The sequence below is a fragment of the Biomphalaria glabrata genome, chromosome 3 (genome assembly GCF_947242115.1).
Source record: "Biomphalaria glabrata chromosome 3, xgBioGlab47.1, whole genome shotgun sequence".
NCBI classification, from domain to species: Eukaryota; Metazoa; Mollusca; class Gastropoda; family Planorbidae; genus Biomphalaria; species Biomphalaria glabrata.
In genome coordinates this window covers 24,565,180-24,637,268 of record NC_074713.1, presented here as the reverse complement: position 1 = coordinate 24,637,268, position 72,089 = coordinate 24,565,180, and the positions used below count along the sequence as shown (strand labels likewise).

At 37.5% G+C, this 72,089-nt stretch overlaps 1 protein-coding gene across 1 annotated transcript; it reads left to right on the top strand.

The window, feature by feature from the left end:
* Positions 1-16,129: 16,129 nt before the first annotated feature.
* On the top strand, positions 16,130-71,819 carry LOC106067021 (cyclic AMP-dependent transcription factor ATF-4-like). Its single transcript, XM_056024128.1, has 3 exons — positions 16,130-16,868; positions 63,716-63,823; positions 64,965-71,819. Exons 1-3 carry the CDS (start codon positions 16,389-16,391, stop codon positions 65,127-65,129), a joined length of 753 nt encoding a protein of 250 aa, XP_055880103.1. The 5' UTR covers positions 16,130-16,388; the 3' UTR covers positions 65,130-71,819.
* Positions 71,820-72,089: the final 270 nt, after the last annotated feature.

Here is a 72,089-nt window from a genome sequence, read left to right as displayed (position 1 = left end):
TTGATACAAATACCCTTTTGTGTGTGTGTCAAATAAACTAGTTGTGGATCCTTTCAAAACGAGACATAGCCGATAAAGGATTGCCAAGGCTGGTTTTTAAAATCATTCATTCTTTAATGCGTTGCATCTATTGTTTTCTTTCCAAGAGCAATTTTTTTTAAATTTTCTTTCTGCACTATATTTGTCTTTTCAGAATTAATATGACCTAATCATTTAGTATTCCTTTTGTACCTGTAATGTTTTCTTTCTGTATTTATACCTAAAACAACCAACATGGACCATTCAGTTCAAAATATAGTGAATCGAAACACAAAAGCCATTGACAGTGTACGATTGTATTTTGGAGAGATGTGCATTGTACCCACAAATGGCCACAATCATCTTTTCTCATAATAATAAGAAATAATATTTAAAAGGCCAATGATAATGAGTTTTCTTTAAGAACGCACTATTCATCCTAGTAAAAACAAATCTAGTAATAAAGAGGCAGCCCTGGTCAATAGTATTATTCGAGGGACATTCTAGGTAAAAAGTAGATATATAGCACACGACGTCTGTAATGGCGTGATCTTTTTTAAGATCTTCGTGCTACTTAAGACATCGCTATTGCGGACCTTTTTTTTTTCACACAAAAATCGTCGTTATAATAGTGTAATCCCAGGTAAGAAAATCCAAAAGAATAACTTAGATTGACGTTTTGAGGTGTTTATTCAAAAAGTTTCAACCCATATTGATGCATACGCCTCACGTAAAACGGTCTACATTTGATAAGGTCTTAAAACGATATCTCGTACTTAGATATTTTAATTTGTAAACATTAGTAATATTCAGACACGGATTAATAACTACAATGAAAATAAAACATTTTTTTCGCCGCCCCTCCCCCACCTTTTTTGTTGTTGGTCGGTCATTGGCTTGTTGCTCCAAACAGCTAGTAGCTACATGTAGATCTACATCGATAATGACCCAAAAGTATTCTACGCCTAACATGAAAATGTTTTTAACATTGAGTTTTTAAAAATTAGATCTACTTACAGTTCGGGGTACTCGACTAAGCAACAATATTTTTATGTAGTAAGTAGATACTAAGAAGAAAAAAAATGTTTTGCTTCTGTAAGCCTCATTCGAAACCAATATTACAGACAACCCCCGAAAATTCAAGGTCAGAAATGAATGGGCGCCTATGGAAAAACCCATTGGGAATCCATCCATCCATTTTTCGTTATTAAGTTTTTCCAAAATAGCTTCTTATTTACGAATATCGTTTTCTTTTTTAGCGGCCCCCGTAAGGGGAAAAAGCCGCTATTTGGTTTGTGCAAAATGTCCGTCTGTCACACTCAGATCTCGAAAACTAGAAGAGATATGAAAAATATTATTTCATCATTAAATGCGGCTTGAAAAGTTTAGGTGCAACGGCTACTTTTGGTTTTCTAAAAGCAAACCGTTTAATTTATAAAATTAATTATGCAAGCGATTTTTTCATAAAAATACACCAATTCTAAAACACTTAGGTAAATGTAAGGGAGGCAATGTTACAATATGCTAACAAAGATGGACAACTTTTGTGTATTTTCAGTATCACTAAGTCAAATATATTTATAAAATGTAAAGGAAATGTTTACAACAAATATAAATCATAGTTAAAGGCGTTTTTTTCTGGTCAACTAGCTGCTAAAATTAAAAGAAAACACTGTTTGTTTATAAAGGCTAATAATGCACTTTGTATGTAAATATCAAGCACATTTTTTAAAATGGACTTTTTATACAGCTACTTTCGTGCAGTAGCGTAACGTCGCAGCATTGCACATGGCCAGACCAATTCCTTAAACTTTTTTTTAAAATCTGATTTTTTTTATTTTTTGTTTAGTGCCCCCATCCGAATAAAAGAAGATTAGTTTGTGCGTTCTGTCTGTTGGTCGGTCTGTCCGTCACGATTAGATTAACAAATAACACTAGAGGCTATTGTAAATCTGATTTAACCTTTAATTTCTCATTCAGAAATATTGCAATAGTTTTAAGTATCTATAATAGATTGTTCCGGATGTTTTGTGAAAAACAAATCAATGCCAATGAATATTTGTTTGCTCTTCTAACTTATATTAGATTTTATTTCCATGCTTAAACGTTGCAAGAAACACATGATCTTTAATATATTGTACCGGTTTTTTAATGTAAATAGCATATAAATGCTAAATAAAAATATCTATACAGATTTATATTTCATTAACTATAAAATTGTTCCGGATATTGTTTTATAAAAAATAAATTATGTCAAATGATTGTTTGAAATCGCATAATTGACTAATATTACACTTATATTCTTTGACACTACGTCACTATAGTTTATTTATCAATATCAATTGTTCTGAATTTTTAATTTAAAACAAATTTATGTCAAATAATTTTTTTTTTAAATATCGACAATAGGTTATTCAGGATTTTAAAATAAGAAAGTAATTTACTAGAAACGATTATTGAAAATAAATTTTTAGACTTATTTTACAGTTAATTTTCTTGCCGAAACATAATAAAAGTTGTTTAATCGGTAAAGAATGTTCCGGATTTTGTTTCGAAAAAGAAATCGACCTACATTACCTTAATTTTCTTACAAATCGTCGCCAAAAATGATCCGAATTTTATATGAAAAATCTAATAACGCTAATAAATGTTTGAAATCCCTCTTCTAATAAATAAAACTAATAATTTTCTCATTTACGAAAATTGGTTGTTCCGGATTTTTTATGAAAAATAGTTTAACTCTATTTATGTAAAATCGCACTTCTCTCTTACAACTTCCTAACACCAAAGTATGGTTTGAAAAAATTTCCATAAGGCTATGGTACATCTAATTTTCATAACAGACCATCCCACAAATTTAATCAACGGCATTTGATTAATCTGGAATTCTTATTTTCTCTCACTATAAATATATAAACATCCGGAACAATCTATTATAGAAACTTAAAACTAATGCGATGTTTCGGAAGGGAAATTAAATTTTAATCAGATTTTAAATAGCTTTTAGTCTTTTTTTTCTAGCTATTAACATAACGGACACACAGACTGACAGACAAAACAAAAAAAAAAGCGTCTTTAATCGTTTTATATATAGCCTATTTATATTAAGTCTAACTAGCCCATCAAATGAAACGCTAAAAGAACAAACTCGGTGCACCAACGTCTATGAACCCTCGAGAAGCTGCTCGTATAGATGACATTTTTTAGTCTAACTAGGATGTGTGACGTATTGGATTTTTTTTCCTTAGACGTCATATGGAGTTAATTCTTTCAATGAAATGCTAAAAGAAATCACTCGGTGCACCAATTTCTATGAACCCTCGTATAGATGATATTTTTTAGTCTAACTAGGCCGTGTGACATAGTGGATTTTTTTCCTTTGACGTCATATGGAATAAATTCTTTAAATGCTAAAACAACTTGATAGAGTAATGTTTATTAAACCTCGTAATGTGACTCGCATTTTAAAAAGACATAATAGCTAGATTTAGATCTAATCTAGATTTTTTACACTAGATCTAGATTTTTTTTTTTACACTAGATCTAGATTTTTTTTTCTTACACTAGAGCTAGATTTTTAAAACTAGATTTAGATTTAAGTCCTAATTAAAATCATTATAGAATCTAGATCTAGAATTTTTTGGTCTAGTTTAGAATGTTTGTTGTGTTACATGTTTCGGATGTTCCTTCAGAGTTGTAGTCCAAACCTCCCGTAGGACGACGGGGGATGGGAGCGGGCAGGGTTTGAACTTGGGACCATCGATGAATCCAAACGACAGTCCAGCGCGCAAACCGCACTACCAGACAGTCATGATTTAGACTAGATCAAGATCTATAATTTTAATTTCTAGGCTTAAAGTGTAGATTTTTATTTCTAAAGTCTAGATTGTCAATATGTCAATATTGCAATGTTATAAAATACTAAAACTAATCTACTATTTTAATATTTCATATTGCAATTAGTCTATTAATTGATTATCTAGTGTTTTTTTAATATAAATCTTATTTTAATTACATCTATATTATCCCAAATATATATTTTAGATCTAGATCTAGTAGATATAGATATTGAGAGTGCTAAATTAGTAGTTTAATTTAGGTAGATCTACATCCTCATTCTAGTTCCATTTAGGCCTAAATGAAAATGCTCAATACCAAAAGATTATCTAAAATCGCTCTTCTGACATATTGTATATATCCGGTAGTTGTCATTCCGTAATGTGTAGGTATATTATCAGTAGTAGGCTATTAGTTTGTAACCAGTTTGTCATTAGATCAAGAGCAATGCCTGGTCGTGTGGTTAGCGCGCAGGACTGATTATCTCTACGGACTCAGTTTCATACCCTGCTCGATGCCATCCTCAGTCGACCAGCGAATATGCGGATCCAACAGGGATCCGTCTTCCACGGGGGCCGCCTCTGAGTTTGTGTGGCAACACAAACTCTCTTTGTAATCTTGTATTAAATAGTTTTGAAAGGATAATGCCTTTATTAGAATTCATAGAAAAAAAAAATATATATATATATATATATATATATATATATATATATATATATATATATATATATATATATATATAAATATATATAAAATATTTGAGTAATTTTTTAGTTATTAAACTAAAAAAAATATAAAAAATATAGGTAGCCTTGAAATAATGATTTGGCCGCCCCCTACATTCGGCTGCCTGCGTGCAATGCACACATTGCACAATAAGTGGCGGAGGCCCTGCCTACCACACACTAGTCCTATCACACACTAGAGCTACCACACACTAGTCCTACCACACACTAGTCCTACCACACACTAGAGCTACCACACACTAGTCCTACCACACACTAGAGCTACCACACACTAGAGCTACCACACACTAGTCCTACAACACACTAGTTCTACCACACACTAGAGCTACCTTACACTAGTCCTACCACACACTAGTCCTACCACACACTAAAGCTACCACACACTAGTCCAACCACACACTAAGAGCTAACACACACTAGTCCTACCACACACTAGTCCTACCACACACTAGAGCTACCACATACTAGAGCTACCACACACTAGTCCTACCACACACTAGAGCTACCACACACTAGTCCTACCACACACTAGAGCTACAACACACTAGAGCTACCGGTACAAACCAACTAGTTCAACATTTAGCCACATGCGTTTTAAAGAGACGATGACAGCTTTAAAATCACTAGACATTTTATCGCAAACTAGAAGTAAATCGTAGTGGTTGGGGTTTGCAGATCGGGTAAATAAAAAAAAAGTTGCTGCACCTTTACTTTTTTTAAATTGTGTACTTTTTTTTTCCTACCTATAATTTAGAACTAGATCTAGTTATCACTATGTATTGCTTTAGAGAAATAGAAGAAGAAATGAGATGTTCACACCTACAATTGAACACTATGGCCAGATGTTCACATCTAAAATTGAGCTTTATGGCCAGATGTTGATCACATCTAAAAATTGAGCTTTATGGCCAGATGTTCACATCTAAAAATTGAGCTTTATGGCCAGATGTTCGGATCTTGATAGAACATTATTGCCATAAGTTTAGGTCTAAAATTAAACAGTATGTCCAGAAGTTTAGGTCTAAATTGAACAGTATGCCAGAAGGTTAGGTCTAAATTGAACAGTATGCCAGAAGGTTAGGTCTAAATTGAACAGTATGGCATGAAGTTGGGTATGAATCATCTGCCCTATAAGGTCTGAGAGGACGTACTTTACTTGCCTGTATGACATGGACGTTTACCTTCTATTCTACCTGGACCTATTCTCTTCAAACGTGATTCATTAACGCGCTTGCGTTTAGCGGTGATGCAAGTTTACAAGTCTTGCACTTTGTTTCCAGTTCGCCTGTGTATTTATGATCATGTAATAGAAGCAATAAGGAGCTATAATAAAAGATGCACTTTTTTTTCGTAACAGGTCTTCCAATAGATAGTCATCTTATCTCGATCACCCATTAGTAACTTATTTAGCGCAAATCACGGATGAAAATTATTGAAAAGTAAACAACAACAACATGATTAGGAAACAAACAAACACACTCATACACACACACACACACACACACACATATATATATATATATTAACCCTGAGTACCATTTTATAATTTATCTTGCTAACCTATCTGATAATTATCTTTCTTTTTTGTTTCATGTAAAATGAATTATATTTTTTAATTTTTATTAGCAGACGAGTTAAAAGTACATTTGGATAAAAGAGTCGTCTGATGAATTACGTAATAAGACACGCGCCTGACACGGACTTTAGCTGACAATCTTTATGGCTCCCTCTAGCGGAGGATGTCCTTTTCATTGCACATTAAGCCATGCACACGGTAGGCCCTTGACTACAGAATGATTATAAAAAAGGTGACATTTTCTGTTCATTTCTATTCAGTTGAAAGTTACGCGGATCCTTCTTTTTGTTATATAAAAAATTCTCAGAGTATCCCCACCCCCTTTTTTGATCCTTTTTTTCATGTTTAATATACATTTACAAAAATACAAATACTGACAGGGGGAAAATGTAAATATCTAGAGTGAACGTGAAACCTTTTTTTTTTTTTTTTTTTCAAAGAAGTGCATTTTTTTTCTGTTGGTAGCATAGTTGTCTTTTGTTTTTTTTACAAAGCTTATATCAATTCACTTTGTCTGTCTGGTAAAATGTATGTACACTTTATTTCTCCAACACCCAAATTCGGATCAAGCTGAAATTTCGCACAATTTTTTCTTTCACCTGACTACACAAGAATCAATAAAAAAAAAATTAAAAAGTTAGGTGATTAACTATTTGTAATTAATTATATTATTTGGTATATCGAACAAGGGAAAGAAATTGTACTTGACTGAAGTGGTGGTATAAGCTAAATTAGTCCCCTCTACAGGTCGACGCTTTGAAGTAAGTGTCAAACAAACAATACATAACTATACAATCTTCTATACTCATAAGCAGCTCACAAACAGAGTGGTTAGAATGTTGGCTTGAGGAGGTGTAAATTATGAGTTCGAATGGAGGCCATTTCCCCTTTTGTTTTAAAAAAATTATTTAATTTCTCAACTGTTCCAGATAAGTGATAGGATGATATCTTCTTGAGAAGCTAAGAGCATGAAATTGCTCTAAACAAAAACAATTGGCAATATATCATTAGTTCCACAGATTTCTTGCTGTTGGTCTAGATCTATTACACATTTAATCACATGGCTGATCCAAACTAATTGATACAGTTACACTTTCGAATAAGCTTTGATTTTTAAAAAAATATTTTTAAAAATGTCTTTCCTGTTTTTTTTTATTCTTTGACCGAAGACTTCAAATCTGAACCAAGTGTCTGTGATCTGGACACTTTAAAGCAAAGTTCCTCAAATCAAATGGATGAATGCCTGATCGTGTGGTATCGTGGCTCTCAGACTCGACAAACTGGAATGACTTCCAAAGGCCCTGCTGGTATGCGTTCTGGATTGTAGTCTCAGTAGTCCCGAGTTCAAGTCAATCAGGAGATTGAGCTAGGATGTAGCTATCTTCAATTCTGAAGGACCATCAGAAACATGTCAAACAAACAGAATTGAAACAAGGTTACTGTAGTCACCTAATGAAACACTACAAGAAGACATGTCTTGATCCTAGGCTTTAGTGAAAAAAAATTGACAAAACAGTTCACAATAACACATTACACACACACACACACAAGCTGACCTGGACAAAAAGACATTTTGACACACAAGACAGATCAGTTCACAACACACAACAAGAACATAAATATACAACAGTTACAAAGACAGTTTGTGTGGTAAACTCAAAATCGGCCCCCGAAGTGGTCCACCTAGAGTCTTCACCAGACCAGGATTCAAATACGGGACTTCCGGTTCCAAGTGCTTTACCCCTCAGCCACAGCATCTCCATATATTCATTTAGCGTACACTTATATTTTTTAAAATAATAATTTTTAACCTTATCCATACATTCAAAATTAATAACATGTTACATGCAATAAAGAGAAACTAAAAAGATTTATTCTTCTAACAAAATTAGATCAATTGGCAACAGGAAAAAAAAAATTCTTGACCTACTTTAACGTACAATTGTGTATAAATGACAAGACTTTCCCCTCGCAAATAAAAATTAATATCTCCATTGTCATCTGTCATACAAACTAGACATAGGTCTAGCTAGATCTAGACCTAGTTTTAGATCTAAATCTAGATTCAAGGTCTAAGTCTAGAACTAGATCTAAGTCTAGATCTTGGAATAGATCTAAGTCTAGATCTAGAGTTATATCTAAATATAAGTCTATATCTAGACTCTAGATCTAAGTCTAGATCTAGATCTAGAATTAGATATAGAATATTGATATAGAATATACTATATCTAGACTAGAACTCGTATGAATTTACATGTTTAATCTTAAAAATACTAGACCTGAGCCAATGTTATGATCATGAACAGTAGGCCTTTTGTTATTAGGTAATGGTGTACTATGCTGTTCGTATCCGATTCATTTCTTAATGTGATACTATTGTTTACATAATAAATAAATCTGCACCCCTAAGCTGTCAAAAGATAAGTTATTGCCTTAATAATTAAAATCTTATTCAAATTATCAATACATCTATAATATATATATTATAAATATATATAGATATATGGGCTCTATTTAGACAGTTAAGTGTAGGCCATGACCTTTTTTTAAAAAAAAGTTACCTCCCCTGAAGTTTTACATTGAAAAGTGGTGTAATTTTTTAAAAAATTTGCTTGCATATATAATTTTAAAAATTAGATGGTTCACTTTCGGAAAAGAAAAAAGTAGCCGTTGCATCAGAACTTTGAATGATCTAAAATATCATGATGTCTGATTTTCATTTTCTCTTCTAGTTTCTGAGATCTAAACGGGACGGACAGACAGGCCACACAGGCCCCTTTCGGGGGCCGCTAAAAACATTAATTCATATTTCATAGTAATATGTTTCTTCATTTATTGTTTGTATTTCTACATTATAGCATTATGTATTTCCATCACGAAGTGTGTCTGTCGCCAGATCTAGAATCACCACAGCAACACGCAGTGTCTGTCGCCAGATCTAGAATCACCACAGCAACACGCAGTGTCTGTTGCAATATCTAGAATCACCACATCAACACGTAGTGTCTGTCGCAAGATCTATACCCACCGCAGCAACACGCAGTGTGTGTCGCTAGATCTAGAATCACCGCAGCAACACGCAGTGTGTGTCGCTAGATCTAGAATCACCGCAGCAACACGCAGTGTGTGTCGCTAGATCTAGAATCACCGCAGTGTGAAAATCGCCACAAAGAACCATCCTATTTTTGAGGCAAAAAGATAAGCCACTGTCATCCCTACCCTCAAAATGACTTCAATCTTTTTTTTTTTTTTGTCTTGCTTATTGATGTCTGTTGTGTCATGTCTCTAACGAAATGTATTGGACTAATTATGACAGTGACATCATAAAAAAGTAGGCTGTTCCAGCCTCTCTCCTTCCTCCCCCTTCACAACTAATCTTTTGAAACGACGACAGGTATAGGAAGCTTGGATTAGTCACACGGCTAGCGTTCTGTTCTTAGTATAACCTTTGACACCTGACCCTTGCTTGCCAGGCCTGCCACACTGACCTAGTCTTCACGGTTCAGATTCGGCTATTACCTATTGCAACGTTTCCGTTTACGAGGCCTCTGACTGCTGGCGCGTGTGTGCACTAGGCTTGGATTGTAGATGATTCATATCCACTATCATTACAGTCGTATGGGTGTTCGACATGAGAGAGGGGGAGGGGAGCCATGAAAGAGTTGGAGGCCTAAAGAAAAGAAAAACCATATTCAACGATGTTGCCGTGGAGAGTCATTCTTATCTTACAAATGACGTTCGTTCAAAATCTAATAATTTTAGACATTTCATCTCTATTAACTATTAGGTCCAAGTCAAATGTTTTCTTGGCTCAATCAGGCAACCCTTGCAGTATGACATTTATATTAGATAAATGTCTATTTTTTTTATTTGTAAATTCTTGTTCAGTGTTTAACTTTTTATTGATTATTGCTGCTTTTTTGTTTCTTTTTATTCTTTTGTCCGTTTGATCGTCTTATGAGCTGAGCCGAAGGCTCTTCGAGCTCAAAGTTTGAAAACAAACCTGTTTGGACGCCAAACAGTAAAAAAAAAAAAAACAACCTGTGGGAACACAGTTCTGTTTGAGAGAGACCCGAGTCAATGCCTATGTAAAGCATTGCTGTTTCCAATGCCTTTGGCCCCCGACGCATGCTTGGCTGCACATGGCCGAAGGCCGAGGACACCGGGAGCCTCCGCCATTTTCCTTCGTTATACCAAGGTAACCGTGGGGGACTCGCCATTTTGTGTAACGGTCCCTTGAGGAACAGCGCATGGATGTGTGACAGGTTTATGGGGACTCTTTTGCAACCCCGCCCGTGCAAGAGGTGGACTCTCGTCTACCCGTGGGCATCCCCACGGGAGTCTTGTGTTGCTACCCATTTAGCCTAACCACTTCCTCTAATGGTCGTTTCCACACGAGCGCCACGATGAGGCAGTGTAGCGTGCTCGCGATTCTTCTGTCCTGAAGTGTCTCTAAGTGATATTACTAATGGTGTTTCACTGGCGTAGCTAGGAATTCGCCATCATTTGGGAGCCCGGGGAGATTTTCAAAGTCTCCCCCATCCCCCCCCCCCCACCCTAGCTACGCCACTGGGTGTTACAATTGTCGAATGTGAATATTCATTTGTTTAAAATCTCTCAGATCTTACGAGGAATTTAAATTTGACCGCGTTCTTTCTTTTTATTACAAAGCTTATATGGTTGAGTGGTTAATTAAGCCTGGGGTCCTGGGTTCGAATCTCGATGAAGACTGGAATTTTGAATTTCGGGATTTTTAGGCCGCCTCACTTAAGTTGGGGAAAGCAAAGGCAGTTGGTCGTTTTGCTGGCCATAGGACTACCTGTTCATTAACCGTTGGCCAAAGAAACAGATGACCTTAAGATTATTTGCCCTATAGATCGCAAGGTCTATCTGTCTGGTACAATTTGTGTACACGTTATTTCTCCCACAACCAATCTTAGATGAAGTTACAATTGTGCACAATTATTTTATGTACCTGAACAAAACAAGAATGAAAAATAAAATGACCCAAATAGTTAATTACTTTTTATATTCTATACTATTAGAATGTGTGTGGGGGGTGGGGGGAGGTGGCTCAGGTGGTAGATAAGTATATTTTCCTTTTATTTTCTTCATTTTGTAAAAAAAAATTACTAGTAGACTTTACATTCATCCAACGAGAATGCTGACCACATCCTTCAAAACTGCTCTCTTTACTAAGAGGCCCCAAAACACCCCAATAAAAAGAAAACTATATGGAGAGCTCCCTGATTTGGAAACCACTGCACAGTTCATCTCACATTCCAAAGATAAACTACATTTTTTAAATAGTCCAGCGATGTTGAAATGTAAACCTATATACCATTCTCTTATTTACAGTTTTAAAAAAAAAAAGCTATTGCTAAGAAGAAAAAGAAATACCAGCAATCGTTAACCAATACATTATATACACATTTTTAAAAATTAAATTATTTAAACACACACACACACACACACATATATATATATATTTATATAATATGTGTGTGTGTGTGTCCTGTGTGTGTGTCCTGTGTTGTTAGTTATGTCCTGTGTTGTTAGTTATGTCCTGTGTTACTGGGCCATAGGCCAAGATCTTTCTCTATCGCAACGCCTCCCCCCCCCCCCCCATATTTCCTCTTTTCTTGATTGCTCTGTAGCGTTCACCAAATTGTCGAAGTTTGTAAGTCTAATGTTCTTGGTGACTACATTCTGTCCATCCCATACTGCTACAATCTTCTAATTGTACAATGTTTCACTCTTACATTTGAGTATCTTTCAATATTACAATTCTACAATCTTACAGTCTTTTATGTTTAACTTCAAAAAGATATGAAGGGATAAAGAGAGAGAGAGAGAGAGAGAGAGAGAGAGAGGGGGGGGGGGTCAGGCAACTTCAGATGTTATGAAACAGGTCTGTGACTTTTGGTTTAATTCTAGGCCAGTCTGTGATTTGATGGGGGGAGGGGTACGAGTGTCGGCGAGCCAGAACCTTTAAGTCTGGTCCATCTAAAAGTGACTTCAACTTGCTTTGTATGTAAGTAACTGTGTGTGTGTGTGTGTCAAAGTTGTGATACGTAGACAAAAATCATTTCATCTTAATATTAATGCGTATGTTTAAAGGAACTTTTACTATTTTTTTTTTGCAGGCCTCCAGAGTTGCTAGTTATGTCCTGTGTTACTGGGCTATGTCCTGTGTTGCTAGTTATGTCATGTGTTACTGGGCTATGTCCTGTGTTGCTGAACTATATCCTGTGTTACTGGACTATGTCCTGTGTTGCTGAACTATATCCTGTGTTACTGGACTATGTCCTGTGTTGCTAGTTATGTCCTGTGTTACTGGACTATGTCCTGTGTTGCTAGTTATGTCCTGTGTTACTGGGCTATGTCCTGTGTTGCTAGTTATGTCATGTGTTACTGGGCTATGTCCTGTGTTGCTGAACTATATCCTGTGTTACTGGACTATGTCCTGTGTTGCTAGTTATGTCCTGTGTTACTGGGCTATGTCCTGTGTTGCTGAACTATATCCTGTGTTACTGGACTATGTCCTGTGTTGCTAGTTATGTCCTGTGTTACTGGACTATGTCCTGTGTTGCTAGTTATGTCCTGTGTTACTGGACTATGTCCTGTGTTGCTAGTTATGTCCTGCGTTACTGGACTATGTCCTGTGTTACTGGACAATGTCCTGTGTTACTGGACAATGTCCTGTGTTGCTAGTTATGTCCTGTATTACTGGGCTATGTCCTGTGTTACTGGACTATGTCCTGTGTTACTGGACTATGTCATGTGTTGCTGGACTATGTCCTGTGTTGCTGGGGTATGTCCTGTGTTACTGGGGTATGTCCTGTGTTGCTGAACTATGTCCTGTGTTGCTGGGGTATGTCCTGTGTTACTGGGCTATGTTCTGTGTTGCTGGGGTATGTCCTGTGTTGCTGAACTATGTCCTGTGTTGCTGAACTATGTCCTGTGTTGCTGAAATATGTCCTGTGTTGCTGGACTATGTCCTGTGTTGCTGGACTATGTCCTGTGTTGCTGAACTATGTCCTGTGTTACTGAACTATGTCCTGTGTTACTGGGCTATGTCCTGTGTTGCTGAACTATGTCCTGTGTTACTGGACTATGTCCTGTGTTGCTAGTTATGTCCTGTGTTACTGGGCTATGTCCTGTGTTGCTGAACTATATCCTGTGTTACTGGACTATGTCCTGTGTTGCTAGTTATGTCCTGTGTTACTGGACTATGTCCTGTGTTGCTAGTTATGTCCTGTGTTACTGGACTATGTCCTGTGTTGCTAGTTATGTCCTGCGTTACTGGACTATGTCCTGTGTTACTGGACAATGTCCTGTGTTACTGGACAATGTCCTGTGTTGCTAGTTATGTCCTGTATTACTGGGCTATGTCCTGTGTTACTGGACTATGTCCTGTGTTACTGGACTATGTCATGTGTTGCTGGACTATGTCCTGTGTTGCTGGGGTATGTCCTGTGTTACTGGGGTATGTCCTGTGTTGCTGAACTATGTCCTGTGTTGCTGGGGTATGTCCTGTGTTACTGGGCTATGTTCTGTGTTGCTGGGGTATGTCCTGTGTTGCTGAACTATGTCCTGTGTTGCTGAACTATGTCCTGTGTTGCTGAAATATGTCCTGTGTTGCTGGACTATGTCCTGTGTTGCTGGACTATGTCCTGTGTTGCTGAACTATGTCCTGTGTTACTGAACTATGTCCTGTGTTACTGGGCTATGTCCTGTGTTGCTGAACTATATCCTGTGTTACTGGACTATGTCCTGTGTTGCTAGTTATGTCCTGTGTTACTGGGCTATGTCCTGTGTTGCTGAACTATATCCTGTGTTACTGGACTATGTCCTGTGTTGCTAGTTATGTCCTGTGTTACTGGACTATGTCCTGTGTTGCTAGTTATGTCCTGTGTTACTGGACTATGTCCTGTGTTGCTAGTTATGTCCTGCGTTACTGGACTATGTCCTGTGTTACTGGACAATGTCCTGTGTTACTGGACAATGTCCTGTGTTGCTAGTTATGTCCTGTATTACTGGGCTATGTCCTGTGTTACTGGACTATGTCCTGTGTTACTGGACTATGTCATGTGTTGCTGGACTATGTCCTGTGTTGCTGGGGTATGTCCTGTGTTACTGGGGTATGTCCTGTGTTGCTGAACTATGTCCTGTGTTGCTGGGGTATGTCCTGTGTTACTGGGCTATGTTCTGTGTTGCTGAACTATGTCCTGTGTTGCTGAACTATGTCCTGTGTTGCTGAAATATGTCCTGTGTTGCTGGACTATGTCCTGTGTTGCTGGACTATGTCCTGTGTTGCTGAACTATGTCCTGTGTTACTGAACTATGTCCTGTGTTACTGGGCTATGTCCTGTGTTACTGGGCTATGTCCTGTGTTACTGGGCTATGTCCTGTGTTGCTGAACTATGTCCTGTGTTACTTAACTATGTCCTGTGTTGCTGAACTATGTCCTGTGTTGCTGAACTATGTCCTGTGTTACTGGGCTATGTCCTGTGTTGCTGAGCAACTCTTGAGTTCTGTATCACTGCCTAGAACTACATTCCGGAAAGAAAGTAAATTGGCAAGTAGAGTTGATTACATATAGGGGTCAGTGCTCTTGTTCACATTATGCAACACTTGAAGCTTACTACTAGACCTAGCTATTAGTTGGTCGATGTGCTGGTCACATGTCACCCTCGTTAAGCCATAACCTCATCCCACTCACCCCACCCTCCTCGCAAAATAATGTGAAATAATAAATTACTCAAAGGAACATTTTTCTTTCCAGTTCATTTTCAACTTACAAATATTTGCGAACTAAAATGTTTGTGTGTTTACAGAATTGTTTCCCTTGGTCAATAAAAAAAAAAAGAAAAAAAAAAAGGGTTAAACGTCTGTCCCTGTGGTAAACATTGTATTATTTTCAAGTGTTCCAGATCATTAGAAACAGTTATAGCATTCTGGCGACATCACTTGTTAGTGATATCGTATCCTCCTAGGGATCTTAACACAAGGGTTCTCAATCTTATGTCTCGACTCTAAACACATTTTAAGGTAAACACAAGAAATCTCGTTATCTTCTTTTGTTTTAATTTTCTTTTACACCATCAAATACATTTTTTTTTCATTGCCACTTTTGTCCTCAAGATCCTTTATAGAGAAAAAAAATAATGTAGAGAGCCATACGACCCTATGACTAGTGCTACAAAGAGAACCCTAAGGCCCAGTCATCAATGCTACGTAGAGAGGTATACGGCCCTATCACTAGTGTTACATGGAGAGGCCTAAGGCCCAGTCATCATTGCTATATAGAGAGGCCTAAGGCCCAGCCCTTAGTACTATCTAGAGAGTGCTAATGCCGAGTCATCAGTGTTATGTAGAGAAGCTATATTAACTGCTATATCATTAAATATAATATAATTATATATTATATTATATATATATATATATATATATATATATATATATATATATATATATATATATATATATATATATATATTATATTATAACAAATTATATTTATGGTTGCATAATTATTATATATAGTTCGTGGTTCGATGGTGACCAATTTTGTCATCCTTGTGGCTGAGGGATATGCATAATAAAAACACACAGGTCTAAAAACACCTTACTAGCATCAAGCAAATGTTTTAATGTCTTGTTATAACTTGTAGGTTTGGAGATTGCTTATGGGAAGGTCCTCACTCAGGCGACTCAGGTGATATAACATGTGTGGATGTGTGTGAGTGACTCTTGACTGGGTAACTGGAGAACCTCTCTATTAAGCTCTCTCTCCACGCACGCCCCGAAAAATAAAATGGGGGAAAAACTGTAGTCATCGCTGATTGGCTGTAGCCGTGACATGTCTGGGCGGCGCCTTTGTTTTGTTACTAAACATAGTATCAAAACGTGCTGACATCAAGGGGATTCCCCCTTTGTCTTTTACTACGAGCGTAGGGCCAAGCGTGTGTGTATGTGTTTTTTTTTCTCCCCCCTCTTTTCTTCTTTTCTATAATACAGCCAGCCGGGCCATGGATTCGTCAGTTAAGTGGTCTGAAAGCCAGACGCGAGCCAGGAGTGGGAAGTACTCGCTACGATTATAGACGACCAAAACAAAACTTGTTGAAACATTGAAGTGAATACATCTCGACATAGTTTTGGTTCAAGTTCGTTGAATCTTGTGTTGCTTTTGTTTTTCAATTATATTCATGGAGCGCTACATCTGTCCAGAGGCATTCACTGCAACAGGTTTATTATCGCCGCCGCTGAACTTTGACCCGGCCATCCTGAGTGACAACTTTCTGTTCCCGTCTGCCGACAATGTTGCGGCCTTGCCGTCGGACGCGGCGGATGACCAGTACCGGGACAGCAACAACAACAACACCGTCTACACCAACCACAACAGCGGATACAGCGACATGTATTCTTTGGAGGATGACGATGTTTTCGCGGCGGTCAGCGTTGCCGCCCCTGATGCCGAGGAGGACTACGAGAACGCCGTGTCCGTGGGGTCAAGCGGGGTCAGCAGCGACAACCAAGGACTACTGGACGCAGCCTACGAGTCGGTCATGAGCAGGCGCCTGACTCCGCTGTTGAAACACGAACTTAAGTACCTGATCCAGTCCAGGAGGCTGTCCCAAGGGATGTCCGAGATGCAGGTCGAGTTTGAGGAGCCGACCACTGGTCAGGTGAGTCCATTCACAAATCAGGTGGAAACTAGGCCCAATTGTAACAGTGAATTGACTTGACAATTCTCTCCCTCTTCTTCCACTGAGATCTAAAAATAAAGATAATGTTATGATAATTTTACGGGTCACTGTTTAATATTTGGACTACTATTTATGGGGATTAATAATGTATAACTGCGGACCATCATTTAGGGGGATGTCAGTCAAATATAAATTATTATTTTTAGTTACCTGTAATCCTGTATTTTAGGTGACTCATTATTGGCAGGGATCTCTATCAACACTTGCATTGTTAAAACACATTGTTATAGTAAAAGAATATTTTAATAGAAGTTATAAATTTAGAAAGAAAATATTTTTTGTGACTTAAATAACAGAATAATTGTGTTAAAAATTAGTATTTCAAAATACAGAATGAACTTTAAGTCAATAGCAAAAAAAAAATATTTCCCGAAAAACTTGATTATGATTTTCTCTTTGAATGGCCGGTTACATTTAGGGCAAGGATGGATTCGTGTACCTTGTCTGTTTAATTTTTGTACATTCGTATATGTAGTTTTATTTACAAAATTAATTTTAAATACCTACAACTATTCATCTTGACTATGGTGTCAGAAAGTATGAATATATATATTATTATATATTATTTATTCATTTAAAGTACTGAAGATATGTGTGCCCTTATGTAAATCTTTGTTAGGAACAAACTACCAGATAGTGAACCAAGACTTCAGTATGAAATAAATAGGATGATAATGTATGGATATAACACTGTTGAAACTTTGATATATCGAATCTGTCCGTGACCTATTATATCGAATAAATTAGGGCAAACTCTGATAAAACCTGAGATTGGTGTTTAACTATGTCATAGTCTTGATTACACACACACACACGCTAACACATTGCCTACTGTCTCTCTCTCTCTCTCTCTCTCTATTTTTCTCTTATCTTATCTTATAAAAGTACAGACGTTACTTCAAAAAAAATATATAATTACGTCCTACGCAATTTATCTGTCAATCTAGTCATAATTAGTGACTTAAACTCTGCTAAGTCGTTGGTTTTCCTGGCTGATTCATTCAGCCCTTTCCTTGTCGTAACGGCACTAGGGAAGAAGAAGCACTTGTACGAATTTGTTTTAGCATATGGAATAAGAAATGCTCCTTTATCTTTGCTCTCTCTGAGTATTTTATTATTTTTTTGATTTTTGATTTCTAAATTATGGTTCAGTCTTTTATTTATAGGTAGCTACTTTAGCTGTTTCTTTTCTGTCCCCAAGTGTCTCTAAGTTTAGTGATTTTACTTCATGGTGTTACTCTAATCAAATGGGAATATTTGTTGTTGTTTTTGTTTCTTTATTAATCTCACGGCTCTATTTTGCGTCTCTGGCTTCACTTCCAGACATTAAATCATACACATTACGGCATTTTTTTTTACATATAATTTTTCATGTTTAATTAAGATCCAATAGGCCTACTTGTAATATTAAGTAGATATATTTTACTAACAAATTTAAAATTTTGAGACATTTTGTAAAAGATTTAGGAAAATCGTTTTGCCGAAGAACTGAATAGTTGAATAATTACAATCTTTCTAAGAGCCTAGACAAGAAGTAATACAACTTGAAGAATTACAACCTTTCTAAGAGCCTAGACAAGAAGTAATACAACTTGAAGAATTACAATCTTTCTAAGAGCCTAGACAAGAAGTAATACAACTTGAAGAATTACAATCTTTCTAAGAGTCTAGACAAGAAGTAATACAGCTTGAAGAATTACAACCTTTCTAAGAGCCTAGACAAGAAGTAATACAACTTGAAGAATTACAATATTTATAAAGCCTAGACAAGAAGTAATACACATTGAAGAATTACAACCTTTCTAAGAGCCTAGACAAGAAGTAATACAACTTGAAGAATTACAATCTTTCTAAGAGTCTAGACAAGAAGTAATACAACTTGAAGAATTACAACCTTTCTAAGAGCCTAGACAAGAAGTAATACAACTTGAAGAATTACAATCTTTCTAAGAGTCTAGACAAGAAGTAATACAACTTGAAGAATTACAATCTTTCTAAGAGTCTAGACAAGAAGTAATACACCTTGAAGAATTACAATCTTTCTAAGAGCCTAGACAAGAAGTAATACAACTTGAAGAATTACAATCTTTCTAAGAGCCTAGACAAGAAGTAATACAACTTGAAGAATTACAATCTTTCTAAGAGCCTAGACAAGAAGTAATACACCTTGAAGAATTACAACCTTTCTAAGAGTCTAGACAAGAAGTAATACAACTTGAAGAATTACAATCTTTCTAAGAGTCTAGACAAGAAGTAATACACCTTGAAGAATTACAACCTTTCTAAGAGCCTAGACAAGAAGTAATACAACTTGAAGAATTACAATCTTTCTAAGAGTCTAGACAAGAAGTAATACACCTTGAAGAATTACAATCTTTCTAAGAGTCTAGACAAGAAGTAATACACCTTGAAGAATTACAATCTTTCTAAGAGTCTAGACAAGAAGTAATACAACTTGAAGAATTACAACCTTTCTAAGAGTCTAGACAAGAAGTAATACAACTTGAAGAATTACAATCTTTCTAAGAGTCTAGACAAGAAGTAATACAACTTGAAGAATTACAACCTTTCTAAGAGCCTAGACAAGAAGTAATACAACTTGAAGAATTACAATCTTTCTAAGAGTCTAGACAAGAAGTAATACAACTTGAAGAATTACAACCTTTCTAAGAGTCTAGACAAGAAGTAATACACCTTGAAGAATTACAATCTTTCTAAGAGTCTAGACAAGAAGTAATACAACTTGAAGAATTACAATCTTTCTAAGAGTCTAGACAAGAAGTAATACACCTTGAAGAATTACAATCTTTCTAAGAGCCTAGACAAGAAGTAATACAACTTGAAGAATTACAATCTTTCTAAGAGCCTAGACAAGAAGTAATACAACTTGAAGAATTACAATCTTTCTAAGAGCCTAGACAAGAAGTAATACACCTTGAAGAATTACAACCTTTCTAAGAGTCTAGACAAGAAGTAATACAACTTGAAGAATTACAATCTTTCTAAGAGTCTAGACAAGAAGTAATACACCTTGAAGAATTACAACCTTTCTAAGAGCCTAGACAAGAAGTAATACAACTTGAAGAATTACAATCTTTCTAAGAGTCTAGACAAGAAGTAATACACCTTGAAGAATTACAATCTTTCTAAGAGTCTAGACAAGAAGTAATACACCTTGAAGAATTACAATCTTTCTAAGAGTCTAGACAAGAAGTAATACAACTTGAAGAATTACAACCTTTCTAAGAGTCTAGACAAGAAGTAATACAACTTGAAGAATTACAATCTTTCTAAGAGTCTAGACAAGAAGTAATACAACTTGAAGAATTACAACCTTTCTAAGAGCCTAGACAAGAAGTAATACAACTTGAAGAATTACAATCTTTCTAAGAGTCTAGACAAGAAGTAATACAACTTGAAGAATTACAACCTTTCTAAGAGTCTAGACAAGAAGTAATACACCTTGAAGAATTACAATCTTTCTAAGAGTCTAGACAAGAAGTAATACAACTTGAAGAATTACAATCTTTCTAAGAGCCTAGACAAGAAGTAATACAACTTGAAGAATTACAACCTTTCTAAGAGCCTAGACAAGAAGTAATACAGCTTGAAGAATTACAATCTTTCTAAGAGTCTAGACAAGAAGTAATACAACTTGAAGAATTACAACCTTTCTAAGAGTCTAGACAAGAAGTAATACACCTTGAAGAATTAAAATCTTTCTAAGAGCCTAGACAAGAAGTAATACAACTTGAAGAATTACAATCTTTCTAAGAGTCTAGACAAGAAGTAATACACCTTGAAGAATTACAATCTTTCTAAGAGCCTAGACAAGAAGTAATACAGCTTGAAGAATTACAATCTTTCTAAGAGCCTAGACAAGAAGTAATACACATTGAAGAATTACAACCTTTCTAAGAGCCTAGACAAGAAGTAATACAACTTGAAGAATTACAATCTTTCTAAGAGCCTAGACAAGAAGTAATACAGCTTGAAGAATTACAACCTTTCTAAGAGCCTAGACAAGAAGTAATACAACTTGAAGAATTACAACCTTTCTAAGAGTCTAGACAAGAAGTAATACAGCTTGAAGAATTACAATCTTTCTAAGAGTCTAGACAAGAAGTAATACACCTTGAAGAATTACAACCTTTCTAAGAGTCTAGACAAGAAGTAATACAACTTGAAGAATTACAACCTTTCTAAGAGTCTAGACAAGAAGTAATACAACTTGAAGAATTACAACCTTTCTAAGAGTCTAGACAAGAAGTAATACAGCTTGAAGAATTACAATCTTTCTAAGAGCCTAGACAAGAAGTAATACACATTGAAGAATTACAACCTTTCTAAGAGTCTAGACAAGAAGTAATACAGCTTGAAGAATTACAACCTTTCTAAGAGTCTAGACAAGAAGTAATACACCTTGAAGAATTACAATCTTTCTAAGAGTCTAGACAAGAAGTAATACACATTGAAGAATTACAACCTTTCTAAGAGTCTAGACAAGAAGTAATACAGCTTGAAGAATTACAACCTTTCTAAGAGTCTAGACAAGAAGTAATACAGCTTGAAGAATTACAACCTTTCTAAGAGTCTAGACAAGAAGTAATACACCTTGAAGAATTACAATCTTTCTAAGAGTCTAGACAAGAAGTAATACAACTTGAAGAATTACAATCTTTCTAAGAGTCTAGACAAGAAGTAATACAACTTGAAGAATTACAACCTTTCTAAGAGTCTAGACAAGAAGTAATACACCTTGAAGAATTACAATCTTTCTAAGAGTCTAGACAAGAAGTAATACAACTTGAAGAATTACAATCTTTCTAAGAGCCTAGACAAGAAGTAATACAACTTGAAGAATTACAACCTTTCTAAGAGCCTAGACAAGAAGTAATACAGCTTGAAGAATTACAATCTTTCTAAGAGTCTAGACAAGAAGTAATACAACTTGAAGAATTACAACCTTTCTAAGAGTCTAGACAAGAAGTAATACACCTTGAAGAATTAAAATCTTTCTAAGAGCCTAGACAAGAAGTAATACAACTTGAAGAATTACAATCTTTCTAAGAGTCTAGACAAGAAGTAATACACCTTGAAGAATTACAATCTTTCTAAGAGCCTAGACAAGAAGTAATACAGCTTGAAGAATTACAATCTTTCTAAGAGCCTAGACAAGAAGTAATACACATTGAAGAATTACAACCTTTCTAAGAGCCTAGACAAGAAGTAATACAACTTGAAGAATTACAATCTTTCTAAGAGCCTAGACAAGAAGTAATACAGCTTGAAGAATTACAACCTTTCTAAGAGCCTAGACAAGAAGTAATACAACTTGAAGAATTACAACCTTTCTAAGAGTCTAGACAAGAAGTAATACAGCTTGAAGAATTACAATCTTTCTAAGAGTCTAGACAAGAAGTAATACACCTTGAAGAATTACAACCTTTCTAAGAGTCTAGACAAGAAGTAATACAACTTGAAGAATTACAACCTTTCTAAGAGTCTAGACAAGAAGTAATACAACTTGAAGAATTACAACCTTTCTAAGAGTCTAGACAAGAAGTAATACAGCTTGAAGAATTACAATCTTTCTAAGAGCCTAGACAAGAAGTAATACACATTGAAGAATTACAACCTTTCTAAGAGTCTAGACAAGAAGTAATACAGCTTGAAGAATTACAACCTTTCTAAGAGTCTAGACAAGAAGTAATACACCTTGAAGAATTACAATCTTTCTAAGAGTCTAGACAAGAAGTAATACACCTTGAAGAATTACAACCTTTCTAAGAGTCTAGACAAGAAGTAATACAGCTTGAAGAATTACAACCTTTCTAAGAGTCTAGACAAGAAGTAATACAGCTTGAAGAATTACAACCTTTCTAAGAGTCTAGACAAGAAGTAATACACCTTGAAGAATTACAATCTTTCTAAGAGTCTAGACAAGAAGTAATACACCTTGAAGAATTACAATCTTTCTAAGAGCCTAGACAAGAAGTAATACAACTTGAAGAATTACAACCTTTCTAAGAGCCTAGACAAGAAGTAATACAACTTGAAGAATTACAACCTTTCTAAGAGCCTAGACAAGAAGTAATACAGCTTGAAGAATTACAATCTTTCTAAGAGCCTAGACAAGAAGTAATACAACTTGAAGAATTACAATCTTTCTAAGAGCCTAGACAAGAAGTAATACACCTTGAAGAATTACAATCTTTCTAAGAGCCTAGACAAGAAGTAATACAACTTGAAGAATTACAATCTTTCTAAGAGCCTAGACAAGAAGTAATACAACTTGAAGAATTACAACCTTTCTAAGAGTCTAGACAAGAAGTAATACAACTTGAAGAATTACAATCTTTCTAAGAGCCTAGACAAGAAGTAATACAGCTTGAAGAATTACAATCTTTCTAAGAGCCTAGACAAGAAGTAATACACCTTGAAGAATTACAATCTTTCTAAGAGCCTAGACAAGAAGTAATACACCTTGAAGAATTACAATCTTTCTAAGAGCCTAGACAAGAAGTAATACAACTTGAAGAATTACAATCTTTCTAAGAGCCTAGACAAGAAGTAATACAACTTGAAGAATTACAATCTTTCTAAGAGCCTAGACAAGAAGTAATACAACTTGAAGAATTACAATCTTTCTAAGAGCCTAGACAAGAAGTAATACAACTTGAAGAATTACAACCTTTCTAAGAGCCTAGACAAGAAGTAATACACCTTGAAGAATTACAATCTTTCTAAGAGCCTAGACAAGAAGTAATACACCTTGAAGAATTACAATCTTTCTAAGAGCCTAGACAAGAAGTAATACACCTTGAAGAATTACAATCTTTCTAAGAGCCTAGACAAGAAGTAATACACCTTGAAGCAAAAACAGTTGAATATTGAAAATCAATAACTTTGGCACTTTGTGTTGTAAAAATAAAATTAAGCCCTGGGTTAACTTCAAGCACTTTTTTTTAAATTTCGTTTTGTCCCAAACATTTTGAGCTTTGAGCCTGTCTTTGGTCCAACGTGGAGCTTAAAACGTGTGTGTGTTAAGTAATGTTCAACGTAGTGTGAGACAGTTAGTATTAGTAGTTTGTATAGAGACGCACCATAGTTGACGGACTTTGAACGCGACTTAGTGACGTCATGACTTAGTTTGGGTTAGAGACTACCTAATAGAGTCCTGAGGGATAACACGTATTTATAGACAGAGACTCGACTGTGGCCTTTAAGTATTAAATCCTCCTCTGTGTTATACAACGATGTTTGGACTTAGTTTCTTTATCTTGTTAACTTGTGTAAGTCCTGTTCTTGTTAGTTGCATTGAATACACCCGCACAAGAAACTCAGACATCTCCAGAGTAATCTGTCAAAGTTAGACAGGCATTAACAACTACAAGACAAGGCTTATCACAATAGGTATTGGTAATGAGGTTCCTAGTATATAGCAACAGAACGGAACTTGGCAGAATTGTGTTACTGAAGAACAAGTGTTATTGACTATGTTCGGTTTTAGAGAGTCACATGGTCAAATCTCTGACATTTTTAAAAATTATCATTTACCTCCCTTTATGGCAGCTTGTTATTTTTGTGGTAGGCCTCGCCTTGCTTAATTTGTTCCTTTTATATCCCCCCCCCCCTTTTTTTTTTCTATATGCTTTTAACGTCACTACATTTCAACGTATTAAAAAGAATTCGTTTTAAGTCTCAATATCATTTAACAATATTTATTTAAGTTTATTCGAAACTGTTGCCTCTCCACTTATTAAAAAAATTAGCTAATACTGCATTCAATTAACGTACTGTACACAACTAGAATGATTAATATACTAAGCCAATGATTCCCAAACTGTGGTCCGCGGAACCCTAGTGTTCCGTCAGACCTGACTCGGTGTTCCACGAATTACCTAAATAATGAACTCGTGGGCTTACATGATAATTAATCTATAAGATAATGCAGAGAAAAGGATTCTTTGTAACTAACAAAATTTTATAAAATCACTATGAACTTTTAACTGATCTAGATTCTCACATTTAAAAAATATATACAATAAAAGATCAACCATTAATTGATTTCTGGTCGAATTTTTCTCTGAAGAGTAGCACAAAATGTCCAAACAATGTCCTAGTATTTCACTTGTGATTTCTACAACGTCGTGCGCAGCATAGATTGTCTTCTGTTGCAACAACATCCAAGTCTAGAACCTGGCAGGGCACCCACCACACTAGATATTGGAATAAAGGCCTGTAAATATCTTGTTTTTTTTTTTATCAAGGTTTAATTATTGTCACTATGCAGTACAATCTGGACCATTGAGCCTTATATGGATCTATCTATATATATATTTAAAGTTTTATACTTGAAGAAAAAGAGAGAACAAAATTTAGAATATGGTTTCATTATTATTTTCTTATTTAAAAAAGCTGAGAAAAAAAAACGATTAAAAAGAAGTGTGTCCCGCTAAATACTACAAATGTGCGAAGTGTTGTGTGTATGAAATAAATCTTGGGAAACATTCTACTAAGCAGTTGTGTAGTAGAAGTGTCGTTCTTTGGGAAACATTCTACTAAGCAGTTGTGTAGTAGAAGTGTCGTTCTTTGGGAAACATTCTACTAAGCAGTTGTGTAGTAGAAGTGTCGTTCTTTGGGAAACATTCTACTAAGCAGTTGTGTAGTAGAAGTGTCGTTCTTTGGGAAACATTCTACTAAGCAGTTGTGTAGTAGAAGTGTCGTTCTTTGGGAAACATTCTACTAAGCAGTTGTGTAGTAGAAGTGTCGTTCTTTGGGAAACATTCTACTAAGCAGTTGTGTAGTAGAAGTGTCGTTCTTTGGGAAACATTCTACTAAGCAGTTGTGTAGTAGAAGTGTCGTTCTTTGGGAAACATTCTACTAAGCAGTTGTGTAGTAGAAGTGTCGTTCTTTGGGAAACATTCTACTAAGCAGTTGTGTAGTAGAAGTGTCGTTCTTTGGGAAACATTCTACTAAGCAGTTGTGTAGTAGAAGTGTCGTTCTTTGGGAAACAAAAACGAACATAATAATTGCTTGGGGAGGGGGGGGGGGGAGGGACAATTATGGATATTAAATGATTATTCACATGTATTATATATATATACAGTGCTTTTTTTTTTGGTAACCAAAAATAGGTGCCGGTACTCAGTAGTTGATTGCCTAGCTTTTAGCTACTAAAAAATAATAATATACGTTAAAATACAAGAAAAGTATTAATTTTCTAAAAAAAGTGCCGCTACGCCGTAGCGGTGGTACCGTCACAAAAAAAGCCCTGTATATATATATATATTAGCTTTTTTTTATGGAAATACATTTTAAACAATATCTTTAATGACATGATATTTAATCAAACTTTGTATAACCTGAAAAGAATGATAACTCTGTATTCAAATGAATAACGACTTTTCAAAATACTAAAATTCCAAACCTTTTTTCAAGAATTATATTACAAAAAACCAGCAAACACCTATAACAATTTCACATTATAATGACCCTGTACTGGCCTGTACTCACGACCTGCACTACATATTGCGGGGCCCAATTTAATGGATTCATGCGAGGCCCCTCTTCTGATTTCCTTTACAATAACAACTATTATTATTAATTTGATAATTGTTTCAACATTTATTATACAACATGCATAGGAAACAATATATTAAGTTTAAATAAATTAAGTTACGTCCGTCGTATGATCATCATCGAGCAATACACTAAATATGTTAACCCTTTAAGTCCTACATCTTAAAAATCCTGTGACAAGAGCCATGAATGATAGTGATATGCTAAATATAAAATGCGGGGCCCCTGCCAGGCGCGGGGCCCAATTTGGAGCAATTGGTAAAATCGGCCTAAGACCGACCAGCGGCCCTTGCCTGTCCCTTTTAACTTTGCTACCTGCATAAAAAAAAGATCTTTTAAAGAGCAGGGACTTTCTAATTAGAGTGAATTAATTATGGATGTTTTCGTGTACATGTTGACAACTTTATAACTTGATCAGGCTGTCACAGCTCACAGCTTATAGACTAGGAGCTGAAACTGTGTAACTGGATCAGGCTGTCACAACTCACAGCTTATAGACTAGGAGCTGAAACTGTATAACTGGATCAGGCTGTCACAACTCACAGCTTATAGACTAGGAGCTGAAACTGTGTAACTGGATCAGGCTGTCACAACTCACAGCTTATAGACTAGGAGCTGAAACTGTGTAACTGGATCAGGCTGTCACAACTCACAGCTTATAGACTAGGAGCTGAAACTGTATAACTGGATCAGGCTGTCACAACTCACAGCTTATAGACTAGGAGCTGAAACTGTGTAACTGGATCAGGCTGTCACAACTCACAGCTTATAGACTAGGAGCTGAAACTGTGTAACTGGATCAGGCTGTCACAACTCACAGCTTATAGACTAGGAGCTGAAACTGTATAACTGGATCAGGCTGTCACAACTCACAGCTTATAGACTAGGAGCTGAAACTGTGTAACTGGATCAGGCTGTCACAACTCACAGCTTATAGACTAGGAGCTGAAACTGTATAACTGGATCAGGCTGTCACAACTCACAGCTTATAGACTAGGAGCTGAAACTGTGTAACTGGATCAGACTGTCACAACTCACAGCTTATAGACTAGGAGCTGAAACTGTGTAACTGGATCAGGCTGTCACAACTCACAGCTTATAGACTAGGAGCTGAAACTGTATAACTGGATCAGGCTGTCACAACTCACAGCTTATAGACTAGGAGCTGAAACTTTGTAACTGGATCAGGCTGTCACAACTCACAGCTTATAGACTAGGAGCTGAAACTGTGTAACTGGATCAGACTGTCACAACTCACAGCTTATAGACTAGGAGCTGAAACTGTGTAACTGGATCAGACTGTCACAACTCACAGCTTATAGACTAGGAGCTGAAACTGTGTAACTGGATCAGACTGTCACAACTCACAGCTTATAGACTAGGAGCTGAAACTGTGTAACTGGATCAGACTGTCACAACTCACAGCTTATAGACTAGGAGCTGAAACTGTGTAACTGGATCAGACTGTCACAACTCACAGCTTATAGACTAGGAGCTGAAACTGTGTAACTGGATCAGACTGTCACAACTCACAGCTTATAGACTAGGAGCTGAAACTGTGTAACTGGATCAGACTGTCACAACTCACAGCTTATAGACTAGGAGCTGAAACTGTATAACTGGATCAGGCTATCACAACTCACAGCTTATAGACTAGGAGCTGAAACTGTATAACTTGATCAGGCTGTCACAGATCACAGCTTATAGACTAGGAGCTGAAACTGTATAACTGGATCAGGCTGTCACAACTCACAGCTTATAGACTAGGAGCTGAAACTGTATAACTGGATCAGGCTATCACAACTCACAGCTTATAGACTAGGAGCTGAAACTGTATAACTTGATCAGGCTATCACAACTCACAGCTTATAGACTAGGAGCTTTACAGTTCTGTGAACTTACACAAAGATTTCTAAATAGATTATGACACTGGCATATAAACATTCTGCTGGTCATGAGAATAGTCCACAATACAGACAGTCAGTAAGAGGGCTACGTCTGCTCTCCGATAGAGCTTCATTCATTGCTCGTTCTGTTTCTGTTAACGAGGTAGATCTAGTCATATGGTCATCACCTCAACCATTGTCAGCTATCTACACAGGCATCTCAACCATTGTCAGCTATCTACCCAGGCATCTCAACCACTGTCAGCTATCTACCCAGGCACCTCAACCACTGTCAGCTATCTACCCAGGCACCTCAACCATTTGTCAGCTATCTACACATGCACCTCAACCATTGTCAGCTATCTACCCAGGCACCTCAACCACTGTCAGCTATCTACCCAGGCACCTCAACCATTGTCAGCTATCTACCCAGGCACCTCAACCATTGTCAGCTATCTACCCAGGCACCTCAACCACTGTCAGCTATCTACACATGCATCTCAACCATTGTCAGCTATCTACCCAGGCACCTCAACCACTGTCAGCTATCTACCCAGGCATCTCAACCATTGTCAGCTATCTACCCAGGCACCTCAACCACTGTCAGCTATCTACCCAGGCACCTCAACCACTGTCAGCTATCTACACAGGCACCTCAACCACTGTCAGCTATCTACACAGGCACCTCAACCACTGTCAGCTATCTAACCAGGCATCTCAACCATTGTCAGCTATCTACCCAGGCACCTCAACCACTGTCAGCTATCTACCCAGGCACCTCAACCATTGTCAGCTATCTACCCAGGCACTTCAACCACTGTCAGCTACCTACCCAGGCACCTCAACCACTGTCAGCTATCTACCCAGGCACTTCAACCATTGTCAGCTATCTACACAGGCACCTCAACCACTGTCAGCTATCTACACAGGCACCTCAACCACTGTCAGCTAATCGACCCAGGCACCTCAATCACTGTCAGCTATCTACCCAGGCACCTCAACCACTGTCAGCTATCTACACATGCATCTCAACCACTGTCAGCTATCTACCCAGGCACCTCAACCACTGTCAGCTATCTACACATGCACCTCAACCACTGTCAGCTATCTACCCAGGCACCTCAACCACTGTCAGCTATCTACACATGCACCTCAACCACTGTCAGCTACCTACCCAGGCACCTCAACCACTGTCAGCTATCTACCCAGGCACTTCAACCATTGTCAGCTATCTACACAGGCACCTCAACCACTGTCAGCTATCTACCCAGGCACTTCAACCATTGTCAGCTATCTACACAGGCACCTCAACCACTGTAAGCTAATCGACCCAGGCACCTCAATCACTGTCAGCTATCTACCCAGGCACCTCAACCACTGTCAGCTATCTACCCAGGCACCTCAACCACTGTCAGCTATCTACACATGCATCTCAACCACTGTCAGCTATCTACCCAGGCACCTCAACCACTGTCAGCTATCTACACATGCACCTCAACCACTGTCAGCTATCTACCCAGGCACCTCAACCACTGTCAGCTATCTACACATGCATCTCAACCACTGTCAGCTATCTACCCAGGCACCTCAACCACTGTGAGGTATCTACACATGCACCTCAACCACTGTGAGGTATCTACACATGCACCTCAACCACTGTCAGCTATCTACACATGCACCTCAACCACTGTCAGCTATCTACACATGCACCTCAACCACTGTCAGCTATCTACTCAGGCACCTCAACCACTGTCAGCTATCTACTCAGGCACCTCAACCATTGTCAGCTATCTACTCAGGCACCTCAACCATTGTCAGCTATCTACTCAGGCACCTCAACCACTGTCAGCTATCTACACATGCACCTCAACCACTGTCAGCTATCTACACATGCACCTCAACCATTGTCAGCTATCTACCCAGGCACCTCAACCACTGTCAGCTATCTACCCAGGCACCTCAACCACTGTCAGCTATCTACACATGCACCTCAACCATTGTCAGCTATCTACACATGCACCTCAACCATTGTCATCTATCTACACATGCATCTCAACCATTGTCAGCTATCTACCCAGGCACCTCAACCACTGTCAGCTATCTACACATGCACCTCAACCATTGTCAGCTATCTACCCAGGCACCTCAACCATTGTCAGCTATCTACCCATGCACCTCAACCATTGTCAGCTATCTACCCAGGCACCTCAACCATTGTCAGCTATCTACCCAGGCACCTCAACCACTGTCAGCTATCTACACATGCATCTCAACCATTGTCAGCTATCTACCCAGGCACCTCAACCACTGTCAGCTATCTACCCAGGCATCTCAACCATTGTCAGCTATCTACCCAGGCACCTCAACCACTGTCAGCTATCTACCCAGGCACCTCAACCACTGTCAGCTATCTACACAGGCACCTCAACCACTGTCAGCTATCTACACAGGCACCTCAACCACTGTCAGCTATCTAACCAGGCATCTCAACCATTGTCAGCTATCTACCCAGGCACCTCAACCACTGTCAGCTATCTACCCAGGCACCTCAACCATTGTCAGCTATCTACCCAGGCACTTCAACCACTGTCAGCTACCTACCCAGGCACCTCAACCACTGTCAGCTATCTACCCAGGCACTTCAACCATTGTCAGCTATCTACACAGGCACCTCAACCACTGTCAGCTAATCGACCCAGGCACCTCAATCACTGTCAGCTATCTACCCAGGCACCTCAACCACTGTCAGCTATCTACCCAGGCACCTCAACCACTGTCAGCTATCTACACATGCATCTCAACCACTGTCAGCTATCTACCCAGGCACCTCAACCACTGTCAGCTATCTACACATGCACCTCAACCACTGTCAGCTATCTACCCAGGCACCTCAACCACTGTCAGCTATCTACACATGCACCTCAACCACTGTCAGCTATCTACACATGCACCTCAACCACTGTCAGCTACCTACCCAGGCACCTCAACCACTGTCAGCTATCTACCCAGGCACTTCAACCATTGTCAGCTATCTACACAGGCACCTCAACCACTGTCAGCTATCTACCCAGGCACTTCAACCATTGTCAGCTATCTACACAGGCACCTCAACCACTGTAAGCTAATCGACCCAGGCACCTCAATCACTGTCAGCTATCTACCCAGGCACCTCAACCACTGTCAGCTATCTACCCAGGCACCTCAACCACTGTCAGCTATCTACACATGCACCTCAACCACTGTCAGCTATCTACACATGCACCTCAACCACTGTCAGCTATCTACCCAGGCACCTCAACCACTGTCAGCTATCTACACATGCATCTCAACCACTGTCAGCTATCTACCCAGGCACCTCAACCACTGTGAGGTATCTACACATGCACCTCAACCACTGTGAGGTATCTACACATGCACCTCAACCACTGTCAGCTATCTACACATGCACCTCAACCACTGTCAGCTATCTACACATGCACCTCAACCACTGTCAGCTATCTACTCAGGCACCTCAACCATTGTCAGCTATCTACACATGCACCTCAACCATTGTCATCTATCTACACATGCATCTCAACCATTGTCAGCTATCTACCCAGGCACCTCAACCACTGTCAGCTATCTACACATGCACCTCAACCATTGTCAGCTATCTACCCAGGCACCTCAACCATTGTCAGCTATCTACCCATGCACCTCAACCATTGTCAGCTATCTACCCATGCACCTCAACCATTGTCAGCTATCTACCCAGGCACCTCAACCACTGTTAGCTATCTACCCAGGCACCTTTACAGGGACTACAACTCAAAAAGCTTTATTCATAGTTAGAAGCTTATCAAATGCCCCCCGCCTTTAAAAAAACATATCTACTATTTTATCCTTTAGATACCATGTTGAAAACGTATCCCCCAACACAGGCCTTCTCCCCTTCTAGTTTGAGAATCCCTGGTCCAGACTGGTAAGTTGTATGTTCCAGTCGCTTAAATCAATCCAAGTGACTCACTTCAGTGGCGAGGAGAGACAGAGACCTACTGTGTGTATGTGTGTGTATGTATGCTTTGGAGTTTGGTAGTGGGTGTCTTGGGAAGGGGGATTGGAGAGAGAGAGAGGGAAGAAATATTGCTGAAGAAGTGGTCAAAGAAATCGTACAGACGGTAGGAAGGGGGGCATTGCGTGAGCCGGGAGAGAGGTGAAGACTAACTGTGAGGTGGAAAAAAAAAGTTTTGTTGTGACGAGTCAGAAATGAGGCCAGCAGGTAGCACGCCCTCCCCTCCGTCTATTTTTCCTTACCTCACAACCCCTCCCCCGTCCCTTTCCCCCATTTCTTTTCCACTGTCGTGTCATCATCTAAGTCTGATTCTTATCTCTCGGTACATCTGGCCACGTCAATCAGTGAGCCAGGTTTTTACGCCAGCCTCTGCCGATTATGAGAGAATGAGATTTTAAGTTGTATCAACAACCGCTTGAGCGTTTGAGTGTCTGTGTGGGTCTGTATGTGTCTGTGTGTGTGTGTGTTTACTTTAAGCAATTATTTTTCGTCTGCTTATCAGTGCTGCATCATATAAAATTTTGGAATAAAAAAACAACAGAAGAGTGGGGGGGGGGGGGGATACTCACTTGTTTTGGGAAACGGTTAGAGAGAGAATTGAGCTAAAAAAGATTAACACCCGGGGCCAATTATATTATTGCAATGCCACAACCATTTATTTTTCTTATTTCATTATTTGTTTTAAAATTAGTAATGCAATTGTATGCACATACATATAAACCATTTTTAAAACAACGTAAAAGATTAAACTCTTTTTAACGATTACACACGTTATTACATCTCCATACCATAGTGGAAGTGATGCATTATAAAAATCCAATCTGCTTCGTTTTCGCCGTGCTCGAGGTAGGGTCTACTACATATTATATGGTCATACATTTTATCCATTTTTAAATACAAGATGAAAAAAATTTGTACAAAAAAAAAGACGAAACTGACACACAGCAATTTGTCATTTATGTGAACATTTCATTTTTTTATAGCTCTTTTGTCGAACTATAAATAATGCAAGGACTATTTTTTAGTCTTTAGAAATCATGTCATTTGTCTTTTAAATTAAGCATGCATATTTTATGCATAGTCATTCAAACCATTTTTAATATGAAGATTAAAAAGGGCAGTTCATGCTATTTAACATTATTATATGCACCTCCGCAAGGTACAGTTACATTATATATAAGAAGTTGAAGAAGATCCTTGCATTGCTCCTACAAAATCTGTGAATTTTAATATTGGTTAATCGGATGTCACTTTGGGAGTCTGATTTTACTGATTTAAATGTGATTTTGTGTAAAATGTAATCTATGATTACGACTAATAATACGAGTTTATGTGCGAAATTTTTAATTGCCTTCTTATTCGTTCGTTGTGTGTAGGGTTCTGACAGAGGAGTCGCTAGGGTTGGTGTCACACGGTGCGGTTAGCTAATGGTGTTCCCCTCACATCCAATCACTCCTTCTCAAAAATATTTTTTCTCTAAATAAAAGCTAGTTTTAAATTTTAAAAAAATGCTATCCCCGGATACGTGTTATCTTGTGAGGCGTATTCTTCATACCCTATTGACGCCGCCATATCAGATGTATCTCCAAAAATAGACTGAGAACCACTGCTCTCTTCATACTATAACAAGAAAATATAACAAGTACTTTAAAAAAAGATTATATTAAGCGCAGTTGTATCAGTTAGTTTGGATCAGTCATGTAATTAAATTAGTAACAACAGTAAAGCTGTGCGAGGCGAAATATTTTTCCCAATAGTTTTTTTGGTTTAGCGCTATTTTATTTCTTTTTTTTTAGCTTTCTCAGTACGCTATGTTCCTATCACTTAAAAAGGCCCGCTATGTTCCTATCACTTAAAAAGGGCTGGGGAAGGGGAGAGAAAGAAAGGGGTATCTGAATGAATGTTACCTTGATCGCTTTTTAAATTCATTTTTTTAAAGTTGGTCGAACTGAATTGGAACTTGAGGGTTCAAGCCTCCTCTAGCCAACACACTAACCACTTTGCCAGTTATAGTTATCTATTGTTAGTTTCTCTCTATAAAGTGTAAAGGGGGCTAATTCATCTTATACCACCACATCAGTCAAGTATAATTTCTTCTCTTGTTCGATATCAAACAAAATAAATTACCAACAGTTAATTAATTGGTTATTTTTTTAAATATTGACTCTTGTTTTTTCAGGTAAAAGAAATAATTGTGCAAAATTCCAGCTTGATCCGAGTCTGGGTGTGGGAGAAATTAAGTGTACAAACTTTTGACCAGACAGAGTCAGTTGGTACAAGCTTTGTAAAAATTTCTTAGTATCTAGTCATCTTATTGGGTTCAATGATTCATTTCATTAATTACATTGATGCTCGAGTTACTCAACGGTAACTCAAAGTGTACCTACTCTTCTGGGGAGCCACTCAATGTCCATGGTTTAATGTCACTAGGAAAGAAGGACCACTTATAAGAATTCGTCCTAGCATAGCACTAAGAAATGTGTCATCTTTTCTTTAGTTCAATATCGCTTTTGTTCTTTATTTACTAGAACTGAGATCACTTTGTTGAGTCACAGAACAGAGACTGCAACGTTACAAAGAGAATTCTCCGAAGCACTATTATGTGCAAGTCTTTCGGGAAGTTCCTGAAAATTATTTGTTCAAAACTATCTTCCTGGCAGTAATTGGGATATTCCCGCATTGTTGGCAGACATAAAGCTCGGGTCTATTGTTTACTGTATCTTTCTCCCTTTCTAATACCCGCTAAAACTAAATCAATGTTGTATTTCCTTTTGAAGACAAATTTAGGTCTTAAGTCTTTGTTTCTATTACATACGTAAAGGTACGCGTAGTTCAAATTATCTCCCATTATTTTGTGTTTGTGATTTGTGTTAATTTTAAAAAAAAAAATGGGAACCAAATTTTGTGAACCTGCGATTCTAAAATGCTTTTCTTACAAAGCTTAAATCAACGAACTCTTGTCTGTCTGATACAAATTGTGTGCACGGTTATTGTCTGTAATTAAGTATTGTTGTTTTGAAATGTAGAGACAAAAACACGCTAGGCTAAAGGGAGATAATCCTTGTGTAGAAATTAGGGATAAGAACTGCAAGATATTTAGAATAAAATAAAAAGAAATTAAATTGTTAATGTCAAGATTATATCTAGGACTGTATGTTGATCTAAAGATTATATCGAATGCTGTATGGTATTAATTTATTATAGTGAGAACTTTCTATAGGATTCGCTAATTAAAATCGTCTTAATCACCGTTTTCATTGCATGTGTTCCTTGTAAAAAAAAAAATACGTTGACCTACTTAAGACTATACCCACACCAGATACTAAATTGGTGAAATAAATATACACAATACTATTAAAAACAAAAAAACAAACAACCTTTGTATTTAAAACATTGTAAAAGGTAATAAGTTGAAATTTGACTTCATTTAATCCTAGGCGAGGACAATATTGAATCAATAAAAATATTAAACAATTAGCAAAATCAATTGGTGGTAATTAATTAATTTTTGTTTATATAGAAAAGGGAAGTTAAATATTCTAGTATTGGGATATATGGCAGTGATTTCTGATGTTCATACCCTTAGATAAGCTTATTTCTTTAAAGTGTTGTTGTTTTTTTTTCAAATATTTTGCTTGTTTTATATTGCATTTTTTTATTTCTTATTCCGACTAAACGCTGCATGTAGACATCTTATGTCGATAATATGAACTTTTCACTGCTTTACATACATGGCTTCGTTTTATCTCCTTTTTTTTGTTCTGTGAGTGAGGTCAACTCTTCCCAGGCTTAAAGGTCATTATTTAAATTGGGTAGAGGCTTGTAGGTTTATTATGTTTTGATAAGCTTTGAGACCAAACCTCCACAGAAACACACTTACGTAACGTTTGGGATCACAAATGTGATTCTGGTTCAAATTAATTGTTGAACAACAACTGTGACGTTTCCTTTACCTTCTCTCCCCCCCCCCCCTCTCCCCCCCCCCTCTCTCAATGTATGAAGTAGAATCATTCAGACAACTTTAATGAATTAAATAATTAGTTTGTTTGTACTGGAGTCGGCAGATTGCTATGCTTTTATCAGCTCACAAATAAGAAATATGACATGAAATGTCATCTCGCCGTTGTGTATGACATGTCCATGTATTTCTTTCTTTCTGGGAAGTCCCAAAACTGAACAGCGTCATATGTCCACGTGTTTTGGGAAAGCGCGCGCGCGCACACACAAAAACACACACACACACACACACATGCGCGCAACCACGTACACATACATTCCATAGGCCAATTTTATTTCATTATCATACCAAATGTACTTCATGAAACCCCCTTTTTTTTATTACAATCATCAACACATTAATTTAAAAGTTTTCTAAAAAAAACAAAAACAAAAAACAGGGAATATCCTATACTAAAGTTTTACTTTTATTCTATTGGGTTTATTCTAAAGGTTCACAGTCTTGAACTATATTGAACTTCCTGACCATGTATAAAAGCAAGAATGCCTCAAACTAAACACACCCATCCACATAGCCATGTGGCCGCATATGTCAAGTGAAAAAAAAGGAACCTAAATTCCATTTAAAAAAACCACCAAACTAAAGCATTTTTGTTCCTATTCCTTTTCAGTGTATTCCAAGTTTTGAATGTTCCACTTAAAGAATGCTATCCAACGAGTAGAATAAAGTAGCGTTCATGTCTCTGTATCTCAATGGATTGAAAGCACGCGTTTGTACTTTTAGACTTCGATAAAACGTGAAAGTGCCCCCCCCCCTTTCTCAGCCTCACGCTAGGGTGGAAACAGTCATTAGAGGAGACGATTAGGTCAATAGGAAAGCAAAAAAACAACTCCCGTTGGGGTGCCTAAGGACCAAGTTCATTGCACTGACGGGGATGGAGAAAAGCCCCAACAAGCATGTCACTATCCACTCACCGTTCCCCAAAGGGACGTTTTTTTTTTATGGCAGACACCTGCACGGCTGATGTGGTACAGAGAAGAAACATGGGGGAGTTGCTCCGTGTGCTCGGCCTTTGGCCGCGCTTCTAATCCGAGCGTCCCGGAATACGAGCCATAGTTAAGCTTCCACAGGCCTAGAGTTCCTAGAGTCTTAGACTCAACCTGTAGGACTAATGCGAAGCAGAAGAAGAGAAAAAAAAAAAAGAACTGCACCCCCCCTCCCCCCCAAAAAAACTTTTTTTTTTTCAAATTATGAAAATTTTTCTTGTTTTTTTTGTGTGTGTTGTTTTGTTTTATTTAACATGTTTCAGACGTTTCTTAAAAAAAAATGAAGATTATTCTATCCTGCGGAACGGAAGGCAATGTCAGCGGGGAGGGTTCTAGCCTGGGACAAAGGTGACGACAGTTTGACCAGGCATTCCTGAGTTGAAAGGAGGTGTACACTTTGGGAATGGGGAGGATACTAATGGGGGTATGGGCGTAGCCGAAAGACGGACTTTAGTGACTGATTTTTTGCTTTGATTTTGTTTATTTTTGGTGAGATTTTAATACTAAACCATCACTTGCCCCAGCGCAGCTAAGGGGGTTTTGAGTTTAAAACCTCTTACCACGGGGGGGGGGGGGGGGGGGGGGGGAAAGAAGGAGACGGACTTTAGTGACTGATTTTTTGCTTTGATTTTGTTTATTTTAGGTGAGATTTTAATACTAAACCACCACTTGCCCCAGCGCAGCTAAGGGGGTTTTGAGTTTAAAACCCCTACCAGGGGGTAGGACTTCAGTGACTGATTTTTTGCTTTGATTTTGTTTATTTTAGGTGAGATTTTAATACTAAACCATCACTTGCCCCAGCGCAGCTAAGGGGGGTTTTGAGTTTAAAACCCCTACCAGGGGGTTTTGAGTTTAAAACCCCCTACCACGGGGGGGGGGGGGGAGGAGACGGACTTTAGTGACTGATTTTTTGCTTTGATTTTGTTTATTTTAGGTGAGATTTTAATACTAAACTATCACTTGCCCCAGCGCAGCTAAGGTGCTTTTGAGTTTAAAACCCCTACCAGGGAGGTTTGAGTTTAAAAACCCCTACTGGGGGGTTTTAAGTTTAAAACCCTCTACCAGGAGGTTTTGAGTTAGAAAAAATGCAAACGACAATCCCCAAATTCCAAGAGCACAGTTAAGGAAGATTTTGATTTTAAAACCCCCTCCAAAATTTACGATGAACCCTCTCTTCAATATGAAGAAAAAAGCAAATTATGCACTCAAAATGTTATGAGTTTTGACTCAGTTTTAAGTTTAAACTCCCCTCCAGTGGAGTTTGAAGCTTAATACATCTTCAATAAAAAAAAAAGCAAATAACACACTCTAAAATCTATGAGCGTAGCCAAATGGGTTTTGAGTTTAAATCCCCGCCAGCAGGGTCTGAAGCTAAAAAATACATCTTCAATGTAAAAAAAAAGCAAATTACGCACTCAAAATGCTATGAGCGTTGCCAAAAGGGGTTTTGAGTTTAAATCCCCCTTCAGAAGGGTTTGAAGCTAAAAAATACATCTTCAATATAAAAAAAAAGCTAATTACACACTAAAAGTATTTGAGCGTAGCCAAGCCAATTGGGTTTTTGAGTTTAAACTCCTTTCCTCCAGATGGTTTTTGAGTTTAAAATCCCCCTACAGAGCGTTTTGAAGTGGAAAACCTCTATCTTCAATATTATTCTAAAGCAAACTACAGTTACCAAATTCTATGATCGTAGCTAAATGGGGTTTTGAAGTTAAAAAAAAAAAAAAAGTCCTGAGATTTTTTAGTTTAAAACCCCCAACAGATGATTTTGACGATAAAACTTCCCTTTTCGATATAAAATCTAAAGCAAACTACAGTCACTTAATTCCAAAAGCGTATTCATGAGAGGTTACACATTCTACCAGTGGCAGGGCTCCATTAATAAAGTGCAGTGAATAGTCATCTGCCGAAGTTGAAAAACACTAAATGTGGCTCAACAAAGATGGCTAGGTCAGATTTTAGGAGTCAGACAGAGAAAAAAAAAGGTGAATTACTTTTCTACAAAATGTCATCAAACAGACGCTATCTTTTGAGTGTGTGTGAACTGTGGACTCCTTCTCTCGTTCCTATCTCTCTTTCTTTTTCTCTCTTTCCCATAAGCCCATTCTGCGGGATCGATAGATTTTTATAAAGTCATAAAACAAGTTTATCTATGTACCAATAAACCACTGTCTGTTACGCCGTCTGAATTTACATCCAATTTAAGATGTGTCTTTTTAAACAGCTCTATGATCCTTCAGTTTATTACGCTAGTTACGGTAATGTTGATTAAAAAAAAAGTTTCCTCATGGCTTGCAACTAGCTAGTTCTTTTCTTTACGCTGACTGACGAAGAGGGAAAAAAATCCTATTCACGTTGGGAATTCCCGATTGTCTAACTGCGCAATAAAACGAAAGGACGCTGAAGATAAGGTCAGCGGTCGCACATCATATGGCAATTGGCCGACACTACCTACACATACAAAGAGGCCGATTGTGATTGAACGTTTTTTTAGGCCCACGAAAGGGAAACAGCTGCTATTTGATTTGTGTGGTCTATCTGTCCGTCCATCTGTCTGTCTGTAGACACCATAATTGTACAGTGATAACTAAGATGAACTTAGATTGGTAACAGAGAAAAAAGGACCAATCCTTTCGTAGCGCTCTGAACTTACCATTCAGTCTAATGCCTCGTAGCCCTCATGAGTGACCGGTCCAAACACGCCTCCCCCCCTTTAACTCTCGGAGCTGGGGACACTCTAACATGACATGCGACACTGCACGCTCTCTGAACAGTAACGTCATCGGCAGTCATAGTATGGACGAAACCTAACAAAATATGCCCCAAACAGGACTGTGTTCCGCTCGACTGTGCAATTAGGAACATCAGTAACATAAGTTAGGCCAAGTTCACATTGAATCATATCGCCATAATAATCTGTTCGCTGAATACATATAAATGTGAAATAACTTGTATGTATCTTCGTTCCCTGTGGTATCAGAGTCCGTCGGCGTAACAAGACAATAATATTGACTCGAACACGTCTCTTCTTTTTGTCTTAGAGATCAGGTTTTGGTGTTTGATAGTCTGTAGTTAGTGACTTCTGAACATATGTACCTTTTTGAACACGTCTCTTCTTTTTGTCTTAGAGATCAGGTTTTGGTGTTTGATAGTCTGTAGTTAGTGACTTCTGAACATATGTACCTTTTTGAACACGTCTCTTCTTTTTGTCTTAGAGATCAGGTTTTGGTGTTTGATAGTCTGTAGTTAGTGACTTCTGAACATATGTACCTTTTTGAACACGTCTCTTCTTTTTGTCTTAGAGATCAGGTTTTGGTGTTTGATAGTCTGTAGTTAGTGACTTCTGAACATATGTACCTTTTTGAACACGTCTCTTCTTTTTGTCTTAGAGATCAGGTTTTGGTGGTTGATAGTCTGTAGTTAGTGACTTCTGAACATATGTACCTTTTTGAACACGTCTCTTCTTTTTGTCTTAGAGATCAGGTTTTGGTGTTTGATAGTCTGTAGTTAGTGACTTCTGAACATATGTACCTTTTTGAACACGTCTCTTCTTTTTGTCTTAGAGATCAGGTTTTGGTGGTTGATAGTCTGTAGTTAGTGACTTCTGAACATATGTACCTTTTTGAACACGTCTCTTCTTTTTGTCTTAGAGATCAGGTTTTGGTGTTTGATAGTCTGTAGTTAGTGACTTCTGAACATATGTACCTTTTTGAACACGTCTCTTCTTTTTGTCTTAGAGATCAGGTTTTGGTGTTTGATAGTCTGTAGTTAGTGACTTCTGAACATATGTACCTTTTTGAACACGTCTCTTCTTTTTGTCTTAGAGATCAGGTTTTGGTGTTTGATAGTCTGTAGTTAGTGACTTCTGAACATATGTACCTTTTTGAACACGTCTCTTCTTTTTGTCTTAGAGATCAGGTTTTGGTGTTTGATAGTCTGTAGTTAGTGACTTCTGAACATATGTACCTTTTTGAACACGTCTCTTCTTTTTGTCTTAGAGATCAGGTTTTGGTGTTTGATAGTCTGTAGTTAGTGACTTCTGAACATATGTACCTTTTTGAACACGTCTCTTCTTTTTGTCTTAGAGATCAGGTTTTGGTGTTTGATAGTCTGTAGTTAGTGACTTCTGAACATATGTACCTTTTTGAACACGTCTCTTCTTTTTGTCTTAGAGATCAGGTTTTGGTGGTTGATAGTCTGTAGTTAGTGACTTCTGAACATATGTACCTTTTTGAACACGTCTCTTCTTTTTGTCTTAGAGATCAGGTTTTGGTGGTTGATAGTCTGTAGTTAGTGACTTCTGAACATATGTACCTTTTTGAACACGTCTCTTCTTTTTGTCTTAGAGATCAGGTTTTGGTGGTTGATAGTCTGTAGTTAGTGACTTCTGAACATATGTACCTTTTTGAACACGTCTCTTCTTTTTGTCTTAGAGATCAGGTTTTGGTGGTTGATAGTCTGTAGTTAGTGACTTCTGAACATATGTACCTTTTTGAACACGTCTCTTCTTTTTGTCTTAGAGATCAGGTTTTGGTGGTTGATAGTCTGTAGTTAGTGACTTCTGAACATATGTACCTTTTTGAACACGTCTCTTCTTTTTGTCTTAGAGATCAGGTTTTGGTGGTTGACATGGGCGTAGCCAGGATTTTTTTTCGGGGGTGGGATTTTTTTTCTCCCCCTCCCCCGCGAAAAAAAAATATATGTATTTATGTGTGTGTGTGTACATAATCTTTATTACATTCTGACCCTTCATTCTTTCGGAAGACGTTTATTGTGCCCTAGAATAGGTTCTTCCATGAGGTAGTGGAAAAATTTTAGATTTTCCGCCATTACTAGCAAGGGGGTCTGGGGGAGCGCTAAGAGCTCCCCCAGCGCGGGGCTTAGCACCGCCGCCAAGCACTATTTCTGATATTGAAAACCAACAAAATGCATATTCTGAGGTATCTATAGTGCATTTTCCTGCTATTAAAAAGTTCTATTTCAAAAACCTAATGTGCTATTCTTACTGACTTAGACCCTCCCGCGCCGTTCGGAGCATTTGACGTCAAGCTGTTTCCATAAAAATCTGTCACTGGTAATGTCTGAAGCCTCTTCCCACCTGCCATGAGGACCTCCATGAATGAGTGGCGTCAAGTTGTACTAGGATATCATTGCAACTCTTCTTATGCGTAATTCAATTTGTCGCAGAACATGTCCCGCAAACCTCATGCGTCGCTCTCTCACAATCTTACTAAGGGGTCGACTCCCAGTTCGGCATAGGAGTTCCTTGATTTAGACCCGATCTCTATAAATGACTCCTAAAATCTGTCTTAGCCATCTTTGTTGAGCCACATTTAGTGTTTTTTAATTTCGGCAGATGACTATTCACTGCACTTTATTAATGGAGCCCTGTCACTGGTAAAAATGTGTAACCTCTCTTGAATACGCTCTTGGAATTAAGTGACTGTAGTTTGCTTTAGATTTTTATATCGAAAAGAGATGTTTTGTCGTCAAAATCATCTATTGGGGGTTTTCCACCTCAAAATGCTCTATAGGGGATCTTAAACTCAAAACCACCTGGAGGGGTTTTAAACTTTAAAAAAAAAACATCTGTAGAAGAGGGGTTTAAACTGAAAACCCCGGATTGGATTGACTACGCTCATATAATTTTAGTGTGTAATTAGCATTTTTTTTTTATATTGAAGAGGTAATTTTAGCATCAAATCCCTCTGAATGGGGGTTTAAACTCAAAACCACTTTGGCTACGCTCATAGATTTTGGAGTGAGTAATTTGCTTTTATTTATATTGAAGAGGTACTTTTTAGCTTCAAACTCCACTGGAGGGGAGTTTAAACTCAAAACCCCTTTGACTACACTCATAACTTTTTGAGTGTATAATTTGCTTTGTTTTTATTATTAAAGAGGTATTTTTTTACCTTCAAACCCCATTGAAGTGGGGTTTAAACTCAAAACTGAGTCAAAACCCATTTAGCTACGCTCATAACATTTTGAGTGCGTAATTAGCTTTTTTTTATCGTAAATTTTAGAGGGAGTTTTAAAAACAAAATCTTCCTTAACCGTGCTCTTGGAATTAGGGGATTTTCGTTTGCATTTTTTTTTGTTTTGTTTTATAAAAGAGGGGGAGTTAACTGCAAAAACCCCAGGTAGAGGGTTTAAACCTCAAAACCCCTGGTAGGAAGTTTTAAACTCAAAACCCCTCTGGTAGGGGTTTTAAACTCGAACCCCCTGGTAGGGGTTTTTAAACTCGAGCCCCCCTGGTAGGGGTTTTTAAACTCGAGCCCCCCTGGTAGGGGGTTTTAAACTCAAAACCCCTTTGGTTGTGCTGGGGCAAGTGATGGTTTAGTATTAAAATCTCACCTAAAATAAACAAAATCAAAGCAAAAAATCAGTCACTAAATTCCGACTCCCCCCCCCCCCCCTTTTCATTTCGGGGGGGGGGGGGGGTTTGAACCCCAAGACCCATTTAGCTACGCTCATAACATTTTGAGTGCGTAATTAGCTTTTTTTTTATCGTAAATTTTGGAGGGAGTTTTAAAAACAAAATCTTCCTTAACCGTGATATACGCATCTGTGCAGTGTTGAGGTTAACTTGAGTGACACGGTAAAATGTTTTTTTTTCGTTTGTTGTTGTGGTTGTTGAGTCCAAGCATACAAGTTCATGTTTTATTGTCTTATAAGCAAAGAAATAAAGTCTGTATGTAGATCTAGATCAGTGTTTCCCAAAGTGGTCTATATAAACCCCAAGGGGTCTACGAAGACTTCCAAGGGATCTACGAAAGTTAAAAAGGAAATTGGGGGTCTATGAGATGTGCACGGGGGGTCTATGAGATGTGCACGGGGGGTCTATGAGATGTGCACGGGGGGTCTACGATAAAGAATCTTAATTCAGCATGTCGTGACTTTAATTTTGACAATTGTAATTTTTTCATACACACATTTATGATTTGTACCTTAGGAAATCCTTAAAATTGTTATCCTGCTGATTGAATACAATTTTTTTTTTTTTCAATTTTATAACTATTTAAATTGTGTAGTTTTGTCTAGTTATAACTTTGACAAAAGGAAATGTAGACTGTACAGCATTAAGTATTTGAAATTGAACTTCATTACTTCCTTGTCAAACAGGCGAGTGTTAATGTGCCATTTTTTTATGATGCTATGAAACCAATTATGCTAGAGGATCATTTGAGATGATGCCACCCTCATAAAAAGATAATGGTTTGCAAAACTTTCAAACACTCAAAGATAAAGTTCAGAATACACCCACAAAATCTCTCTTTGACCTGACAGTGAGAAGAAGATGATTATTGAACGTTTTACTATATCTCTTTACTTATAGTAAAATACTGAAAACCTCACATGATATGCAAATTATTGATTTTACCAGCCGTTGAAAAAAATTGTAAAAACGCTTACACAGACTTATATCATTAAAAGAATTTCATGTTTGGGTTTTATGGCCGGTGTCTTGTTTTGGGCCTCTTTAATGCAATTTTGAAGACATGGTCGGCATTCTCTGGTGACACTCCAAAAGGGCAAATTTCAATGGTCCCAATTTTGAGCTTCCAGAACATATGTTTTCTCATTATGAGGTGTACGGTTTTAATGTGAACAATTTAGGTGGTTCTATCGGGATAGTTTATAATAGGTGTCATCTTTCTTGTATATCGAATGAGAGCTTGTCCATTACTCGTTTTTACAATTCACTATTAGTTTCTTCATTTCTTCCTGATAGAGTGCGATGTTCAAGTGTGTATTTGTTTTCTCACATTTGGCAAGTGTGTCAGCCTTCTATTTCAACGTTGGAGAACAGTGTTCTTGCTGTTGTTGAGCTTTACAATGTGACACAATATGTTTTGTACAAAATCTTTTGGATGTTCCTTCAGATTATGTGGATAATTACATCCTAGCCCAAACCTCCCGGACGGGAGATGCGAGCAGGCAAAGTGACCACCGAACGTCAGTTCAGATATTTTATTTAGGAGGCATCAGAGTTTGTCAAGCTTTGAATGACTATTTTTTTTTTTGTAAAAAAATTTAACTTTTTGGTGAACTTGGCTGATTCGCTAGCATGGAAGCTGTTAGCTCCAGTGCTCCTATTTCTTTTCTGTGGTTGTCAAAAAGTTCCATGATTAAAATGAACTTGATTTTTTAATTATTTTTTTTCCATTGGGCCATTCAATGAGTATTCCAGCTCCTCCGTTTGTGGAGGCTTTCTGAGAACTATCAATGCAAACTCTGACCCACTGGTTGTTAGGACAATGGATTAGCAGAAGAGTTCACTAAATTCCTGAACTCTGTTGGAATATAGTGAAATATTTCTTTCTTCTTATGTAAGTCTTTGCAAACAACATATTTCTCTATACAGCCGGCTGAGTCAACCTTGTCTGGTAATGATGTATTTTTTATTCAAATTATTATGGCTCAAGAAATCCACGAAAAACTGCTCTTTGTGAAAATTTTTACTATGATACTTAAGGCACATTAAAATTTAATGTTTTGAAGAACTACTTCATAAAACAACAAATCCCAATATGAAAAATTATCTCCGTTGCAACGGATGGTGAGCTTGCAAGCCTTTAAAAATAAAAAGTTTTCAATGTGTTTAGTGATTGTATGCTATACGTATTAACTGTTATATAATGGGTTTAAATTTGAATTTTGTTAATAAATTTATTTTAAAAAAATTAATTCAACTTAAAATGTAGTTTTAAATTACTTTTTCACTCCTCGTATCACTGGTTAGAAGTTATGTTACACAAGATGTGTAATTTGAAATTGATGAACTTTCAAAAATTCAATATAATTTAAGTAGGGGGTCTACGGAAAACCAGAAAATATGGCAAGGGGTCTACGAGAAAAAAAAGTTTGGTACCACTGATCTAGATCTACCTCGTTGCGTAAGGTGGCTTGCTACTGATTAAAATATGACTTGTTACTGATATGTTACTTCACTTGTTACTTGGCATGACTTGTGACTTGTTATTTGGTTTCCTTACTTGAATTATTACTAATTTCTTACTTTTCTTGTTACTCTACTAGTTACTTGGCTTGTTAGTAGTTTTTACTGATAGGTTACTGATTTAATACTTGACTTGATAATTAACTTTTAACTTTACATGCTGACTTGTTTTGTTGTTTTTTTGGCTTGTTACTTGACCTGTTGCTACACTTCTTACTTGACTTGTTACTTGACCTGTTGTTACACTTCTTACTTGACTTGTTACTTGACCTGTTGCTACACTTCTTACTTGACTTGTTACTTGACCTGTTGCTACAATTCTTACTTGACTTGTTACTTGACCTGTTGCTACACTTCTTACTTGACTTGTTACTTGACCTGTTGTTACACTTCTTACTTGACTTGTTACTTGACCTGTTGCTACACTTCTTACTTGACTTGTTACTTGACCTGTTGTTACACTTCTTAATTGACTTGTTACTTGACCTGTTGCTACACTTCTTACTTGACTTGTTACTTGACCTGTTGCTACACTTCTTACTTGACTTGTTACTTGACCTGTTGTTACACTTCTTACTTGACTTGTTACTTGACCTGTTGTTACACTTCTTACTTGACTTGTTACTTGACCTGTTGCTACACTTCTTACTTGACTTGTTACTTGACCTGTTGCTACACTTCTTACTTGACTTGTTACTTGACCTGTTGCTACACTTCTTACTTGACTTGTTACTTGACTTGCTACTGGTCACCTACTTCAGTTGTTACTTGCATTTAGACTTTTCACTAATGGTTAATGACTTTCTTACTTGTCTTGTAATTGTTACTAGTGAAAATAAAACGTGGGACCCGGGAGGGGATATTAGAAATATAAAAGATGGGGGGGGGGGGTTTGTACGTTGACTAAAAGTTTAAAGCGACCGGCTACCGCATTCAAAGTGTCTTTTACAAACATTAAGTCGCATACGTGTATGTAGACATTGTATTTCCAGGTGAATAGTTATTTTACATTACGTTGATATAATGTTAATGTCATGTAAATGTCAGGTTAATGTCTGTTCATGTCAGTGTTAAAATCAGTGAACATTAATACTGACCATTGGGAAGACATAGCCTTAGACCGCACTAGGTAGAGAGAGACGGTGACCAAGAAAGCTATAGACAGCGAGAAAACATGGGCCTCGATTCTTGAAGAAAAGCGAGCCACACGGAAAATGGCCAGCTCCTCTACCACCAAAGCGAAAGCCACATTGACATGCAATATGTAAACGGGGGTGTCTCTCCAAAGTAGGGCTCCACAGCCATATGAAAAATATCAGGTTAATGTCAAGTTCAGGTCAGGTTGATTATGTTAATGTTCACAAATAACTCATAGGTCCTTGTATTGAGATTGTAAAGATTAAATTGTTCTGTTATTTTAATGTTACTTTTACATACTTAATTTTAAGTGAATACCTAATCTATTTTTAGGATCTAAATCGCAGCGGTTAAATTTGGCAACATTTTTTATTCGCAATTTCCATCTAAATGTTGTTTAACGCCGACATTCAAGTGCCTAAAGTACGTAATTAAATTTCCTTCCGCTTTAAGAACTTATTAATACTTTTTTTTTGGTGCGTAACTTTCTTTCGTTCCAGCTATTATTATTAATTTTTTTTTTATACTTCTGCACAAATCTAGGATTTAGATCTAAAATCTGAATCTCCTCTAGATCTAGATGATTGTCAGACTGAATGTCAGTGATTATCTCTAGATCATTGGGATTATCAAATGAGTTTTTAAAAAGAATATGAAACATCTGTATGAAAATGTGTGCGTGTGTGTGTGTGGAGAAAATGGCTACAATTTGAAATGCAAAGACTTATGTTAATGATAATGATAGCACAGTTTTAAACTGATTTGATCAAGATCTACAAGAAGGCAGCTATTCTAAATCAAAAATTAAAAATCCTAAAAATTGTTAGTGTGTGTCTGTTTTTTTAGCGGCCCCCGTTAGGGGAAAAAGCCGCTATTAGGTTTGTGCAAAATGTCCGTCTGTCCGTCTGTCACACTCAGATCTCGAAAACTAGAAGAGATATGAAAAATATTATTTCATCATTAAATCCGGCTTGAAAAGTTTAGATGCAACGGCTACTTTTGGTTTTCTAAAAGCAAACCGTTTAATTTATAAAATTAATTATGCAAGCGATTTTTTCATAAAAATACACCAATTCTAAAACAATTACGTAAATGTAAGGGAGGCAATGTTACAATATGCTAACAAAGATGGACAATTTTTGTGTATTTTCAGTATCACTAAGTCAAATATATTTTTAAAATGTACAGGAAATGTTTACAACAAATACAAATAATAGTTAAAGACGTTTTTTCTGGTCAACTAGCTGCTAAAATTAAAAGAAAACATTTCTGTTTGTTTATAAAGGCTAATAATGCACTTTGTATGTAAATATCACGCACATTTTTTAAAATGGACTTTTTATGCAGCGATTTTCGTGCAGTAGCGTAACGTCGCAACATGATCTGGTGCTAAACCAATTCCTTAAACTTTTTTTAAAAATCAGATTTTATTTATTTTTTGTTTAGTGCCCCCATCCGAATAAAAGAAGCTTATTTTTGTGCGTTTTGTCTGTTGGTCGGTCTGTCCGTCACGATTAGATTTAAAAAACTAGAACTCTAAAAGCTATTGAAAATCTGATTTACCCTTTAATGTTTCTCCCATAACATCTCAATAGTTTTAAGTATCTAAAATTGATTGTTCCGGATTTTTTTGTGCAAAACTAATCAACGCCAACAAATGTTTGTTTGCTCTTCTAACTTATATTACATTCAATTTCCATGCTTAAACGTTGCAAAAACACATTATCAATAATATGTTGTTCCGTTTTTTATGTAAATAGGATATTAATGCTAAATCATAATCTCTATACTGACTTATATTTCATTAAGTGTAAAAATGTTCCGGATATTGTTTTATAAAACATGAATTATGCCTAATGATTGTTTGAAATCGCATAAGGCTTTTAAAAAAAGTAATTTACTAGAATTGATTACTGAAAATTACTTTTTAGACATTTAATTTTCTTGTAAAACATAACATAGAAGTTTTGTAATCGATAAAGAAAGTTCCGGATTTTGTTTCTTACAAATCGTCGCCAGAAATTTCCGAATTTATTTAAAAATCTACTAACTCCAAATATTTGTTTGAACTCCCTCTTCTAATTAATAAACAAATAATCTTCTCATTTACGAAATAATGTTTTTACGGATTTTTATGAAAAATATTTTAACTCACTACTCTCTTACAGTACATTTAACTTTCTACCTAAAACATTAAAAAATCTAATTATCGTTAATATTATGTTCCGATTTTTAAGGAAAACAGAATTCAAACACCAAAGTAAGGTATGAAAATCTCTCCACGTGGCTGTAGTACATCTAATTTTTATACGAGACCATCCAAAAAATTTAATTAACGGTATTACATTTATCTGAAATTCTCTTTTTCTTTTACTATTTATACAAACATCCGGAACAATCTATTATATAAACTTTTCAATTGTGTTCATACCTAAAAATTATTGCGATGTTTTGAAACGTAAAATAAAGGTTAATCAATTTTTAATAACTTTTAGTTGTTTTTTTTTATATCAAGATAACGGACAGACCGACTGACAGACAAAACGCAAAAACAATGTGGCTTTGATCCTTTTTAAATAATATCTATTAGAACTCAGTGCACCAATGTCTATGAACCCTCGTTAAATATCTCGTGTAAATAAAGACATTTTTTTTTATGGTACCGGTACTAGCCTATTGTGAGGTAATGGAATTTTTTTTCTTTGACGTCATATGAATGGACTCTTTAAATGTAATGTTAAAAGAACGCACTCGGTGCACCAATGTCTATTAACCCTCGAAAAAATTGCTTGTATTAATGAAAACATATTTTAGTCTAACTAAGCTGTGTGACGTAGTGTTTTTTTTTTCCTTTGACGTCACATGGAATGAATTCTTTAAATGAAATGCTAAAAGAACGCACTCGGTGCACCAATGTCTATGAACACTCGAGAAATGGCTCGTGTTGATAAAGGTGATTTTTAGTCTAGCTAGGCCTTGTGACGTAGTGTTTTTTTTTCTTTGACGTCATATGGAATGAATTCTTTGAATGAAATGCTAAAAGAACGCACTCGGTGCACCAATGTCTATGAACACTCGATAAAAGGCTCGTAATGATGAAGGCGATTTTTATTCTAGCTAGGCCGTGTGACGTAGTGTTTTTTTTCCTTTGACGTCATATGGAATGAATTCTATAAATGAAATGCTTAAAGAACGCACTCGGTGCACCAAAGTCTATGAACACTCGATAAATGGCTCTTATAGATGAAGGCGATTTTTAGTCTAGCTAGGCCGTGTGACGTAGTGTTTTTTTTTCCCTCTGACGTTATATGGAATTAATTCTTCAAATGAAATGAAAAAAGAACTCGGTATAGTAATGTTTATTAAGCCTCGTTATGTGACTCGCTTTTAAAAAAGGAATGATATCTTGATTTAGATCTAATCTAGATTTTTTAAACTAGATCTAGATTTTTATTACAGTATATCTAGATCTGGATTTATATTCTAATTAAAATTATTTTAGAGTCTAGATCTAGAATTTCTAGATCTAGTTTAGACTAAAATAGACTAGATTAAGATGTAGAATTTCAATTTCTAAACTTAAAGTGTAAAAAAAAAGTGTAGATTTTCATTTCCAAACGTTTTGATCAATATTGTAATGTTTTAATATACTAAAACTAATCTACTATTTTTTTATTAAATTTAAATTTACGGCAAATGAATCTTTGAAACATTATTACTTTTGACCATCGGATGGCTGCCTGGTCGTGCGGTTTGCGCGCTGGACTGTCGTTCAGATTTATGGATGGCCCAGGGTTCAAACCCTGCCCGCTCCCATCCCCCGTCGTCCTGCGGGAGGTTTGGACTAGGAAGTAATTATCTTCAACTCTGAAGGAACATCCGAAACGTGTAAAACATTTTACATCAAAATTAAATCACCTCTTGAATATTATTTGCGAATATGCAGATCCGACAGGGATCCGACTTCGACGGGGGCCGCCTCTGAGTTTGTGTAACACAAACTCTCTTTGTAATCTTGTTTTATGTTGGTCACGAGGGTGTGTGTGTGTGTGTGTCGTATAGTGTGTTTTGCGGACATGAGTTATTCTAACTAAGGAGCGTTTCTAGATCTAAATCTACGACTGACCAAATAGGTCAAGACTGGGTTGAGTTGCGACTAGTGAGTGTGATGTCTCTTCTCTCCAACTGTTCCGCGGTAAGAGCACAGCTGCAATGATTTATTTATCAGTACTTCTAGAATTCACGGGTAAACATGTGTGTAGTGTGGGCGCATCATTATATGCTAGGATGAATAGGTGGAGTCATTGAAGGTATGCTTTATCTTTCTCTTCGTGTCTTTTCTGAGTACTTTAGTTTACCCTATGTGTTTCTGAATGTGTACGTTTATTTGAATGTCACATCTAGAGCCTATGACTTCTAGTTTACTTTTTTTAGTCTCCTGCCGTGAAGAGATTTGTAGTCATCTCATTTTGTCTTTTTGCTTGTATCCTAGTCTATTGGTGATTTTCAGCAGTGGGGGAGGAGGGGGGAGATATTGAAAACCCCCCGGGTCCCCACTTGAGGTGGGCCTCCAATAGAGTGTTGTTTTACTTTAAATATTAAATATTACGCAAAATGTAGGGGTCCCCAAAGAGGTCAAACCCCCGCCCCCGACCCCCAAATTGTAGCAAATTCCAAGATACGCCCCTAATTTTTACATTAAACTAAACAATGTCAAGGACGCGAACAAAAATTTAATGCTGCCAGGTTTTAAAAAATCGGAAGAGCCAAATGAATTCTGATGTTCTAAAAAAAATCGGAAGAGCCAAATGAATTCTGATGTTCTAAAAAAAAAGAGCCAAATGAATTCTGATGTTCTAAAAAAAGAGCCAAATGAATTCTGATGTTCTAAAAAAAAAGAGCCAAATGAATTCTGATGTTCTAAAAAAAAAGAGCCAAATGAATTCTGCTGTTCTAAAAAAAAAGAGCCAAATGAATTCTGATGTTCTAAAAAAAAAGAGCCAAATGAATTCTGCTGTTCTAAAAAAAAAGAGCCAAATGAATTCTGATGTTCTAAAAAAAAAGAGCCAAATGAATTCTGCTGTTCTAAAAAAAAAGAGCCAAATGAATTCTGCTGTTCTAAAAAAAAAGAGCCAAATGATTTCTGCTGTTCTAAAAAATTGCTCTTCTATTAACATTCGCCTATTACAAAACATAGCCACACTTTAACACGTTCTTTAGTCTGTACACCGGATACACCAAAAAGCGACCTATTTATAGCTTCACCGTCATTTATGAAAATATGCGTCGACTGCGACGTATCGCTATGATTAATTATTGCCCTTGACAACAGTTTGAAAACAAACATAAGCAATACATAGTTGCAGCTTGCCACTAGATCTGACTCTATTTAGTCTCGTTTCTCTGGCCTGCTTCTCCCGCCAAAAATAAGCATGGCGTCACGCTTTTTTTTATACTCTACAAAATTTAAATTTAGATCGGAACCACCATTTCACTGGCTCGTCCAATTTGTGGCAGACGACGTCTTGAACAGGAATCGATTCTTTGCACATATAATTTAGACATGTATATTCTAGAAGTAGGTGTGTTTGGCCTGTTGCGAGTGCGTGTTTGTATATTGGCGACCTACGTTTATATATATCTGTAAGCTATAATTTTAATCGCCGTCTGCTTGACACGTGGCAGTCACGTGATGGTTCCGTCTGACTTAGGTCTACGTTTTCACGTCTGCTTCTTTGTGTTTTCTCTTTGTTCTTCTTTTTCTAGTTCATTGCTTGATTTGTTGTATTTAGCGCAGAGATTTGATTAGTTACTTCTGGAGACCTAGACTAGACTACTAGACGCAGTACTGGACATTAAACACTTTTTATTAAGAAATTGGTCTCTTCGTTAAAAAAGTAATAAATGTGATTTCTTTCTCTTCCATTTCATTGGTTGCTCTCTCTCTTCCTCTCTCTCTCTCTCTCTCTCTCTCTCTCTCTCTATATATATATATATATATATATATATATATATATACATATATATACATATATATATATATATATATATATATATATATATATATATATATATACATATATATACATATATATATATATATATATATATATATTTCTCTCTCTGTCTCTCTCCCTCTCACTTTCTCTCTCTCTTCATCTCTTTCTTTCTCTCATTCTCTCTCTCCCTTTCTCTCTCCTCTCACTTTCTCTCTCTCAAATCGTCTCTCTCTCTCTTTCTCTCTCTCATCTCTTTCCTTCTCTCGCTCTCTCTCTATTTTTCTCTCTCTCTCTTTCCCTGTCTTTTCCCCTCGATATTTCTCTCTCTTTCTTTCTGTCGCTTTCACCAAGTTAGTATTATTATATAAGTACGAGAAATTATCAGATTTAATAAATCCCATTCCCTGATAGTTAGTGCGCCGTGGTGGCTGTGGTAAGGCGCTTGGCTTACGAAACGAGGATATTGAGTTCGAATTCTTGTGATTTTCGGGATTTCGAGGACGTCTCTGAGTCTACACAACTCTAACGGCTACCTGTCAAACGTTGGTCGTTGTGCTGGCCATATGAAACCCTCGTTAGCCGTCGGCCATAGTAAATTATCTCGTAAATTATCTTATCTCTCCTTCTGTTATTCGTTTCCCCATGGCTCTTTGGGAGTAAGTAAGAAAGACCAGGAGCTAGGATTGTAGATTTACAAACATTTAGCTCTATCCATTGCTCAATGATGCATGAAGGGCAAAGCGGGCGTTATCACGGAGACCTTTGACCTCACGGGGTTTGGGGCTGCGGCAGATAAGAAGTCCATGTATTGACGTTCGGTTCTATCTGCAGATCGTGTGATGCCACTAAATATATATATATACACTAGCATTGTGTTCTAGCACAACGTTATCAACTAGATTTGACTCGAATGTAGAGATGTGGGTTACAAAGGCGCTGACACGAAGAGCTACAGTTCGTTAAGTTTTGTGCAGGGGCGGACTGGATGTCAAAATAGGCACGGGCATTTCTCTACAATCTGGCTCATAAATTGTATATCATATAATGGGTCTCCAATTATATGCCTACCTGTCCTCAAAATCATTGTCAAGTTTACTAATGTATCGATAACTGTACGCATGCATACAGTGATTTTTAGAAGGAATATAGGTTTTTTAATCGCTAAGTGTGACTAAAACCTACATGAATTAAGCCTACTAGTAGCACTGTCTACGGATGTAGGCTATTACATTATTTCGGAACTAAGTGTATAGTCTGTACAAGATTTCTTTAAACGCGAGGCTGAGATGGTCACTTTTAGAAGAGAACATTATAAAACCATTAACAATTTAATACGTGTCATTGTGGCATCCATGCGTCCCGTTCAATGACCCTACCGGCCCATTTGGGTACCGGCCTACCGAGTATTTCCCTAAATGCCGATATAGCCACTCCGCCCCTGGTTTTGTGGATAGCCAGTCCGCCCCTGGTTTTGTGGATAGCCAGTCCGCCCCTGGTTTTGTGGATAGCCAGTCCGCCCCTGGTTTTGTGGATAGCCAGTCCGCCCCTGGTTTTGTGGATAGTGAGGCGGTGATAGGATGTTAAGGATCTGAGAATGAACTCGATTTCCAGTTGTTGTTTTTTTTTCTTTTAAACTTTAATGATTTCCATTTGTCAGACGTTCAATATTTTTTTTAAATTATTTTTCTGTATTCCTCTGACTTTCTCTTTCTCTTATTTCTTCCCTATTCCTTTCTTGTCTTCTTTATAGCCAAGGAGGAGAGTAGATCGCACTTGTTTATTTACCTGGAGAAAAGAATTTTAAGTGAAACAAAGTGCCTTGCCTCTAAAACTCCCTGAATGATCTGCCATAATACTTCTACTACTACTAGTGACTAGTACTAACAAGAAGAATACAATGAAATCATGGAGATGTCGCAGATAGTATACAAAAAAAACATCATTGGACCTTTTTTTTTGCTGCGGGGAAAAAAACAAAATATGGACATACGTAATTGAATGTGAGATAATTTAAAACTATAAGTAAAAACAAAATCTGAAAAAGATAAACTTGTTGTTTTTATGTATGTAAAATAAGAGGTCTTTACCCGACCGTTTCAAATAACTTTATCACGTGACCTGACTGCATGACTAAACTCCACGTTTACTGACAGCCTTGACTAGGAAGGTCACGTCGGTTTGTTTGTGGTACATGTCTGGAGAGTTCTTTCTGCATCCTAGGTCAAACTTCAGGTAGGACGGCTGGAGACAGAAACGGGTATGGTTCTAACCCGGGTCTATCCAGACTTTAGTCCAGAGCGCATACTACACGACCAGGCAGCCATCTTGTTTGTAGGAAACCTCCTCCCAACCCACGCAGTGTGCCGGCTCTAAGTAACTGGATATCTCTCTAACCGCTTTGGAAGACTTTGCTCTTTAATTTCCTTTTTTAATATTTGGTATGTATGTTGTTTTTTTTTAATTTGTGGAAGCTCCCCTTTGAGGTTGAGATCCTGGACATCTGCATCGATTGCACTGCCCCCCCCCCGCCCCCCCCCCCCCCGCACAAACACACACCTGTTCACATCTTCCACAGTTGAACATCAAACTTCTAACTATTGATAAGTTGTAGGTGATATGTGTTACTCTCTCTCATTCTCTCTCTCTCTCTTTCTCCATTTCTCTCTCCCATTTTCTCTATCTCTCCCTTTCTCTCTCACTCATCCTCTCTCTCTCTCTCTCTCTCTCTCTCTCTGTCTTAGACAAACGTAATAACTAACTGGTGCTCCCCTCTCAAATAGAAAACGTAACTAGTTAACCAGAAGTATTGCACTTGACGAACAAATATAACAGGATCGGAAGAAGGAACATTTTGATACCCAAACTTAACTGCTGAGATAGTTTTTCTTAAAGTCGACACTATTACTTGATATACCATTGCCACTTGCCTCTAAAATAGTTTTTTCTTCACATCGTAATCAAAATTAGCGCTAAATATCTGTGTGTGTGTGTGTTTGTTTGTGTGTATGTGTTGTTGTTTTTTCTCCACTGCCTTATATCTTCCCTGACATTGTCCTTATCATCTTCCCTGACATTGTCCTTATCATCTTCCCTGACATTGTCCTTATCATCTTCCCTGACATTGTCCTTATCATCTTCCCTGACATTGTCCTTATCATCTTCCCTGACATTGTCCTTATCATCTTCCCTGACATTGTCCTTATCATTTTCCCTGACATTGTCCTTATCATCTTCCCTGACATTGTCCTTATCATCTTCCCTGACATTGTCCTTATCATCTTCCCTGACATTGTCCTTATCATTTACTCAAACTTTTATAATGTACACCTACATATCGTGTCCTCCAGCTTTGCCCTTGTCATGTCCTCTGACATGTTTCTATCATGTCCTCTGACATGCCCTATCATGTCCTCTGACACTGCCTCTCTAGAGACCAAACGTCATAAAAGGCCTCAATACTGACCTGCAACGTTGCAACATGTGGGCAGTTTAGACCACTAGTTCGTTTGCCACGTCCAAGGTATGTACGATATTTTAATGGTCTCGCCCTATCATGTTCTCTGACATTGTCCTAATCATGTTCTCTGACATTGTCCTAATCATGTTCTCTGACATTGCCCCTATGTGTGCTTTGACATTGTCCTAATCATGTTCTCTGACATTGCCCCTATGTGTGCTTTGACATTGTCCTAATCATGTTCTCTGACATTGCCCCTATGTGTGCTTTGACATTGTCCTAATCATGTTCTCTGACATTGCCCCTATGTGTGCTCTGACATTGTCCTAATGTTCTCTGACATTGTCCTAATGTTCTCTGACATTGCCCCTATGTGTGCTCTGACATTGTCCTAATGTTCTCTGACATTGTCCTAATGTTCTCTGACATTGCCCCTATGTGTTCTCTGACATTGCCCTGATCATGTTCTCTGACATTGCCCCTATGTGTTCTCTGACATTGCCCTGATCATGTGCTCTGACATTGCCCTAATGTTCTCTGACATTGTCCTGATCATGTGCTCTGACATTGCCCCTATGTGTTCTCTGACATTGCCCTGATCATGTGCTCTGACATTGCCCTAATGTTCTCTGACATTGTCCTGATCATGTGCTCTGACATTGCCCCTATGTGTTCTTTGACATTGCCCCTATGTGTTCTTTGACATTGCCCTGATCATGTGCTCTGACATTGCCCCTATGTGTTCTTTGACATTGTCCTAATGTTCTCTGACATTGTCCTAATGTTCTCTGACATTGCCCCTATGTGTGCTCTGACATTGTCCTAATGTTCTCTGACATTGTCCTAATGTTCTCTGACATTGCCCCTATGTGTGCTTTGACATTGCCCTGATCATGTTCTCTGACATTGCCCCTATGTGTGCTCTGACATTGTCCTAATGTTCTCTGACATTGTCCTAATGTTCTCTGACATTGCCCCTATGTGTGCTCTGACATTGTCCTAATGTTCTCTGACATTGTCCTAATGTTCTCTGACATTGCCCCTATGTGTGCTCTGACATTGTCCTAATGTTCTCTGACATTGTCCTAATGTTCTCTGACATTGCCCCTATGTGTTCTCTGACATTGCCCTGATCATGTTCTCTGACATTGCCCCTATGTGTTCTCTGACATTGCCCTGATCATGTGCTCTGACATTGCCCTAATGTTCTCTGACATTGTCCTGATCATGTGCTCTGACATTGCCCCTATGTGTTCTCTGACATTGCCCTGATCATGTGCTCTGACATTGCCCTAATGTTCTTTGACATTGCCCTGATCATGTGCTCTGACATTGCCCCTATGTGTTCTTTGACATTGCCCTGATCATGTGCTCTGACATTGCCCCTATGTGTTCTTTGACATTGCCCCTATGTGTTCTCTGGCATTGCCCCTATGTGTTCTTTGACATTGCCCTGATCATGTGCTCTGACATTGCCCCTATGTTCTCTGACATTGTCCTGATCATGTGCTCTGACATTGCCCCTTTGTGTTCTTTGACATTGTCCTGATCATGTCTTTTGACAAAGCCCCTATGTGTTCTTTGACATTGTCCTGATCATGTCCTTTGACAAAGCCCCTATGTGTTCTTTGACATTGTCCTGATCATGTCCTTTGACAAAGCCCCTATGTGTTCTTTGACATTGTCCTGATCATGTCCTTTGACAAAGCCCCTATGTGTTCTTTGACATTGTCCTGATCATGTCCTTTGACAAAGCCCCTATGTGTTCTTTGACATTGCCCTGATCATGTGCTCTGACATTGCCCCTTTGTTCTTTGACATTGCCCTGATCATGTGCTCTGACATTGCCCCTATGTGTTCTTTGACATTGTCCTGATCACGTCCTTTGACAAAGCCCCTATGTGTTCTTTGACATTGTCCTGATCATGTCCTTTGACAAAGCCCCTATGTGTTCTTTGACATTGTCCTGATCATGTCCTTTGACAAAGCCCCTATGTGTTCTTTGACATTGCCCTGATCATGTGCTCTGACATTGCCCCTATGTTCTATGACATTGCCCTGATCATGTGCTCTGACATTGCCCCTATGTGTTCTTTGACATTGTCCTGATCACGTCCTTTGACAAAGCCCCTATGTGTTCTTTGACATTGCCCTGATCATGTGCTCTGACATTGCCCCTATGTTCTCTGACATTGCCCTGATCATGTGCTCTGACATTGCCCCTATGTGTTCTTTGACATTGTCCTGATCACGTCCTTTGACATAGCCCCTATGTGTTCTTTGACATTGTCCTGATCATGTCCTTTGACATAGCCCCTATGTGTTCTTTGACATTGTCCTGATCATGTCCTTTGACAAAGCCCCTATGATGTTCTTTGACATTGTCCTGATCATGTCCTTTGACATAGCCCCTATGATGTTCTTTGACATTGTCCTGATCATGTCCTTTGACAAAGCCCCTATGTGTTCTCTGACATTGTCCTGATCATGTCCTTTGACAAAGCCCCTATGTGTTCTCTGACATTGTCCTGATCATGTCCTTTGACAAAGTCCCTATGTGTTCTCTGACATTGTCCTGATCATGTCCTTTGACATTGCCCCTATGTGTTCTCTGACATTGTCCTGATCATTTCCTTTGACATTGCCCCTATGTTTTCTTTGACATTGTCCTGATCATGTCCTTTGACATTGCCCCTATGTGTTCTTTGACATTGTCCTGATCATGTCCTTTGACATTGCCCCTATGTTTTCTTTGACATTGTCCTGATCATGTCCTTTGACATTGCCCTTATGTGTTCTTTGACATTGCCCCCTATTATGACCTCTGACAGTGCACCGATCATCAACCCCGACATTTATTTTTTTCCCTTGATTTTAATTTTTTCCCGAATGCATAGCTGTGTCATGTCGACTTGACCCAACTTCTAATTAGGTCGAGATGTTTTACCGTTTATTGGACTAGGTCATCTTTTTTCACCCTCATTTTATAAATTCCCACTGCTAGATAAACGCCAATGTAGAGAAACAAGTTAACTACTCAAATAGTGACCAGTTATACTAACCAGTATTAGTATTGAATTAACTTTTTTTTTCTTTGAAAAGGTAATTTTTCCAATTATTTTAACGTATTGAAATTGTGTTGTTGTTGTTTATATCTATACTTTGTGTCCTTATGTAGACGTCAGCTAAAGGTAGATCTAAACCAGAAAAAAAAAGTATAGTGACTCCTTTCAGACCTAGCGATCTACAGGGCAGATGATGTAAAGGTCATCTGTTTCTTTGGTCCACTGTTAACGAGGGTGTAATGTTCCCAGTACAACGACCAACCGCCTTTATTTTCCCTCACCTTTTGTCAGGTACCCATTAGAGCTGAGTGGACCCAGAGGCGCCCAAAGATCCCGAAGCTGAAAATCCCAGTCTTCACCAGGATTCGAACCCTTGACTTTTACCGCTTAACCACCGTGCCTCCGAAAGGTAGATCTTCTTTTCGAAAAAAAAAAAAAGATCCAACGCCTAGATGAAAGATCTTTTTTTTTTCTCTTCCCACCCATGGAATTAAAAAGAAACAAATATTTCTACTGCACTTTATTGACTTTCCAATGTGTCACGTGACATATTCAGCTTTTGTTTACAAACGTTTTAAACCTCAAAACAACGCAAATCAAAGAAGAGTGAGATTTGAATGTAAACAAATTCAAAATATCTAGTCTGAAAATTCATGTATTTTCTCCAGGAGTTACTACTTCAAAGCTTCAAAGTGTTTGTTAAAATGACAACTTATTTTGACCACATCATTTCTTTTGAGTTGATTACAATATGTTACTGAGACCTCAAACACAACAATTGACGTCATAACATTCCTGCCCGCAGACTCAAAGTTATAGATAACACACTTGTCCTAGATAAAGTTGTCCTGATAAAATTGTCCTACATACAAAGTAGATCTATGGAGTTACATAATATTGAGTTCAACGCCCCTGTAGATAAAGTCTAAAGATCTGATAAAATGGCTGCCAAAACCAGAATAAAGTGATTATCCCGATGACGTACTTTGGTGAGTTGTTGGTCACTGGCTCAAATAGTGGAATTCATAATCTAGTTTCTTTAACGTCGTTCATTTTTTTTAAATTTGACCATGCTGCTAAACATTGAACATATCCTTCTCAGAGGCGTCGGTGTCACCCGTTGTGGTACGCACCCCTCGCATCCCTTTAGAGACGCCACTGACCTATCTATTTTTACAGTTTTGAAATACGAAAGCAGTTTTATGGTATGGGCAGATTAGTTTGACAGACTGGCAGTCTGACATGACAGTCTGATATGATAAGTTTTTTGTTTGTTTTGTTTACATACCAATTCTATTTCACATAACCACGAATTAGAGTCACTCTATTCGCTTTGTCCAAGTGAAAGTCAATTTGATCAGTCTACTTCAGAGAAATGTTTCCGGTTTGATTCTGGGAGTCTCTCAATGAAAAAGACGTTTACACGTTTTCATGTCCAAGTCGGTCCAACTAGGGATCTAAACTCGGAACGTAACTATACTCTTGAGGACTTCAGAAGATCAATTTGTAGTTTTGAGACGACTGCCATGGTGTAATTGCAGGGTTGGGTCTCTTGAATTGTCTTTTTATTATTTTGTACAGGATGCCAAAACAAACCTATGAAAATAAATACAGATCGGGAATTTTTGTTTGTTTACACGTTTTTTTTTTATTTGTTTTTGAGGAAATGTTTTTTTTGGTGTGTAAATGTATGACGTCATGATGCGCCGTTGACTGACTCACCGTGTCATGCGATGACTTCATTGTGTGCGTCATCAAGTGACTCATAATTCACACAACTATAGAACTTAACTCATCGACTCACACACACACTCTCTTACACTTTTGCCAACTCCACTACAAACTACAGTTTAATTCCTGAGATTCTCAAAGTACACGTCTGCCAACTTTGTTCAACTATTCATCCGTATTTCTTTCTCTGTTCTTGTGTGGTTCTGGTAGATGGTACAAGTGGCAAACCTTTCTCATGAAACAGCGTTCCCACGTTGGCCAGGTTTTAGGGAGAACTTTTGATATTCATTATAAAACAATGGGCCAATCTTCAGTCTCAAGGAAGTTAATAAGACTAATAAGTTATGAGTGTCATAGAACTTCAGACTAATAAGTTATGAGTGTCTTAGAACTTCAGACTAATAAACTAATAAGAACTACCAGCCTAGCTAGAATTTCGTATATGAGCTTTGATACACTTACACGCAAAAATACATGCTCGAACTTACTCACTCATCCATTGGCACACACATATGTATAAACACCCACGTGTACACACATATACACACATGTGTATATTTAAACACATTCACATATAAAGACTCTAAATTCAACACATTCTCGATTCTAAGATTTGCCTTTTGTGTGTGTGTGTCATGCATTTATAGAGAGACTGCTTCAAGACATCTCTTTTTCCAACTGGTCCACCCTTTCTTCTTTTCTTTTAGCAGAATCTGTAAATTTAACTGTCTTCGGGAAAAACAACAACAAAATTAGAACACTTGGACTGGATCTATTGTATTGTGGTAAAAAAAAGAAATCTTCAAGTAATTAGAACTTCTACCTGAACTCTTGTCTGTGATTACATCAGCCTGACCTGCTGACTCATTCATAAATACATTTGAACTGTTTGGTTTGTTCGTATTTGTGTTTTGTTTGCGGACAGCCCTCTGTCCTTTACCCGTCTTCCCCCCCCCTCCCCACATCTCTGTCGTTCTATATGCGTTCTCCTCCCTTGTTTCGTTCCTTCTATCTATCATGCCCATATTACCGGAAGATGGAAAGAAAGTTATCGTGTTCTCAGGCAGAGTGACTCACCTTTTAATACTCTCTCTCTCTCTCTCTCTCTATCTCACTCACTCATGTACGCATCCTCGTCTATTCATTCAATGTACACACACAACACACACACACATACATACGTACGTATACTTATATATAAAATATACGTCTAGTTGAACACGCACACACACACACACTTGGCCGAAACTATCCTGGCTTATCCCAGCTTACCGCATTGTGTACATGGCAACCGGTGTCTCTGACATTGCGACCAGACAAGCGAACCATAAAAGGTCGCAGGTCATGTTTTTTAAAAATCTGGGATGGGATTTCGTTTCAGAAAAAAAAAAAGGATTTCGATTGGGGATTGGGAAGGGGGGGGGGGGGAGATGGGGAAGGTTTCTGATATCGCAGGATGGGGAATATTTGTTTTTTATAACACTTCATCTTTGTTGAAATCTAACACCCTCTCCCTTGAATCACATGTCCAGACGTAAGGGCCAGGACGTTTACAATAGATGCTCCCCCCCCCCCCTGTTTCTGGTTAAAGTCGGTAAAATGTGGCCATCACAATTCTCTGGTATTTCTATTTTCCCAATTTCCTGTATCCACAGAGCTTCAAATTATCACCGACGCTTTTGACCTGGATTCGAACACTAGACTATAAGCTCAGCAACCAACATCTCTAGCACAACTGCACTCCCTTGGGATAAATTGTTCAACCAATTAATTTGTTTAAAATATCAAATATTTAAATTCAACGGTTTCAACCTCAGTCCCTCCTCCTCACTGACTTTATAAATCTCAGAGCCGATTCTAGAGACATATTTGTCTGTCTATTCCTACAGTTGAGGTCAGAGGAGTTGGAACGTATTCAGAGAAGGCGTCATCAAAATAGAATGGCGGCCAGGCGATTTAGGCAGAAGAGGAAATCATCAGAAGAGAGTCTTGTGCAGGTGGGTCGTCATTTTATTTTTTTGTCTTTGTTTACATTGTGTGCGTGGGTCCTGGGATGTCCTGATTGTTGGTTAAACATAGTAAGTGCTGTATTCGCTAGCGGTTTTCGCTTAGAATTAGATGTAGTTAACTCCAGGCATAGAGTCGTTGATAAAATTTAAATTTCTCCCCCGCCTTCCCAAAAAAAAAAAAAAAAGAGTTTCCAAGTGACTATTCGGCAGCAATGCCTACAGTGCTGCCTCTCAGATCAATGCCTACAGTGCTGCCTCTCAGATCAATGCCTACAGTGCTGCCTCTCAGATCAATGCCTACAGTGCTGCCTCTCAGATCAATGCCTACAGTGCTGCCTCTCAGATCAATGCCTACAGTGCTGCCTCTCAGATCAATGCCTACAGTGCTGCCTCTCAGATCAATGCCTACAGTGCTGCCTCTCAGATCAATGCCTACAGTGCTGCCTCTCAGATCAATGCCTACAGTGCTGCCTCTCAGATCAATGCCTACAGTGCTGCCTCTCAGATCAATGCCTACAGTGCTGCCTCTCAGATCAATGCCTACAGTGCTGCCTCTCAGATCAATGCCTACAGTGCTGCCTCTCAGATCAATGCCTACAGTGCTGCCTCTCAGATCAATGCCTACAGTGCTGCCTCTCAGATCAATGCCTACAGTGCTGCCTCTCAGATCAATGCCTACAGTGCTGCCTCTCAGATCCTACACATACTTAAACACGACACTGGGAATAATAAATTTGGTACTAAATAAAGATTATAAAAAAAGAAAGTTTATATAATGTTGTACTACAATCTTATTTCTCTGGATATCTAAATGCCTTCAGAAGAAAGAAAAGGGAGTCTAGCATTGTGCTGGACCCACAGCATCCTCGCATCCTCTTTTATCATGAACCATAGTTACACGGGAGCTACACCATCCATATGGACCCCCCCCCCCCCCCCTAGAGCTTTAGGAGATAACCATGTTTTAATTTGAGCTAATTATTTCAACGTTTATCTGAGTTTATTCTTTTTTTTAATTTGTGTTTATCTATGCTTATTAGTGTTTATCTCTGTTTATATATTTATCTACATTTATATGTGTATCTACGTTTATCTATGTTTATCTGTGTTTGTGTTTATGTTCTAACAGACCATTGAAGAACTACGTAGAACCAATGTTGAACTGGAACAGAAGGCCGAGCAATTACGGCGAGAGAAGAACGAGCTTATGGAGATAGTGGCCGCACATCGCAACTTCTGTCCTTTCTTTCAGCACGAGCTGGTTGGCGGTGCGGTCAGCGACAGTATACCGTAGCAACCACACGCCAGCCTTGAAACTCAGTGCTTAGAGCACAGACCAAAACAAGACATAATGCTCCCATGATTATGACAATACTGTCGAAACCGGAAATTTCCTTTTCCAGTGGATTTTCGTGGACTATCAAAGGGGTTTTCCCGATAGATCTAGACGGCGGGGAAACATTTGGCTGATGTCACCGGATGTGACCCGAGTTGTGGTCAGCTTTATTTCGTGGAATCTAATTGTGTGTAGGAACATACATGGTCTACGCCCCGCCCCCTTTGCAATGTAAACTAAAGGCCATCTCATCTTTACGAAATGTTGAACAAATCATGTGATTTTTTTTAAAAAACAATGTCGATCTAATTTAAAATCTTTAAAAACTTTTATAGTACACCGCTGTAGATAAAATATGTTTTAATGGCATTCGCATCAACTCAGGAAATTTGATTGAATAATACACTTCTACTCATGAAATGAAAGAATTTGAAAGACTTCAATAACTTTTAGTAACCATTATTAAGGAAACCTCAGAATTTGCGCTATTCAACTTTAGCTTTATCATCATAGGAATCCTTGGGTCTTAGGCCTCTTTTCTTTGCCTCTTTTTTGGGATCTATGTGCCTCTTTTGTGGGCTTTTTTTTATGTGTTTATTTGTAAGTTCTCATAATTCACAAGTATTAAATCATAAACAATTGAAAAGTGATGAACCTAAAAATATAATAATAGTAATGGAAATAATTTAAAACTATACTACTCTATTCACTTCAAAAACAATGAAGCTCCAACAGTATTTATTGTTATCAATGTATGTTTCGAAATTGGTTTTGTATTTTAGCATCTTATAAAATGTTATTTTTATGAATTAGTTCATCCACATTTATAACAAACTCTTGGTTAGATTGGTTTGAATGTCTTGACTCTAAAAACAATGCTCATGTTATAGTTTTTGTTATAAACCAAATTTTAAAAGCATTGAAGTTGGTGATTTTCTTTTAAAAAAATTTAATTGTAGATATGTTTGCCTTTAAAATGTGTTTGTGCTGACCTAAATAAATGCAAGTGTATTCAATCTTTAATATGTTTCTTTATCATAGAAAAGTATTTAGAAAAAACACACAAAAACTAATTAATTTTAAAAGCCGACTATAGTTGTATCGCGACTGAATCTGTATTGTATAGGATTAAAGTCAACTATTGAACTACAACTCAGGTTCACTGTAGAGCAAGCATAGTTTAAGTGCATGGTCCAATATTCACATATATCAGTTAGTGTCTAGCCAAATACTATTAAGAGGATTTGACGGGAACATGGAGGAATATCTGAATTACTTTCAGAAGTGAAACATCTTTGTCTCAAGAGGAACAAAAAGTAGAGCACACTAAGATTCTGTTATAAAAAATGTTTATGCGGACATAATGCATTGACACCTCGGATTGCGAGCTAAATTCGTTATTGAGACTTGAAAATAATTTAAAATTCGTATTTCAAAGTAGAAATCTTACCTAAAGAAATAAACTTCTAGAAATGAGATTTTTTTCCCGAAGTAATACATTATTTGAGCTACCAAAAATTTGGCTTAGAATTGACAACTAGAACTAAGGAAGAACAATAATAAAGTTTTGTTTTTAAATTTAAGAAACTTAAAACGTGATAACCGTTCAAACCTGTTTTCATGGACATTTCAGATTGCGGAACGTCGTGTGCTAGATCTCCAATACCGTCTTCTAAATGTTTATGGTACTTCATCTTCAGAGAACTCTTCAGTATGTACCATTAATTTAAAGAATGTCTAGAAATAACACTTTATATTGTGAGGGATAAAAGGTGTTTATGGTCTGCTCTGCTCAATAATGTTTGGATGCTGGTGTTACTGATACATACTGCTCACAATGTGATGGCACAGCCCCATACTGCTCACAATGTGATGATGAAGCCAAATACTGCTCACAATGTGATGATGCAGCCAAATACTGCTCACAATGTGATGATGCAGCCAAATACTGCTCACAATGTGATGATGCAGCCAAATACTGCTCACAATGTGATGATGCAGCTAAATACTGCTCACAATGTGATGATGCAGCCAAATACTGCTAAGAATGTGATGCTGGTGGTGCGCAGTGCTTAACTGACATGAGTATCGATACAGACTACTCACAATAAACTGGTGTGATGAGGTAGGGTGCCGACTATGATGAAGTGTTCATTCATTATATCTCAGAGGACAGTAAATACACTTTACATTGGATGAAACAATGCAGTTACACGGCCGCAAGTCAAAAATATAACTCTAGGCATTTAGTAACATTTTTACCCAATAGTGTCATGCGTAATACATGTTGCTCGCTGATCAGTTTTTTTTAGTCGTATTTCAAATCCAAACTTATTACACTTCCGATCATGCGCAATGCTCGCAAACCGAGGTAGTTAACAACTGATCACGTACTTGTAGGTATGCTTATAGTAGATGCAATAGAAACCACAAAGTGGCAGCACCATATCACAATGCTACTACAGGGTTATGACTTACTGGTTTAAATCTTTGTGCATTGTTTTTGAAATCTTGCATCATACACATTTCATTTTGTTCCATCGGTCATAGTTCACATCACAATATTCATGTTCCGTCATACAATCACAATGTTCATGTTCTGTCATACAATCACAATATTCATGTTCCGTCATAGAAACTGCTGTCATCATGTGGTCCACCCACCCACCATCTAAGGCTGCCCCCAATGTCATCATGTGGTCCACCCACCCACCATCTAAGGCTGCCCCCAATGTCATCATGTGGTCCAACCACCCACCATCTAAGGCTGCCCCCAATGTCATCATCATGTGGTCCACCCAGCCACCATCTAAGGCTGCCCCCAATGTCATCATCATGTGGTCCACCCACCCACCATCTAGGGCTGCCCCCAATGTCATCATCATGTGGTCCAACTACCCACCATCTAAGGCTGCCCCCAATGTCTTTCAGACGATACCAAGTCTATGAGTACTCGCCTTGTTACGGACGACTACTTCGTTTGGTAATCTAGCGAACGTTTTATAAATAGAACATTATCCAGATTTGTTTTGTTTAAGTATTATTAAAATGAGCTACCTCAAGCGTTACATTTAGCGTACTCAGGAGCGTGGAGTGGGGGGAGGGGGGATTTTACTTCATCTCTATTAGCATAAGATTGTTTCATTTATTTAAATCAGCGCCTCGGGGATGGCATAATCTCACATTTTACTAAAAGAAAGTCAGGGTCTCTATGTTCAAATGATTTTAGTAACACCTTAGACATAAGATCTTGGCAGGGCATTGTAGCGACTATGTCCTAGAAAAAAAAATGTAAGAGCCTGGCTTTGTAATTGTAAAGTGAATGTAGATAGAATCTGGGAATTCCGTAGGTTGGTCATCAGTGTTACAGCTCAGTCCAGTCTTTGCTGACTATAAATCAAAGGAAAGACTTATCTCCAGAAGTAGAAGAAAGGGCGACAACTTTTTACGTCCTCGTCACGGTGTTGCAGCAAACTTTAGTGTTTGTGTGTGTATAAATCTATTAGATTATGTTTCACACATAGGCTTGGCTGACATTGTACATTGTCTAATCAATGGATTGAATCCTGTGCTTCCTGTTTATGTTTTATTTTTAGATTTGCTCATTATTAGAAAATTATTTTATGACTTTGATATTTCTGTTTAAAAGTTTGTTTTAAATTTATCATTATACGCATTCTCATTTTTCATTCCGTTTTTTTTTTTTTTTTTTTTTTTAAATTCTCATATTTTCTCTGTTCATCGCTAACTGTTCTCTACTCTCTAGGCTTTTGTTTTAGTTGTATGATAAACAAGTAGATCTAAACCATAGAATACATCTCCAATATTTTATACGTTTGTATTCCAATTATGATTTGTCAAAATGTAAACAAGAGTGTATAATTTAAAAACATATAATAGGTATTGAAAGCATTATCTGAATAGGATGTAGATAATTAAAAATTTAGAAATGAAATGACTTTTTGTAGCCTTCTATACAAAATAACATTTGAATTAAAAAAAATTAAATTACATATCTATGGTTGCATCTGTCAGCCAGAACTAAATCTAACGCTTACGTTTGGGTTTCCAGGGTAAGTAAGGACACTGTTAAAAATGCCAAGTTCAATGCCTGGATAGAAGATTGTCAATAAAATTTTAGTTAACTAGAATATAGATATATGCTTCTCATGTTATGATACAGTGAAAAGATTTGCTTTTTATAAATTATTAACAGAACCCCTGCGCAAGCGCCAAAGCGGCTGCGCCAAAGCGGCTGCGCCAAAACGATTATCACGCGAAAAACAGCTGCGTCAAATCGTCGCGTACCCGACCTTACAGTCTCATAGTATGTCTGGCTACCCCAACAAAATTAAGCTAGGGATTAAACAGGCATTTTAGCGCTTTATCAGCAGCTTTATACTCGGCGAAAGACTAAATGCTTTAATTGTAGTTTGACAACCCTAAAATGTAGAGCTGATCATTGCTTTAGTTGAACATTTGATAGTTCAGTTGCCCCAATCCCCTCGTTTGAACTTTCAATGAATTTTTTTTTAATTTTCTGTCTCGATGTTTTCTGTTAATAAAGATTTGTTGTTTATATTCTGCCTTTTTTTTTTTTTTTTCATAGTTTATGACGACACATTTTTATTATTCCTTTTTTCTTTTCTTAACATGCGACAAGCTTGATCACGTGATCGAGTCTGTTCACGTGATCGAGTTTGGTCACGTGATCGAGACAGCTGCTGATGAGCATCCTTTTGATTGAAAGCATTTTCTAAAGTGATGTACAGTTTACTCAAGCTCTAAGAACAGGATTGCCTACCTCCTCTACTCTTTATAGTTTCAGGGGAGAGGGATAAAGATCTTTATTCTACCCTGATTTCATGGGAATAAACTCTTTTTTTTTTACTTTTCAGTTTAGCTTTTGAAACATGAGTCTCTAAATGTTTGAAGTATCACTGAGAGGCTATGTCTAGCACCATAGATGTAGTGTAGTGAGATACGGTTGTTACTTCTGTGTTACTTACTATAGGGAGTCTCTTGTTTTTATCAAACTTATATCAGCTCACTCTGTCTGTCAGGGTACACGTATTTTCTCCCACTTTCCATTCTCGGATTAAGTTCAAACTTTGCACGCTGATATATTACCCGTAACAAAACGTGAACCGATTGAAAGTAAACAAGGTTACAAAAGACAGTTTGTGTGGAAACACAAACTCAAAATCGGCCCCCGAAGTGGTCCACCCAGGCAGGCTTCAATATTTTCAGAAAGAACATCCGAATGAAATTATATTAAACACAAATGAGAGATAAGAATGGAGAAAGAAGGTTAACAGATCTTGTGTAGTGCCCCAAAGGTCCCGCAGATCAAAGGATAGGTGAAAGTGAATGCAAAGTTAGATTTGAACCTGGCCTAACTAGTTCCCCTTTCAGACCTTGTGATTTAAAGTTCATCTGTTTTTTGTGGCCTATGGTTAACGAGGGTGTCATGTAGCCAGCACAACGACCGACCGCCTTTACTTTTCCAGAACTAATGTCAGGTACCCATTAGAGCTGAGTGGACTCAGAGGCGCCCAAAGACTCCAAAGTTGAATTTTCGGATTTTCAATATCTTTTCTAGTTTACGAGATCTAAACGGGACGGACGGACAGACTGACAGACATTTCGCACAAAACTAATAGCGTCTTTTCCCCTTTCGGGGGCCGCTAATAAATAATTAATTAATAAGTGATAATTAATTAATTGTATTTGATCTAAAGAAGGTAAATAAATCTTACAGTATTAAGATATATGGCTGTAACAGTGCATCTTCTTTTTTGAAGTAACGTCTGTATTATATAAGATAAGATATGATAAGTTCTCTCCTCTATAATATATTCACTTAAATAATACAAGTACTGTTTGTAATGTATTCTACTTTTTTTTTGTTTTACGTTATAAGAGTGAACTCTTGCAGCAACCAATCAAATCAGATTCTCTCCCCCTGGCTATGTTCTTAAGTCATTTAAAGAAATATTTTGGTTAGTGTTAATTGACGTCATGTAAATATTTATGTAAATATATTTTTTAATGTCCATTTTAAATGTTTTTTTATCAAATAAAAAAAACATACAGATTTGTGGTGACCTGATTTATTGGATAGTTAGAAGTTCATATCTACGACGAGAAAGTGTTTAAACCTCGTGCTACAAATTTTATTATATTTTTAATTAATTTTTTATATTACTATTTGTATAATTTTTTGTAAAAAATATAATTTTTGTTTATAAGATTGAGATTTTTAAAATTCGAAAACTGTTTTTCATTAGATGAAAGCGTACCTACGTAGCCTTAGTGACCAAGTACCCACTAAGTGACCTACTTATTGGCCCAAAATGGTAATTAGCGCAGTGGTCCCAAAAGTGCCCTAATTAGTGGTCAACTTAGTCACTTACTTATTGGCATAGTCCCCATCTTGATGGACTACCTTGTGCCATCTTAACAAAACATGAATGTAAGAACGTTACTTGTGTGTCTCATCTCAATAGAAATGCTCATGCTCTCAATGCTGCCTGCTCTTACATTCACATGTTTGTTTGTTTTTTATTATTATTGATTTTGTTATCAAATTGTTATTGATGATAAACAAAGTTCTGAGGAGCTAACTAATAAAAACCAATCACTGAACCAGATTGAATTCTTGGTCACTTTATTTTTGTGTTTTTGTGGGCAGAGGTAAGAAGAACCAAACATTAATTGGACAATAGCTTTCTTTCGGGTGAGTTGCATATACACTGTACACATGATAATGTATCTCTATTGTTGACGGTCGTTGACTTATAGCACCAAACTTCTGGTAGACAACTCAACCGCTGGAGAAGAATTCTATTTTCACTTGTACAACTTGAAATCACTTGAAGAACTTCTTTGTGAACTAAACTAAATAGAACTGTTATT

Coding starts and splice junctions, on each gene's coding strand:
- LOC106067021 (XM_056024128.1), top strand. CDS start 16,389: ATGGAGCGCTACATCTGTCCAGAGGCATTCACTGCAACAGGTTTATTA. Junction 16,869..63,715: donor AGGAGCCGACCACTGGTCAG/GTGAGTCCATTC, acceptor CTATTCCTACAG/TTGAGGTCAGAGGAGTTGGA. Junction 63,824..64,964: donor CAGAAGAGAGTCTTGTGCAG/GTGGGTCGTCAT, acceptor ATGTTCTAACAG/ACCATTGAAGAACTACGTAG.